The following is a 72,089-nucleotide window of genomic DNA, read 5'->3' on the forward strand; positions in this document are numbered from 1 at the left end:
CGGGGCGTCGGAGGATGGCAATTCTGCGGCCTTGGAGGACTTCATCGGCAAAGTTACGAAGAATATTCCGCCGCCTCTTGTGGACAAGCCACCTTGTCGCCATCGAGTTGACCCTGTCCTCGTCGACACGCCTCCTCAGCTGCCTTCATCTGAGGCATATGGCCTCATGCAAAGCCATCGCCAAGCCTTGGACCCTCTCTTAGCCGTGAAGCTAGCAAAGCGAGGCATAGTTTTCCTGATGCGCCGACTCGGTGAGCTTGGCGCGCCTCTGCCCTTGGCGGCTTCGGCAGAGCAAGCGGCAGAGAAATTCTTTCGTGAAGGACCTCCGCCACACCACATGGATGCATTGGGGGACATATTTCCGATGTTGAAGAACAAGAGCAAGATCTCTCTCTCTCTGTGTGGGATGGAGCGTTGACTGACGGCTACGCTTAGAACCAGTCGTTTAGGTTGTGCAGGATGTGAGTAGTTCATGTTGGAGTTTATCTTTCGGGTTGTGTTCAGCTGGCTTGCCGGCTTGTGTCCATCTGGAGTCCATTCCATTTGGGTTGTAACCAAACACTGTACTAATTTCTTCTTCGTCTTAATAAAATGATATGTTGCGCACGTATTCGAGAAAAAAATGCACATAAACGAGTCGCATGTTCATGTATCAAGAGTGAAGCCAGCTAGCTAGGCAGCCTTGGGCGGCAATGGGCTTCCCCATAGCCACTGGGAACATGGAACAACCTTAGGTTCCATGTTCCAGGAATGCCGTTCCAGAGACGGAATGGGCAACATTTTCCTACCATGTAAACATCAATCACAAATGTCGTTCCCAATTCCCCGTTCCTCGTTCCAACGTCCCGAGAACTTTGGTGATTATGGGCTACCCTTGCATCCGCCTTCAGTCAAATCATAGCGGCAATGCTCGTCGGTGCGGTCACCACCCCCTGCCCTCGATCAGGCCCCTACCACCAACCCCCCAGCCCCCAAATTCTAACTCGCCGGTGCAGACTGAAATAAGGATCATATCCTCTAAGGTTTCCGCTCTCACCTTGAATAGCTTACTGACGTTTTCACTTCCGACGTGTGTGAGATTGAGAGAAGAGGATGACGGTGGGTGTAAGGAACATGGTCCCATTAGGCCATTGTTTGTGATTTTGGTGATTGTATGACAACATAATCAATAGGACTAACAAGTTTGTGAGATAACATTTGTAGGATTTCTAGGTCCCATGGAAGAAATCGAATATGTCCAATGCACCGCAGAAATGTGTCCAATTCACTGTCGAGACGCCAAAATATAGTGAAAAAGAAGAGATGCACTGGTTTAACCGATGACCTTGCACCGGCCAAACCGATGGGCATCGGATAAACCGACGCATGGGCATCGGTGAAATTTTCAGTGGGGATGGAATCAAGTCAAAGAAACTTAACTGCACCGGTTAAACCGACGGTGCGTAGAAGGGCATCGGTGCTTTCACCATACTATTGTCAAGAGAGCATGTCAAGGGCGCAGTAGCATTTTCTTCAGCACCGGTTGAACCGACGGTGCACCGGAACAAGGCGTTGGTGCAATGCCACGTCAGAAGTAGAGAGCTATGATGAAAACTTGATGACCAGTTAAACCAGCACCATGGCATCGGTTTAACCGATGGCTGCTATGTCAACGGCATGCGTGTGTCAGAAGCTCAACGGCTACATGGAGGGTTAGGGTGAGCGGTTGAACCGACACCCCCTATCCTAAGGCGTCGGTTCAGTCGATGCTAGGCTGCTTTTTGCTAGCCGTTAGAGCAACGACTCTATGGACTTGGTGGCCTATATATACGCCTCACCTCTACCATTTGAAGCTTGCTGGAGTTTAGGGACCCCATGCACATTGAAGAACACCTCCAAGCCATTCAAGTGTAAAATTAATCAAATTCTTAGATTTAGCACAAGCTTTTGTGAGTGTTAGTGCTAGGATTAGCTCTTGAGAGAGTGTGAGAGCAAGGTGTTGTGCCTTGTGAGCTGGTTCTTCAGTGAACCAACATGTATCTCGGTGCGCCGGCCACCTTGGAGTCTTGGTGGCTCGCCGGCTAGTCTTCAACTCTCCGTCTTGGTGTGGAGCGGTGTCGTCGAACTTGTGTGGGGGACGTGGAGGCCCCTATCCTTCGTGGAGAAACTCCTTAGTGGAAAGCGGGTCCAAGTTGACCGGGAACTTGGGTAAGCTTTGGTGGCAAGTCAAGGTGTCCCCAGAAAAGACTTGGTGGCCGAGAGCGATACTCTTGATTGAGTGCTTCGACAACATGGACTATGGGTAGCATTTGCCTACCGATATCACGGGATACATCTTTGTGTCAAGAGTTCGCTTCCTCTCATCCCTTCTTTATGTTTTCGCATTTCTTATTGCAATTTTTGTGCTTTTACATTCTTACTATAATATCTTGTTAGAATTGGTTATAGATTGCAAAACTCTTTTAAGATGAAGATTTCACATTAGAAGAACTGTAGTTGCACATTTAGATAGTTTGTTTTAGTTAAATTTTATGTGCAAACTAGTGGTACAGCGCAGCTCGGCGTTCTCTGTTCAGCAAGCGGAGTGGCGACAGCAAGCTGCTCGATGAAATGCCGCTGCCAAGTCTTTAGTCTCTGCCCACGTTTTGTGCTTTCAGGTCAGCATCCGGAAAGAGCAGGCAGCGGCAGCAAGGTGAGAAATTTAACGTTGTTTAGTCATAAAGCTAATCATTGCACCTTAGTTAATTAAAGTTAAAATCTTTAGTTTATTTCTTGCTAGCTTTTAGTTGCTGGTTTAGCAGTAGTACTCGTGCTTGTGCCTTGCTTTAGAACTGGTGCTAGTTCATGTTAATTGCTTCATCTCAGTTAGCTTAGCTCAGTTATTTCTCTCCATAGCTATCTAAGAAAAAGAATATATTTGTGCTAAGTAACTCAATTGATTTAGCTCTTGCTTTGTTAATTGTTTACCTTTTATCACATAGATATTTAGTTTAAGTTAATTAGCTCTATATCTTGCTAGCTAATTAAAAGGAAAAGTAAAAACTTTTCTAGCAGTAACTTAACTTTTAATTTGGTTAATTAGTGCTAGCTTTTGTTAAGTCTTTTAGCAAGCTTTTATTTTCATGCACTTGTGTTTTGCCTTCGCCTAGTTTTGTGTCTTGCTCGGGTTTTGGAGTGTGTTTGCTCATTTTTCGGTCGGGGCTCGGTTCTCCTTCGGTGTGTGTGGCTACGTTGAGCTGGCATTCGCTTTCTTTCAGATGTGTTGGGTGTAATCGGGACATATGCCCATCGATTGGTTAAAATCGATTTGTGGCTCTCATTCACCTCTCTCTGGTTGCTCTTTCAGTCCTTCAATTGTAATACTCCAGATAGTTTTAACATAGGCAAGGCAGAAAATAGACATCGGGAAATTTACATATTTGCCACTCTTACCAAATGCAGTTAAACTCTTTCGATGACATGCATGTTTGGTCTTATGAGTTAATGACAGTTGCCGGCTTAGTAATTGTTATACCACTCGTCTCGTAAGAGTGGCAAATATATTATAAAATATATGTATTATATTAATGCAGACATACTGCTAATTGCTCACAGCATCGGTTTGCGAGAATAATGCAACAAAGTCCTGGCCCTATGCAATATAGTATTATTTGGTGTATCTAATCGATGCATTGCCAGATATCTATAAATATTTTAGATCAGAAGGAGGAAGAGTTGTCTCCTAAAGTGCCTTGTTTGATATTGACGCTGATGGGCTGTTGATTAATCAAACTAGTTAGGAGCAAAGTTGCAGCATTTGTTATAGTGTGGAAACTGGAATCCATGTCTTATATTTAGAACTAGGCGTACAGCCCGCACATTTGTGCGGCTAGTATTGAAAATTCAAAAATTTGTATGTCGTTGTATCTTTATTTAAATAATGTACTATTTATTACCATATATTACCTTGTTCATTATCGTAAATTATATCTTATTGTTGTTTAAAACAATTCAAATATGATCTACCTATAATAATAATTTTATTTTTTGAGCTTTAATAATATTATGCATATGATTATTATTATTTTTGTTTTATTTTGATTGATTGTTGTTAGCTTTAGTTTTTATTAATAGTATATGTTTGTAACTGATACATGGCTAAATGATATTTTATATTTAATTTTTCATAATGGCATTGGTGGGTGATTTTTAATTAGGCACATGGGTATTTTAGACTAATTTTTATTATATGACAGTGGTGGGTAATTTTTATTTTTCTGTTTTTTTCGATTAACGTGGGAATTTCTAGGCCTTGAGAGCGAACGTGGAGGCTCCGTTTGTTGGCCAAATAATAAGATAATTAGGCGTACAACCCGCACATTTGTGCGGCTAGTATTAAAAATTCAAAAATTTGCATGTTGTTGTATCTTTATTTAAATATTGTACTATTTATTACCATATATTACCCTGTTCATTATCGTAAATTATATCTTATTGTTGTTTAAAACAATTCAAATATGATCTACCTATAATAATAATTTTATTTTTTGAGCTTTAATAATATTATGCATATGATTATTCTTATTTTTGTTTTATTTTGATTGATTGTTGTTAGCTTTAGTTTTTATTAATAGTATATGTTTGTAACTGATACATGGCTAAATGATATTTTATATTTAATTTTTCATAATGGCATTGGTGGGTGATTTTTAATTAGGCACAGGGGTATTTTAGACTAATTTTTATTATAATGGCAGTGGTGGGTAATTTTTATTTTTTTGTTTTTTTCCCAATTAACGTGGGAATTTCTAGGCCTTGAGAGCGAACGTGGAGGCTCCGTTTGTTGGCCAAATAATAAGATAATAGATAGATTGGATGATATATTTGGTATGATCTAATTAACCACCACTAGCACATGATCAGGTTAGTATTGTGTCCATGCCATCGACCAGCGTCAGCGAAATTGTGATGATCTTCCAACAGAATGCATGTTAGTACGCAAGGTATAAGCAGGCTATATAGCTTGTCGGCATTAGGATAGTAATTGTGTGGGCCTGAGCCCTTGATTGAGGCTCGAGCAAAAGCAAACGAGAAGAGAAAAACTATCTGATCCTCAGCCCTGAAATAATTATTAAAGTGAAGCTCCGATCGAGAAAAAAGAGGTGTCTAACACGCGAGTAATGACAGGAATGCCATATAGTATCAACAGCCTCAGCCCTGAAGATTCACAATTCAAGGTAAAGCCACATGCTCGCACATGGCCAGCATCTCTATCTGCGGTCGGCAGATAGATACACGAGCAGCACGGTGCTTCAATATACTAGCAAACCCAAGCACTTCCATCCATACCACAGCTACCCAACGCAAACATCTAGGGAGCTCGCCATCATGGATGTGCTAGCGGGGGCGATGGGCAACTTCGGCCCCAAGCTGCTCCAGCTGCTCCAAGATGAGTACAATCTGACGAAGGAGTTGAAGGAGCAAGTGAAGTCCGTCTCCAAGGAGATGAAGTTCATCAAGGCTGCCCTCGAGAAGTTGGGAGAGGGTCGACCAGACCAGCTGGATCCACAGCTCCGGATCTGGTCCGGTGAGGTCAGAGAGTCCTTGTATGACATGGAGGACGTCGTCGACGCCTTTCTGGTCCGCGTGGAGGGTGCCGGCTACACCCAAAGCAGGCTCAAACGCTCCACAGAATGGATGGGACAGCTGTTCAGTAATGTCAAAGCTCGCCACAACATCGCTAGCATCATCCAAGACATCAAGAAGCAACTTGAGGAGGTGAAGGATATGCGTGACAAGTACGAGGTTGACGCAGTCAAGCCTGCTGCCGAAAGGATTGATCCTCGCCTTGGTGCCCTCTACCAAAATGCTTCAAAGCTTGTTGGCATCGAGGAGCCAAGGGATAAGCTCGTTGAGATGCTCCTGTCCATCAGTACGGACGGCATGTCCAGCAAGGAGCTGAAAAAAGTCTGGGTTGTCGGGTCTGGAGGACTGGGCAAGACCACTCTCGCCAAGGTTGCATATGACAAGGTTAAGCTGAAATTCGATTGCTGTGCTTCTGTTCAAGTGGGCCAGACACCTGTCGCAAAGAAAATCCTGAAGGGCATTCTCGTTGGTCTCATCAACGACGAGAGAGGAAGAAACAACATCGGTCATCATGACAACGAAATGTACACCGGGGCTGATCTGATGGGATTGCAGAGGACCTCATAAGCCAGCTCCATGATTTCCTGCAGGGAAAAAGGTGCACATATCACCCACCCCAGTTCTCACATATCATTGACTAGTGTTTATAATGTTGAATCTAGTCCACCAGTATGCTCCTACTACACAGGCTAGACATTTTAGTAATTTGTAATCCTTCTCCGTTTGCAATAGATTTAGCCGCCAATTACTCTGTATGCTTTTCAATCCAGCATTCCATTTACCATTTGCATCGTACCACCATGCATATATATTTGACATTTAGTTGTGACATCAGCTTGATCTACATGTTTAACATGAAAATTGATTGGTTACCACTTTCTTGTAGATATGTTTGCATGATGACACACATCGTGCATTCACTACTGAAAAAAAAAATCATAAGTGTAAAACAAGGGTTTTTATAGTCACCCTCTATTTGACATAAGCGGCTAAGGGGCTGTTTGGTTGGAAGCCCTCACACGCCACGCCACAGGTGTTGTGGCCGCCATGCAAATTTTGGTCACTGTTTGGTTGACGAGACAAGTTAGACTGCCACAGTATTTGCAGAGCCAAAACTCGCCACGATCTGTGGTGGTCGATTTGCTGGCCACAATCTGTGGCGCCGCCGCACATATGGTGGCAAATGATAGCTGCCAACCAAACAGCCCCTAAGCCACCTGCCTATGTAAATCTTCATTTCCGCAAACTCTTTCATAGATGCAGGCAGCTGAACTACCTCTATAAACTCAATTGTACTCCATATGTAAAAATACTTTTGTACTACTCTGTGAGCTGAGCCAGAGAATTCATGAATCTCCATAGGAGGAAGAACTCCTTGTAAATTAACTGTAGTTCCCTTCATTTGGAGTAGTGTTTTTTCTTCCCAATGGTAATTCATTGGACTGTGTTGTTTTAACAAGTCAATCCCCAATATTATTGCATCATAGGCCCCCAAATCAAATACTCTCATATCAGTGTGGAAAGTAAAACCTTGACACCACAATTACAAATTTGGAATCATCCTTTCAGTGATGAGAATCTCTCCATTTGCCACCATAACTTGAGCTGGGGGTGTGGATGTGGTTGACAGCCCCAACTTGTTTACCAATCTGGAGTCAATGAAATCATGAGAGCTTCCACTGTCTACTGGAATAAGCATAGCCTGATTTTGCACTAGAGCTCTGAGTTTCACATTATCTCCTGCTTCTGTGCCGGCTATAGCATTTAATGAGAGTTGCCACAATTGCTCAACTAAAGCTTCCTCCATGTCCAATTGCTGGATAGTGTCATCAGTAATCTCCTTATCCAAGTCACTGAGAGCTAGAGCATTGACTTGAGGCTTGATTCACTTAGGACATTTCTCAATATGATTAGCATCAAACTTTTCCCCACAAGCATAGCAAAGGCCATTGGCTTTTCTGTAATCTTCAAATTAAACAGCTCTCACTGTCCAGGTTCTTGTCGAGTACCTGCAGATCTGGGACCGGTTGCAGCTCTTCCAGCTGCTCGATACCCCCTATAGGGTCTGTTGGAAGTGGACGGCTGACAAGTGCTTCTCCACGGCTTCAGCATATCAGTCCTTCTTCAGTGGCCAGCTCTCCATCAAAGGCGCAAGGCTTCTGTGCAAAACACGCGCCCCACCCAAATGTAAGTTCTTCATTTGGCTCGCTCTCCATGATTGCTGCTGGACGGCACAGCGTCGCAAAAAACGTAATTTGCAAAATGATGATCTCTGTGCCCTGTGTGATCAAGAGTCCGAATCTATCGACCACCTGCTTGTGTCCTGTGTTTTTGCAAGACAAATTTGGTCTACTCTTCTACAAAAGCTTGGCTGGGCCATTGTCGTACCCTCTACAGTGGATCTCTCTTTGGCCGATTGGTGGGTCTCAGCTCACAAGCGCTTTACCAAGGCCGCCAGGAAGTGCTTCGACTCTATGGTCGTACTAACTAGCTGGTGCTTATGGAAAGAACGCAACAGAAGGACATTTGATCATCAAGACCGCACTGTTTCTGAACTACTGGCGCTGATCTCTGACGAGGTGGCTCGTTGGTGTCTCGCCGGATACCACCACTTGTACCCGGTTGTAGATACGTTTGGTAGGATACCTGGTCGCGAATTGGTTATTTTGTAATCGCTCCAGACTTTGTTTCCTTGTGGTTGATTCCCCTTTTCTGTAATCGGCCACTGTAAATATTTTTTCTACCCTCTTAATGAAACACGTGCCCAGGCACGTTCGCGAAAAATCATAGCCTGAGTTAGGCATTCATATAGAGTACTGCAAATCTTCAAATTCAGCAGCCTAGTCCTCCATTTTCCCTTTTTGCTTCTATTCCAACAATTCACTTAATGCCTTGCGATAAATATCTCAACCAAACTTATCCTCCACTGCTTCTATGAAAATTTCCCAATTGCCAAGCCCATGCTTCAGTTTGTATACCTGCAGCCATGTTGCTGCCTTCCCTTCCATATGCAGTGAAGCTGATGTTGCCCACATGTGTTCCGCTATACTGAAAATCTGGAAATAATCCACACACTTGTCTTTCCAAATGTGGGCTCCAAACCATCAAATTTGGGAAATGACATCTTTGGTGGGACATGTTTGTTCCTTCCAAAATTATCATCTCTAGCACGTCCAGTACCACGATGAGCATGATGAGGAGGTGGATGCCGTGCCATGTAAGTACTTGTACAAGAGCGATCATGTATTCCTCACTATCGGAAACGACAGGGTTGCCGTGTGCCCAAGGCTTTGCCGTGTGCACAAACTCGGGCACACAGCAAACCTGCCCTTTGCCGTGTGCCAGTAGAACCAGCACACGGCAAACGTTTGGCACACGGCAAACGTGATGTTTGCCGTGTGTCGGGACAAAAAACTCACGGCAAAACCTCAATTCACGGCAAACGTCGAGGTTTGCCGTGTGCTGAGAAATAAAGCACACGGCAAAGAAGCACTGTTTGTCGTGTGCCTCATTTTTTACGCACGGCCAAATTTTTACACACAGCAAAATTATGAAAAAAAGAGAGTAGATTCTGCACTCCTAATTTTTTTTTCTATACATATATAGTGTATTGCACTCCTTGTTAAAATTTGGTATATTTTTCGCTATTTTTGCTATATTCAGTCATTTAATTTCATTAATCGAATTTTTGGGGTTAAACTAGAAGTGTTTTGAATAGTGGAGTATAATGGATAGAAAAATGATTTTCATGGTAAGGAGTTCAAGGTGATGACATAAGTCTGAAATAGAAGTAGATTTCGAAGATCTTGCTCGCGAACAAAGCTCAGAACTGTTTGAACGAATCGTTCTAAAATTCTATTAAAAACAAACAAATTCAGAAAATCATGAAATTTGTCATGGTATCATGATTTCATGCATGGAGATTGTGGTAAAATTTTGGGAATGTTTTGCAAAAGTTCTCGTGTACGCTTGTTAGAAATCGAAACATCTCCAAAGAAGATCCGTGTGGAATTGAGAAGGAATCATTTACATTTGGACAGAACGTTACAAACGAATTGACGTTTGACTTTGAAACTTTTTGTGTTTGCAAAAAACTACTTTTTTTCTTTAATGCCAAATTTTGGTTAATTTTCGGATCACTGCTCCTCTTTATATTTTTTTTCAATTGTTTATGAGTTAAACAATATAATGTGATACACATTTAAATTGAAGTATCAATTGATCAAATTATCTCGGATGTAAATAAGTTCTATACCAAAATTGTAGAGCTCGATGAGATTTAAAACTTTGTAGTTGTATATTTTTGTATTTGACAATGTTTTATACTTCAAAATATCATTATAAGTTCTCTGAATTCAAATTTTAAATTTTTGAAATTTCCAAATGACTTCGGATGTAAATAAGTTGTATATCAACCTTGTAGAGCTGAATGAGATCTAAAACTTTGTAGTTTACCACTTTTTGATCTGAGTTCATTTATCCATTCAAATTTTAGTTACAAGTGCATAAAGGAAACAAACTCGCCACGTCAGCGATCCGTGTGCCCAAAATACTTGATTTTGATTGGCTCAAGTGGCCTTGACCGGATCCATCTTCTTTTCTCCCTCCCCATCGGTGGATAAGGCACCTGACCTCTCTCACTCTCTCTCTCCCTCCGTGTCTCTCTCCTGACTCGCACGGGCAAGCTTGTGCTGCGGCGAGCACGTGCGGGGGCAGCGGCGGCGCGTGCGGGTTGCGGCTGCGGCGACTACGAGCGCGCGCGGGCTGCGGCGAGCGCGTGCGGGGGCAGCGGCGGCGCGTGCGGGTTGCGGCTGCGGCGACAGCGAGCGCGCGCGGGTTGCGGCGACGGTTGCGAGCGCGGGCTACGGCAACGCGGCGAGCGTGCGGGCTACAGCTGCGATGGTGAGCGCACGGGGCTGCGGCGGCGAGCGGCGGGGGGCGGCGGCTGCGAGCGGCGAGCGCGGGCTACGGCGACAATGGTGAGCGCGCGGGCTGCGGCAGCGCGGCGTACGGCTGGTGCTGCAGCGAGCCGGGCAGCGGCGGCGACGACGACGGGCGCGTGCGGGCTGCGGCGACGAGCGCGGGCTGCGGCGGCGCGGCGTACGGCTGTTGCTGCAGCGAGCCCGGGTAGCGGCGGCAGCGAGCATGGGCGGCTTCGGTGCGGCATCAGGCTGCGGCGGCGAGCCCGGCGGCAGCAGCTGCTGTTTTTTTTTTGAAAAATCTTTTTCGAGTGCCCGACAAACGACACACGGCAAAGACCAACTTTGCCGACGCCTGAATGCCATGTGCTCTTTGCCGTGTGCATATAGACGGTTTGCCGTGTGCTTTGGCACACGGCAAAGAGGCGGTTTCCGGTAGTGCCTGTGAGATATGGGCGTGGTCAGCCATCATCCCAAGGATGTATTTGAGACAAAGCCATTCGAGCCACAGCCTTTCCTGTAACATCCAACGTTTTGGCAAACAAATCTTGATCTCTTGACATTTGTTCCATGCCTCGTGAATTTGCTTCCACAGTCCTGGACATAAGCTCCATCTGTGCACTCAGTTGGGTTTGGGACTTGGTAACCTCATGAATCTACACAAACAGCAAGTCCAGACTCCAAAACTTGTGTCCATCCACCCTCATTCTCCCGGGATCCTTCCGTCATGGCTCACAGGATGAATTGATTCTGCATTGATGGGTTTGGAGGTGCCTTGGTGCCCGACGTCGAGTTGGACCAACCATTGCAGGATGGAAAATCGGGTGAGGACCGGACTGAAGAGCGAGGTGCTTCCTGGTTCGATTTCTACCACCGTGGTCGGGATGTTACAGATTCAAACCAAAGGAATCGTACAAGCACACAAAGAAGATACGACCTTTGATGGCCAGTGGCCGCTGGCAAGATGCCGCGACGTGAGTGCAGTGCTCAGAGATTGAATCGAGAGATAGGTCAGCGAGAGCAGAGAGCTCCTGTCCCTTTCGTGTTTCTGATTTCAGATTAGCAAATAACCTGCCTCAGTCTGACAGACGGCATGGCCTATATGCCAGAGGCCAGATTCCACCGGACAACCCGGGTCCACAACTCAGTCACAGAGACAATAATAGATAGTAATACGCGCACACACTAAGACACCTTCAGGTATCTGATGACGAAGTGCCTGGTGCGACACGAAATTCAATAGCAGTAATGATATTATAGGTCAGATGGTAAGGAGGATCATGGGATAGAGACCGCGGGTTTGAATCCTAAATATTTGGGTGCAAATTTTGGTCTTACTGTTGCTGCCGGCTTCTTGTAGGCGGCATCCATTCCTCTGCCATAATGTAGGTTCAAATAACCAGCACTATTAGTGGTTACAGTTAAGAACGTTTCGTATGAGGTGTTCTGCTGTATAAGTACGCGAAAAAGAATCAGAGTACTTAGGATACATTTATAATGCATGTGGTATGTAATTTAGTTGCTTGTGTAGGGGGTTGCTTTATGTTGTTTTTAATAATGTCAATGGTGGGTAATTTAGATGGAGATTATTTTTTATAAATATAAACATTGCTAATTTAAATGGACACTATTTAAAGTGCAATGTTTGATTACTTTTTATAATGACTGAGGTGAGTAATTTACAATATGGGTAGGGGGCCGGGGGTGTTTCAATTTAGACTATCATTCATAATGGGAGGCATGGCAACATTTCCAGAAAATATATACTCTATATAATAGATTTTGGTGAGAATGTCCTGCATCTGTTGTTATAATTGCTGTGAGGCTCCAAAGATGTACCGCATATTACCAAGATAGGCATGCATGCCTGGTGTGTTTAAATTGCTCGATGTATATCTGATCATTCATGGCTCTTGTGTTGTCCATGCTTACATATAGGTACCTCATTGTTGTTGATGATATCTGGCAAACAAGTACATGGAAGGATATTGGGCTTGCTTTTGTGGACAGTAATCTCGGAAGCAGAATAGTAATGACTAGCCGTAATTCTCAAGTTTCAGCAAAAATTGGTGGAGAAGTTTACGTAATAAACAAACTTTCTGATGACAACTCTAGAAATCTGTTCTATGCAAGAATATCTGACAAGGAAGGTGACGACAAGAGTCCTGACATGGATAAGATCTCTGATGCAATCTTACAAAAATGTGCTGGTGTGCCATTGGCTATCATTGCAGTAGCTAGTTTGTTAGCTACTAAACCAAGGAGGGAGTGGCCTATAGTATGCAAGTCAATTGGTTTCGGGCCTGAGGGAAACTCAGAATTTGACGACATGATGAAGATATTATCTTTCAGCTACTATGACCTACCTAGTCATCTAAAGACTTGCATGCTGTATCTAAGTGTATTTCCAGAGGATTATTTTGTGGATAAAAATGGCTTAATATGGAGGTGGATAGCTGAAGGTCTTGTTGTTCCCCTGGAAATAGGGAATAAGGAGCTTTTCCACGTGGGAGAGTGCTACTTCCATGAGCTCATAAATAGGGGCCTGATCCTGCCAGTAGAGAACAGAGGCAAGTTAGATGGCTGTCGTGTTCATGATTTTGTACTCGGTTTAATTCGTAAACTGTCGAGTGAAGAAAACTTTGTTGCTGCACCTGATAGTGAGCAACGATCAGTTTCGCTTCCTGAAGACCCCAAGGTTCGTCGACTATCCTTGAAAAATTTACTGGATACGAAGAACAGCTGGTCCGTTAAAGATGGTGACATCCGCCGCCGCATGGCAGCAGCAAGGTCGCTTCACTATGGGACGCAGGTCATTTGCCGTGTGCCAAAGGCACACGGCAAAAGCCGGTTTACACACGGCAACGCACGGCAAACCGTGCACGGCATACAACGGCCGGCAAAGAGCAACTTTACCGTGAGCTAAATCTCGGGCACACGACAATTATTTTGCCGTGTGCAATACTCCACACACGGCAAAATAAAGTTGGTAAACGGAGAGCGACGTGGAAGACCTCTTTGCCGTGTGCCCTAGCCCAGGCACACGGCAAAGAATGGATGTTTGCCGAGTGCCTTTGCAATGACACTCGGCAAAGGGCTAAAAGAGCTAAAAAAATATATTTACAAATACAGATCTACATCCATGATTACAATTTTTCAAAGCAGCCAAAAGAGATAAGAAAGTAATATACAGACTGGTATGTTTCTTTTACCACCTTTTAGCTATTGCAATAAAATGAACAAATGAGTACTTTGCATTGTCAACGATTCAATCAAGTAAACTACTGTCAGCAAGCAAATGAGAATAAAGGTTTGCAGGCTTACCACCTTTCTCAGCTAAACAAATGGCTCAACTGCCACACACACAAATCTTAGTGGTATAAGATCGAATCGCCGGTGAGGAAAGAACCCTAATAAGAATGATCATCTCACTATAGTACTTAAATCATATACCCTAACTATACTATTCAAAATATTATTTTTAATATTATGAATTTACCCTTGATTAAAAAAATATCTACCAAAAAGGAATTGCCATGAATGCTTAATCCTCTTAACTTTGGGAAAATTTACAGATTTAGCATCTTAACAGGGGTGAGTGGTATAAGATTTACCATCCTGACCCACTGTCCGTGACTCAGATGGTCCCACGTGTCAGTGACTCAGTGAAAGGGCCATCCGTTAAGATGGTAAAAAATTATATGTCCGAACTTTGGAGACGTTACAGTACATATGGGCCCGCTATTCACTTACCAATCCAAAGATTACATACATATTTGAGACCCACAATAACCATCATATCCACCCTGGCCCAACATGTAATTAATTACAGCCTCATGCAATTAAAAAGATGCTAAGATGTAGATCATTTCTAGACAAGTTTAAAAAAAACTTATACATAGATCATCATTTGTGGATAGTGGGAGTATTTTATTTCACTTGGTGAGTCCACATCACATCGATTAGTTGCTCTAAACTCCTCGAAGCCGACTGAGATTCAGTGACTTTACAAAGGCAAGTCACGGCGTGACTTAACTCACGTATCCACCACCGAATTCCAATCCAATGGCTCAACTGCCACACACACAAATCTTAGTCCCTTCTCCCTCATCCTGGACGGCATTCAAATCACTGCATGTGGCCCTTTCCATTACACAGTACAAGCTAGATAGTTTTAGGATGTTATCTAAGATCTTGTAAAATTCATACAAAATTAAATATAGCTCTAAATAAAACGATACCAGTTTTGTTAGGTCCATAATGTTCTCCACATGCTAAAAATATTTTGCTCATAAAGCATAAGTTGTAAATTGGAAACATTTTTGCATTTAACATTCAGTAAACTATGCTACTCTAGCCAATATGTGATTTCCGTGGACATCCAATATCACACGGAAGCTAGCAAAATTGATCTCACAATATTTAGAGCTATGATTAATTTGAAATGCAATTTACAAGTTAAGAGCATAGAAGGAATTTTAGAAACTATGGCACTGAAAATTTTTAGCAATTCATACTTTTAACATGTAGAGAACAACATTATGGACCTAACAAAACAGGTCTCATATCATTTAGAGCTATATTTATTTTTATATAGATTTTGGAAGATCTAGATACATAAGTTCTAACATCGTAAAATTATCTAGCTTTTATTGTGCATAGGAAAGGGCCCACATGCAGTGACTTGAATGCAGTACAGGATGATGGAGGGGGACTCAGATTCTCTGTGTGTGGTAGTTGAGTTGGATTGGAATTCGGTGGTGGATATTAGAAGTATGAGGCCGCGCTGTTTCGGCGACCTCCGAGCGTGTCCACATTAGCCTCGTGAAGCTGATCCATTCGATGTAATTTGTGCGACTCAGATAAACTCATTCTCCTTTCTCTAAGGTTGGGAGTGCTCATCCAGTGCAAGTTGATGTACTGCGTCAGGCTGGTCTGCAAGTTGATGTCGTCCTTCCTCCAAACTTTGAAAGCGATGCGAGCTTGTGCATTGATGGTACTGCCACCTTCCTCCAAACTTTGAAAGCGACGTGAGCTTGTGCATTGATGGTGCTGCCACCAAGCCAGTGAAATTTGTGTCCTTGGTAGAACCGTTCTCAAGGGAGGACACAACATTTAATGAATGTGCACTATTGCATATAGGTATCCATTTTCTCACCCGTCTGTTCATCTCTGTAACTTTCCTTGACGTCTAGTGCGTCGCCTGGCTATAAAAGCATGGGGCTGCCTTCTTTTCATCGCACCCCTCCCTTCAGTGCACCCTCTCCCGCAGTCTTGATATAGTGCACGTTTGAGCCACTAGAATTCTTGGCAGCTGCAAAGATCTTTTGGTCTAGCTAAATGGTGCGTTTCTTAACATAGCATGCTATACAGCCATGTATAGTTCGAACCGGCAATATCCTAGATAAGTGACATATTCTAGAGAAGTGATTTGTGTAGACAACTGATGAGATATAATAAAGGTCCTACTATAGTTTTGGAGAAATAAAATTTGTATAATTACCGTGCTAATAGGGGTTATGAATAATTATGAGACGGAGTAAGAACGTGCGTTTTGGAGGCCTCTATAGAGAGCTCACGTGTTTTTTTGTAACTATGTACTATTTACCGTTTTTAATACATTCCGTTGCTAATTATGTATTTTATTTGACTTGCCTTGCTCTACGATTTGCTTTGGTTACCTTTTATTTGTGTCCTTCTTCTTCTTGACGTCCTTTTTAGCAGGTAGGTCTTGCAGCCTTCTGACACAGGTATAGAAAGGCCATAAGGATGCTGCTTCTTCGTCTAAACAGACAAGGAAAAAACGGCGCTGTAAAGAAGCAGCTACCTGCACATCTGGTGTGCTGGTACCATCATGTTGTTTCATCTTTTCCCTTGTTATACGTAGGTGTTCGTGCAGTACACATGCACCGAACAAAATATTATGCGTTGAGATCACAGGAAATTAATAATGGGCACCCCAAAATAGGAATAATAAATTAAAGAGCAACGTTTACCACCTTTTCGAATAGAATTTTTTGAGGGTAGAATTTTGGGGAAAAAGTTTAGCAGATAAATTGTATACGGGTGCTCCTGGAAGGTGATAGGGCAGTGGCGGGCCCCATTAAATACAAGGGTACTCAACTGGATGCCATGATTTTTTACCAACAAATTTATGTATACAGTATATCCTATGTATTTGATTGGAGAAAACAAAAATTATACAACAATACAGGCTTCTGGTGTTCCAGTCTGTACTTTGGCCCAAAAAATCTAGCAGCCCATCTCCCCCCGCCGGCCCACACAGGCTCAAGTAGCCCAAAAAAACGTGCTCCTGGCCAGCCTCCAGCCCAACCGATCCCCACCAGCGCCGCCTTGCCGCAACTAGTGCCCGGCCGGCCCGGTCGTCTTGTCCCTGGCGCAGCAGCGCTGCCTGCACAGCGGGCAGCGCCCGGCCGTTCGGCTCGACGAGGGTGTCCGGCGGAGGCCGAGCGAACGCTAGGCCTACAGGAGCCCCGTCTACGCGGCGGCTGACGGCAGCTGAGCGGCAAGCTTCAAGCGTCCCAGCGCATACGCGCTAGGCCTGCATGCTGCAGGGGCTCTGCGTCTTCGTCTTCGTAGGGCCGGTGGCAGCCGAGCGGCGAGCGGCCACCGTGCGCTAGCCGCTAAGGCCGCACCGCCGCTGGGGTTCCGCACCTCCGCGGTAGCCAGCGGTAGCCAGCGGTAGCCAGCGGTAGCCAAGCTGTGAACCGCGAGCGAGGAATTGCGTCTCGGTGGAGGTACTAATTTGTTGGTTCCGATTTGACTCCTGGTGGCCTGTTCGTCATGTATTATGGAGCACTAGCGATAAGAGGTACCTAATAGGTACTAAAAGTATACAGCTGCCTACTTCGATTGGAATATTAGTGACGAGATTGCAAAGCCTCCTATTTTAATTACTTTAGTTTGATCGTTGCGTTTGATCCAACTTAGATAACTCATTCTGTTCCTCTTATATTATTAGCCCATTTGCACTAATTGATGTTATACTCACTTATAGATGCCAGGTACCAGGATTTAAGCCATGAATTTTTTTTACCCTTGTGAGAATTTGAATACCATGTTCGAAATCCTGAGGCTGGCCCTGTAATAGGGAAGATTGGGGATAATGATGTCCGCCAGATAATGGAAATGGACTTAGCGATCCCGCACAGAGAACCTGTTTGGCCTCCTAGCAAGGAGTTTTTTTCCCCTGCAAGGAACGAATTATGCAAGGAATAATTTTACAAACACAAATACCAGTATGAGTGGGATCCATGCAGGTTTCCTGCACTTGTTTGGTGATTATGGAAACAAGAAAAAGCTGCCCATGGACTTTTGCTCTTTCCATTCTCATGCCCCAATAGTATAGTTTTGATTTTATTGACCTGATAGTTATGCTAGATTTTTTCTTCCCTTCTCCATCAGTGGCAACTGCTGAGGGTACAGTTCGTGGGAGGCAGGCTCGCCGAAGATCCACAAGACAGGGAAAGAAAGAAGGTGAACTGAATGATTCTTTGTGTCCACTTTATAGGTTCCCCTATTTATTAGTGAACGCTGGTTTTGATTCGTGGTGCAGGAAAGTGTCTGGCCCAGGCGGAAAATCAAGGTGCGAATATTTAGCCTAGATTATTTTATTAGAGGCACTCATAAAAGAACCATTTGAGTGATCGTTTGTGTGGCTTACCTATTCTCCTGATGGCTGTATAGTGTACCTTACACCTGGGATTTCATACTACGGCCCTCCTGCGCATGCGTGCCAGTACTGCGGCGCGCAGTTCTGGCACCAAGAGCGCGTGAAAAGGTCCTACTCAGGTGAAGGAGGCTGTATTCGTTTCCATCTTTGTTGTCGTGGAGGTAAAGTTGTCTTGCCGTTTCAAAGGGATCCTCCTCAGTTCCTAGCTGGGTTGCTGGATGCCTGGATCCACATGGTGATGTTTTGTCTAAATACTTCATTAAGTCCATACGATCATATAATTCAATGTTCGCTTTCACATCACTTGGTGCCAAAATTGATATGGTATAAATAAGGAACCTGGGCCATATGTGTTCAAAATTAATGGTCAGGTCCATCATCGGATTGGTTCTTTGCTACCGGATGAGGGTAAACCCCCAGTGTATGCACAACTCTATATTTTTGACACTGAAAATGAGATTCAGAATCGAATGTCAATTTTTGATAGGGACAGGGAGTGCGATAAAGATAATGGAGTTGATAAAAAAATTGTTGAAGGCTTGGTACGGATGTTCGACGAGTCGAATGAGCTGGTAAAATCATTTAGGGCAGCTAGGGACCTTTTGGGAGGAAGCCAAGTCCAGCCTTTATGCCTTAGGCTCCTGCACGATAGGTCAAAAGAAGCACCTCAGTATAGTGCACCAGCAGGATCTGAGATAGCTGGTTTAATAGTAGGGGATTTCTCCGAAGATAAGAAGAGTTCTGACGTAATCATTCAGGATAGAGGTGGTGGGCTTAGAAGAATCAGCAGTCTTCATGCAAACTATGTGGCCTTACAGTACCCAATCCTGTTCCCTTATGGGGAGCAAGGGTTCAAGTTAGGAATTAAATATAACTGTTCAGGAACTTTGTGTGTTGGAGTTAGGGGTGAGGTTACCATGCTTGAATATTATGCTTTCCGATTACAGCAACGTAGATGCGAGGCAACAACGCTGATACGCAGTGACCGGCTATTTCAGCAGTACATTGTTGATGCTTATGCATCTGTAGAGGAGAACAGGCTTAGATACATTGTAAAAAATAACAAAAATCTAAGGTCTGAGGTGTACAAGGGTATTGAGGATGCTCTGCTTAAGGGTGATGTGGATGGAAACAATGTTGGGAAAAAGGTTATTTTGCCTGCTAGCTTCACTGGGAGTAAAAGATACATGATACAGAACTATCAGGATGCAATGGCAATCTGTCGATTTTTATGGGCCCCCAGACCTATTTATTACTTTTACCTGCAATCCAAAGTGGCAGGAAATAGCTGACGCTCTTGCATTTATTCCAGGGCAGAGGCCTGACGCTAGACCTGACATAGTTAGCCGAGTCTTCAAATTAAAGGTCGACGAGCTTGTTTCTGAGTTGAAGAAAGGCACTTACTTTGTGAAGGTGCAAGCAGGTATGAGTATCAGTTTTTTGGCACATATATTTTGTTGTGCTTTGCAATTAAATACTCCATTATCTGTTGTACGCCAATGCGGTATTTTCCGCCTCTGGTAAGGAACCGCCCAATATGGATTACTCGGATGAAGACCCTAGAAGGTTGTGAATTAAGAGAAGATAACCCAACTGTAGTGTTCATGGCAAGGTACTTGCTCATCTTAGATGAGGAATATGATAAACAAGCAACCAAGCTCAAGGAGTGCAACCACAGGGCAGAAGAAGCTGAGAAGCAGATCAGGAAACTTCATGTGCAGCTTGCTGAGTCTAAGGCCCAAGTGACCATATCTGAAAGTCGTGAGATCACTACAATTGAAGCCTTAAAGCAAGCCGATGACCGCCATGCACAAGAATTAAAAGATGCCTACCTAGTCACTCAGGTGAAAAGAAGGGCTCTCATATTGGATGGCAAAGAGTGTGATGTGCTAGATGGAATCCCAATTGTAGCCATGGATAACGCCAAAAAGAAGTTTGGTGAGACCCCGCCAGCACCTCCGCCTACAGAGGTCTCTGAGGAGGCTTCAGACCTGGAGCCTACCAAGGAAGAAGTCCTCCAGCAAAATCAGCCACCGGCAGAGAGCAAAGTTGGTCCTCCTCTCATCCCATTAGAAGGCCCTTCATCCTTAGATGAATGATCTAGCTAGGCACTCGAAGATCCAAGGGAATGAAGCTACTGTCCGAATTTAGAATTCTAGATTTAGTTTTAGCTAGCTCCTTTACACTAAGGGAAGTGAAAATTACTTCACTTTGTGTAAACCCTCGTGTAAGGGTTATGTGCCCCCATGTAGTACAAGATCTTTCTGCCTATAATGTAATAGCCTCACACCTACTTCATGCTTAATGGATAACCGTTATGACAGTTGATGCTTTCGTGTATTATACGGGTTAGCCAAACCTACCGCATTCCAACATAGCTTCATATATATATATATATATATATATATATATATATATATATATATATATATATATATATGTATATATATATGACCTTTAGGGTTTTGTGGTATACCAATTGGTCACCCGCAGCGAAGCGCGGGCATCAGTGGCTAGTGTGAGTTAAGTCACGCCGTGCCTTGCCTTGGTAAAGTCACTTAATCTCAGTCCCTATTTCAAAGCTTGTCTCTGTCAACTCACCCTCTATTTCAACGCTTGTCTCTGTCAACTCACCCTCAAGAAGCATGTAACCTATTACCTGTCCAGTTGTATGCATTGGACCATATGTCTGTTTAGTCTGCGTTTACTGTGATTGTGACACAACCTAAAAAAAATACTCCCCTCGTATTTACTTGATTTTTTACGGCGTTTAACTTTTATCTAATTAAAAAATTAATTTAACTATGCAAAAGTATAAGGTATACTTTAAATATATTTAGTGGTAAAACAAGCCACCTCGATGATGATAAGTACGTAAATATTTTGAATAAGACACAAACGTTGAGTAAAAAGGGAACGGTTTCATACATTTAAATATGGAGATAGTATCACACTTTATGGTCTGGACTAGCACGTATTTCAACAGTACTGAAGCTTAGGACACGGCATGAAGGGGACTCGTTGAGTCGTTGGTCAAGTAGCGTGCCTTGTCTTCCACGTCGCGAAGAATAAATTATCTTCTCAATAACTTGATGACTACTACTATGAGGTATTGAGGTCAATACAGCAAGAACAAGAGACTCGAAAAATGAGAATTGTCATTCTAATATATGGTGGCACATCAATCGCGTACGTTTTCGATAATCATCTACTTGGTCTGTTCCAAAATATAAATTATTTTGACTTTTCTAGATACATTGTATTTGTTATGTGTCTAGACATGACGTATATCGAGATGCATAGCAAAATAAATATATCTAGAAAAGTTAAAATGACCTACATTTTAGAACGGAGGGAGTACCTATGAAACAAGTGCAGGGAAGAAAAATAAAAAAAATATTTGTTTTGACCTGTGTACTGCCTTAGCCGTATTGCTACATGCGGGTTATCAGTGTTCGCTCCATTCACGGAGTAGGCTGCTGACTGGGAAGAAAAGCAAAAAGACTCAATGAAACACCAACTAACATAGGTGTGATGATGGAATTTTTTTATTTTTTTCTCCCCTTTTCTTTCATATTTTCTCATTTGTTTGGAATTTTTATTATTTCCTGCTATTTTTTACTGTACTGTTTTAAAAATAATTTTTGCGCAATTATTTTGAAAACGTGAACTCTGTGCACCCATACCATTCATCTGTATCAAACCATACCCAGACAACCCATGCTGATCCAAGCAATTCCAAATAAAGCCTAAAAAAACAAGGGATTGAACTGCCATGTTAGAGTGGATTGGGTGGTGGGATCTAGGGTGGTTCAACCCAATCCACGTGTGGAATTATTGTTGCCAAACAAGCCCTAATGGAAAAAATGACCAGGTGAAGCACGAGAGGGATAGAGATGAAGAAATGGATAAGGATATATGTGGAGCTGTGAATGTGTATGCTGGAGAGAGAGAGAGAGAGAGAGAGAGAGAGAGAGTGGTAATGATGGAACATGTCACTTGTCTTAGACTCCTTTCATTTGAAACCGTGATGAGCCTAAAAATTTGAAGTCGAGGAGTCTATTTATTACAGGGCCGGTTCCCTTAGGTGGATTGGTCCTATAGTTCAATGTATTTTCAGGACCGTCCCTAGATAGGAAAAAATTTTCACCACCAGACTAGGGTTTTGTTTTATTACTCGGAGGGCACCCATAGTCATGATCCTCAATTAAAAATGAGAATTTTTACAATGTTTGGGGAGGCATTAGGAAGTATTTCATGTGTCTATGATTTGTGGGCCCAATATGAGAGAAGGCGTTGGGAGGCGTCAATGCGTCAGGAGCCGTTAGATGTGTCTATGGTCGGTGGGCCCATATGTGTCGTAATGCCTCCCAATACCTCCAAAGTTAAGATAATTAGAAATTCATAGTAATTCCTTTTCTGTAGTTTTTTTTTCAATCAAGGATATCATGGTAAATTAACAATTATAGAAATAATATTTTGAATAGTATAGTTAGGGTGTATGATTTATATACCGCGAGTGCCAGCAGGCAGTCCCCATGCCGGGGCTCCTCGCCGACCTCATGCACACGCACGGCAGCATCGCCCTGTTCATCCCCACGTGCATGCGGCGGTTTTGGCCGGCCTGAGACGCCGGCGCCAGCCACAGCCGCGTCGTGCTCAGCCGGGTTCCAGCGAGCGACGTGCCCCTAAGCCAGGACTCTACCTCGGCACTCTGGCCCTAGAACATCATGCAGACACTCATAGCCATTCCGCGGTGACTGCGAGCAGGTGCCAAGGCGGCGGCACCAGAAGGAGGCAGTCGGGGATGGTGGGGATTTGGGTATCCGATGACTATTCTACCCTTCAATAGTTAAAATTAATTAAAAATAATATTATCGATAGACATTGGGAGGTATTGGAAAGCGTTAGAAAGTATTTCCAAGCATTGTAAAAGGTCTCATTAAAAATATAATATGACTTGTGTTCCGCATGGCATGACCTGTCGAAAGGTTCACACTATGCTAGGTATCTCTGCAAAGGTTCACACTGATGGATATATTTAGCTGAAGCATCTGTATATTAGTGAAGAATAATTATTTACATGTTCATGCATACCTCAGCAAGACAAATATATAGGATTACGAAAGCACATAATATATAACTACAGACATCAAAAGTACAAGTTAGGCCAGAAGTTCCTTTATCTAAAAAAATGTGGAGGTCGAAATGAGTGAGCTCAACACAATCCTAACAAAAAAAAAGGAGTGAACACAATACAGTTTGTATACATAATTATTCAAATAATGGACCGACGCTTTCTTGGAGAAACTAAACAATCATGCTTCTCTTCAACACATGAAACTTCAGCGACAAGTTTTGTATACGGTGGCAGCCGTGCCTCCCATGCAACTAAAATAAATTGATCGTTGGGTACAGAAATAGATCCAGTTATCAGGTCTCCAAAAGCAACATAATTTAACTTCTGTTTTGGGTAATGATCCTTTTCAACGCGAGGTGGCATCAGACGACGATGCGAGAGGGTGGTGTTGAACGTGCTGATGTCTATTGGACGCTCATTCTCAAGCATTTCTTTTGGATGTTCACCATACATCGATAAGTTGTCATCCACCATCCGCTTGAACCGATTTAGTATGCGAAGCCAGAACTTAAAATCATGGTTCCCACGGAGCAAATCAGCAATGACATTCGCAGTGATGAGAGACCCTCCCAGTACTGTTGATAGCTCACTTGCTACTGCTGCTAAGTTTGGATAATCCTTTTCATCCATGCTTCCAAATGCTAACATTCACTACTACAAAAACGTTGATTTGTCCCGGTTGGGAAACCGCTGTTGTCCCGGTTTCCCAACCGGGAACGCCTGTCCGGGACAAAAGGGGGTGCCCTTTTGTCTCGGTTGTGGCAACCGGGACAAAAGAGGACCTTTTGTCCCGGTTGGTAACACCAACCGGGACAAAAGGTGCAGCCAGCGCCCACGTGGCTGGCGCACCCTTTTGTCCCGGTTGGTGTTACCAACCGGGACAAAAGGTCTCTTTTTTTTTCATGTTTTTCTTTTCTCAATTCTTTTTCTATTTCAATTATACTTTTGCATTTCAATTAAACTTATGTATTGGAATTCAGTGTGTATGATCTCCACTAATATATACATATATATATAGTTACTTATATAATATTTGTCCTAGATAGTTTTCATATATAAATTAATTCACTTATATATATATGTATACACATATCTATACATGTGAATTCCTTTACATATGAAAATGTCTAGGACCAATATTATATAAATATATATATATACACATATATATTATTGGAGTGCTTATATATATAATACATACATACTCCATCATATTTGCATAGGTATATTCGTTCTTAATTACATAGTAGAATTTGCCTTTTGGAAATTTAATACATACATACATACTCATAAATAGAAATTTAATACATAGACACACATATATATTTACATAGTTATATTCGTTCTTAATTACATATATACGCGTATATTGTCATATTTACTGTGATTGTCAATATTAGATATTCCATCATAGTAGAATTCGCCTTTTGGATCGAGGACTTGCTCAACAATAAATCCGGAGAATTGTTCTTGAATCGCCATAACCTTTTCCTCCGGTATGAGTTTATCGCGCATCTCCCCGACCTATGGAAAAAGGGGATAATTAATTTCGACTAATTAAAATACGAGTTCAAATATTAACAAGTTTTTTTACTTACTTCCTCCTCCCAATCTGTCCAGCCCTTTGGAGGACCTACCAGACCATGGATGTTCTCGCATACATAGTATGCGCACAATACAGTGCCTGGTTTCTGCCTCATACACTTTAAGAGAGAAGAAATTATCAGGTATTTACATGAATATATAATAAAACTAATGAATCGTGCAACGAATCATCCAAGCGCGTACCGGAAAATCTGTCTTGATCTTCAATTCCTTGTCAAATTTGCCTGGATGATTTTTAGCGAATTCTTTCCAAACCCTGTGCATGATTAGAACAATTATAGTCAAGTAACAAAGTGATTCAAATTATCGGTCATGGACGGAGTAGTGGTAGAATTACTTTTTCATCATGTTAAGAAGATTTTCGTATTGTTCTGGAGGTCTCCTCAATGAGTCCATAACCACGAGTAGGCTATTCTCGGGAATTATGACAATTAGGACAAAGTGTTCACTGCAAGATTATACGGAGGCAGTTCTTGGTAGTTAAGGTTTAAACAATTCGATTATAGAATAGAAAGAGTTAGACGGAAGGAATCACTCACGCAAAGTTGTAAGGAAACAATATCATTTGCTTGTTGTGATGAACGCTTATGTACTTGAACAAGTTTTGGAATATGTCATCGGGATTGTCCCGTAGAAGCCTCCAATTACAAGTAATTGGGTCGATGAAGCCGAGGTGAGAGTATCCCTTTCTTCTGCAAGTATGTATCTCCATTCTACATGATACCGAATAAATCAAGAGATCAGTATGTTGAGATCATGCAAAACAATACGTAAGGACAGTAAAATACTTACAGAACCCACAAGCCGACCATAGAGATGTCGAGGGCCTCCTGATGGAATAGTTGGTAAATTTCTTCCCAGTTTATCCATATAATGGCCTCCCCCCGTAAGAAATCGTCATCTTTAATCTTTGCGCCCTGCATGAAGATGCAATCGGCCATCGCACGCATGTAGTGCTGGTGCAGCTTATACATTTGCGTTGGAAGCACAGACACTACTTCGGGGGATACAAGAGTTTTGCCGATCTCAAACGTCCATTTGACGACCACATCGGCCTTTGGAATATCTTCTCCCCCTGCAATCTGAGCGGCCGTCAGGTTTGATTCTTTCAGAAATGTAACAAAGTCTTGTTCTTGCGTCGTCTGTCCCACTACGAGAGGCTCTATTGATTGTTTCTTTTGGGCTCCGAGCTGTGGAACGTCGGACGACGACGACTTTGATTGTCTCTTCTTTTTCTCAGTAGTTTTGATAATTGTGCGTTCGTAGTCTGAAGGGGGGTCTCTCGGAATGAATTTTCTCTTATTTGCTTCGCACATTCCCTTAAAAAATTTCAAATCTATCGGATTTATCACTTTCTCGGGCTCCGGCTTCGGCTTCGGCTTGAAGTGCTCTTTAACTCTTTCTTGAGTTATCCGATCGCATTCTTCAAGGCTCATGTCCCAGGGTTTAATAGGAGCCTCCTTGGTTTTCTTCTTCTTTTCCTTCTTCTTTGGAGGCTCCCTAGCCGGTGCAGCTACCTTCTTTGCCGGCGGCCGTTTCTGCTTCTTTGCCGGCGGCGGAGGGGGTGACCATGGAGGCGACGGTGACGCTTGAGTGTTCATCGGCGCATGAGATGATGGTGATGGAGAATGTGCCGGTGAACCTTGCCGAGACAGTGCTGCCCTTGGGGAGTTTTGCGGAGATGCCGGTCTTGGAGAGGCATGCTGAGATGCCGGTCTTGGTGTTTGATCATCCGACTTTAGGACAATGTAGCGCTTATCCCATAGGATGTAGCCATGAATGGCTTCTGCTAGTGTCCTCTCCCCATCGCCTCCAGGAATATCAAGCTCGAGCGTCTCCCAACCCTGGCACACCTGCTCCACGCCAACTCTTGTGTATCTAGGCGGAATTTGCTGCCCGTGGTACACGTCGCCTGGTTCGGTTGGCATGGCGGTACCGTACGCAACAGTGAACATTAAGTTCTTAACGGCAGTCTGCAGGTCACAAGGTGTCCGGTGGGTGATCTCATCCACTGGAAATCGCTGCGGGGCCGACGCTTCAACTGCGGCCTGGATCCCCGTGGGCTCGGCAGCGGCGACGTCTGTGGAAGCGCAGCTGCTTTTCCGCTGAGACAGGTGATCGGCTGCGACACTAGGCTCTGGAGGCAACGTTTGCGCTTGCTGTTGCTGGCTCATTGCTACGGCCACTTGGCGTTGAACCTCTTCCTCCAGTCTTTGATCGTGTGACATGAGCCGTTCCTCTAGCCTTCGCAGGTGCTCCCGCTCATCATTCTTTCTTCTTTGCCGGCTTCTATATGAATCAATGTATTCCCTGAACCCATACTTCCACGGAACCACGCCTTTGCCTCTTGTGCGGCCCGGATGCTCTGGATTCCCAAGGGCGTAAGTCAGCTCGTCCCTCTCTCTATCCGGCTGGAATGTTCCCTCGGCCGCTGCTTGTATGGCCTCCTGTAGTCTCTGGGCTGCTCGCTGGATGTTTGGCCCATAGATGCAGTCACCAGTCAATGGGTCCAAGCTTCCCCCGTGACCATAAAACCAGGTCCTTGACCTTTCAGGCCAGTTCATGGTCGCAGGTCGGATGCCTCTGTCAAGCAGATCCTGCTCCATCTTCTCCCATTTGGGTACTGCAAGCTTGTAGCCTCCTTGGCCTAGAGTGTGATGGTACACTTTCTTCGAGGCGTTGTCTTTGGCCTTCTGCACCTTCTGAAGCCCAAGCTCTGAAGACTTGTATTCCACAAATGCATCCCAGTGACCCCTGAGCTTTTCGAGCTCGCCGGTAAATACGGGTGTGGTCCCGGTCTTGATATATTTCTTCGTCAAAATTTTCTTGAATGATCGCAGTTGTTCGGCCATCTTACTCAGGGTCCAGCGCTTGCATATCTCTTCGGATTCAGCTGGAACCGTGAAGTTTTTCTTAAGCTCCCGCCAGCACCATTCTTTTTCTCTTTCGGGTACCGCATCCCGTTCCTCGCTTGGATTGGACGCTTTCCAGAGCCTAAAGCTGATCGGGATGTGGTCCCTGACAATACATCCGGATTGTCTTATGAATTTTTTGGCGGCAGCTTCTGGAGCGATCGGTTCGCCATCTGGACCAACTTCCGTTATAATGAACCGCCCTTCCAGTTTTTTTGTTGGGCCTCGCTTCGTCTTTTTCTGCTGCGACGATGATCCAGACGGCTATAAAAAAAACATTCATAGTATTCATATAGATTCAGATGAAAATATGATTGTCACTACAAATAAGTATAGTTTTGATATGTACATTAGCACTTTGTTCAGCAGCAGCGTCATCCTGAATAGATGGTGCCTCAATTCCATCACCGGACATATTCAAATATATGTCGGTATTGCTGCCATCATCAGCTTGTTCAGCGACATCTCCTTGACCTTCGCCAATCATATTCAACAGGAACTGTTCGTCTTCCGCGTCTGTGTGTCGCGGGTCCATCGTAACTAAAATATGAATACAAATAAAACCCTTAAAAATTATCTAAATAATCCACTCCAGAAATTTGCGGCTAGGGATAGGCGGAGGGCCGAGGGCCGAAGGCGAAGGGCTCAAAGCCGAGGGCCGGAGGCGCACTGGGGCGAACGCGGAGCCGGGGGGGACGTGGGCTCAGGGCGAGCTATGAGCAGAGACGGAGAGAATGATTCTTTTGCATTGGGGGCTTCCTTGCTAGGCTTTATTGAATTGGGTCCATATATGATACTCTCTCCATGTCAAAATAAGTATAGTTTTTTGCATCCAAATTTTGTCCCACAAAGAATGTAGTTTTAGCTTGTAATGAGATTCATCTAATTAAAGCAATACTAATTATACTCTCTCCATGTCAAAATAAGTATAGTTTTTTTCCTATATGATTTTTTTGTTTGATTTTCTTTCTGGAAGATCACATCTAGATATAAGTGTCACTATCTAATGACTACTTGGCTGCAGGTAATTGTGATGGATGGGGTGCTTCCATCAAGTTTGGCCCTGTCCACATGATATTTTAGGTGGTCCATTTAGTTTGCCACAAAATTCTAAGATCTTTCAATCTACGTGCAGCGCAAGAGAGTCATCGGGGTCTTATGTTCTTATTGACATGTGGTTTTTTATCACTTTTTTGTTAAGTCCAAGCCAAAAGATTCTCAATTTTAATTTGAATCATTTGTTGAGTAGAAATTATAATATCTGTTGTCAAAAAGGAAATTATCATCAATTAAAGGTTAGGGCTCGGTTGTAAGACGTATTTCGATTACCAAACTTTACCAATTTTTTGACCAATAATTAGTCAAATTATATACATATATATTTAGTGCACAAAAGTTACATCACTATATTCATACTCAAATCAAAGGAATTTAATGATGAAGATTCTGTAACTAGCAACTAAGAATATATAATGATGAATTAAGGGTCAAAATCTACCGAGACTTTCTCCTATAACAAAATACAGCCGACATTGATAGAGCAGGCGAAGTGCTAGAGTAGGTAACACTGTCAAGTGACACCATAAGAGTATGAGACAAATTCTAGATGAGGACATCACAGATCGGCATGTGTAGTAAGACAGAAGTATCCACTAGATGAGGACATCACGAACTCCCGATCTGTAAAAGAACAGATCGAAGAATACCCACACAACAGGGCGGCGGCGCGGCGGCGTGCAGTGGAGGCCGCCGACGAGGGCGTGCGCGTGGAGTGGAGGCCGGGGGCGGCGCTCGCAGGGACGACGGCGCTCGGTGACGTGGGCTCGCGCGGCGGGGCTCTGGGCGGCAACGTCGACGGCGGCGGTGCTCGGGGAGCTCGAGCGGTGGGGGGAGCAGGGGAACGGACGGCGCGGGAGGGAGGAAGGGCGAAGGAGGGAGGAAGCTAGGAAATATATGGGGGGGCCTTTTGTCCCGGGTGAAGCCACCACCCGGGACAAAATGACCTTTTGTCCCGGGTGGTGGCTTCACCCGGGACAAAAGGCCCCCCCTTTTGTCCCGGGTGAAACCACCACCCGGGACAAAAGGACCTTTTGTCCCGGGTGGTGGCTTCACCCGGGACAAAAGGGGTTTTTGGGCGGGCCGGGAAAATTCCCAGCCCGCGGCCCACCTTTAGTCCCGGGTGGATCTACCACCCGGGACAAAAGGGGCCCGTTTTCCCTCGTTCCCGCCTAATGTTATGTTTGTTTTTGTTTCTTTTAACTTCTCTTTTAAAATTGGCTTTCATTTGTTATTTCAGTTAATAAAATTATGATTCCAAAAATTATGGAACAAAATTTCTTATCTCTATATAAACTTGATACACGCAACAAAAATAATTAATTTTCATTCAAGTGATTGGGTCAATGAAATATCTAACTTTTTTGAAATCATATTTGTTATTTTGACCATGCAAAAATATATTAGGTGAAATTTTTTTTCAAACTGTTGCTTTTCGATAGAAAGTGGATTCTATCACGATATTAACGTTTAAAAAGTGAATTTTAGATAAAATTAAGCAATTTCATGATATTAATGAGTAGTGTGTGAGTTTGAGAGATAGTGTGTGTTAGTGAGATTGTGTGTGTTAGTGAAAGAGTATAGTGTGTTAATGTGAATGTAATTTCATGAAATAAATAAAATTAGTTGAGTAATCCATTATTGAATGAAAATTATAATTGAGTCTAGTAATTAAGTGAAAAATATATAAAATAATATAAATAACACATAAAATATAATTGTACAGTACATATATAATAAAAGTATTCGAATTGCGATTATGTTTTTATACAATAATATAAAATGATTCAAGTACATGAAGGATTAGCGGTAACAGACTTTCTCTTCACAAATGTCCCTTGATTATGATCACGGCGCAAGTATGGAGCATCATCATTGGCTAGCAGGATGCATGGATCAGCATTTACTTCGAAAGGTGGAATGGCAACAAAATTATTATATTCTTCTGAAAAGTCTGTCTTTTACCATGTTGAAGACGTCTTTACCACTACGGTGCATCGGTTTTGTTCGGTGGTCCGCTTGGCCTTTGAAATGCTTGCCCTTCTTTCGTACCGCATGCCTGATGGGAAGAAACCGACGATGACCCATGTATACAATCTTCTTACAGTGAGTCAACCATATATTATCGGTATCATCTAAACAGTGTGTGCATGCTTTGTATCCCTTGTTCGAATGTCCTGACAAGTTACTAAGAGCAGGCCAGTCATTGATCGTTACGAACAGCAATGCTCGTAGGTTGAAGTTTTCCTGTTTGTATTCATCCCACATCCGTACACCTTCATCGCCCCAGAGCAATAAGAGTTCTTTGACCAATGGTCTTAGGTACACATCAATGTCATTTCCGGGCTGCTTTGGACCCGGGATAAGCACTGGCATCATGATGAACTTTCGTTTCATGCAGAGCCATGGTGGAAGATTGTACAGACAAAGAGTCACAGACCAAGTGCTATGACCACTGCTCATCTCACCAAAAGGATTCATGCCATCCGTACTCAAACCGAACCTTATGTTTCTCGCATCCAAATCAAATTTAGGGTACGTTCTATCTATTTTTCTCCACTGCGACCCATCAGCGGGGTGTCTCAACATCGAGTCTTTCTTGCGTTCCTCTTTGTGCCATCGCATCAACTTAGCATTATCTTTATTTCTAAACAGACGCTTCAAACGTGGTATTATAGGCAAATACCACATGACCTTCGCAGGAACTCTCTTCCGGGGAGGCTCTCCCTCGACATCTCCAGGATCATCTTTTCTAATCTTGTAACGCAATGCACTGCATACGGGACATGCATCCAAATTCTCGTACTCGCCTCGGTAGAGGATGCAGTCGTTGGGGCATGCATGTATCTTTTGCACTTCCAGTCCCAAAGGGCAAACAAGTTGTTTGGCTTCATACGTTGTGGCAGGCAATTCATTGTCCTTAGGAAGCATTTTTTAACAAGTTTGAGTAATTCACCAAATCCCTTGTCGGATACACCATTTGTCGCCTTCCATTGCAGCAACTCCAAGGTGGTGCCAAGTTTCTTAAATCCATTTTGACAATCTGGGTACAACAACTTATGGTGGTCCTCTAACAACTTCTGGAACTTCAACCTCTCCGTTTCACTCTCACAGTCTGCCTGCACATTGTGCAATGCTTGCCCCAGATCGTCGCTGGGATCATTTTCTGCTACATCTACTTCGGGCTCTTCCATGGGAATATCGTCATCGAATGCACCGATTCCAGCATTCCCGGGAAAGTGGTCGTCAAAATCTTCTTCTTCATTGTCTTCCATGGTAACCCCCTGTTCTCCGTGCTTCGTCCAACAAACATACTTTTTCATGAAACCATTTGCGAAAATGTGGCTGTGTAGGATTCTTGAAGATGAGTAATCCTTGTTATTGTTGCAATGAACACACGGGCAGCACATAAAACCATTCTGCTTGTTTGCCTCAGCCACAGACAAAAAATAATGCAGGCCATCAATGAATTCTTTCGAACGTCGGTCAGCATTGTACATCCATTGCCGGTCCATCTGCATTTTAAATAAATCGATTTGAATTCTTTACACGTATCGAATAAATAAAATATATCAAACCTAAATTAAACTAAATGTAACATAACATGAATAATTAAAAGATATGCAATATCTATCATACATCTTGATTAATTAAAAGGGGTACTTAATCCATTACAGAACTTAACAAAGGAGTACTATACATGAAATTTAAAAATTCGGTCAACAACACATAGGTTTTCAACCGTCCTTGCGTTGGAATGCAGAATGTTCTAACGGATTTCTTGCTGGCGCAGAATAAGATGGCGGAGCTGAAACCTCCGAGTTTGGTGGTGACGAACCGTAACGCCGCAATAAATCCTCAAGATCAAACGGAGGTTCCTCGCCCCTTGCCATGCATTCTCTATATTCTTTTTCCAAATAACGGAGCGCTGCCCTATGAAAAGCACTAGGTTTTTTGGACCGACGACCTACTCGAGTTGTGCCCTTCTCTCCAGAAGGACAACGATCACCCCCACCGGCGCCACTCCCTCCAGCTGTTGAAGCCATATTTTACTGAAAAATACCTTTATTTTCCACAAAATTATAAATTCTTACCATTACAAAGCAAAAATTATTTACTATTACAATTACAATGATCAGATTAATAACTCTTGCAAATAACAATGAAATTATATAAAAAAAGACGAAATGTATCATTAATCCTCAAGAAATCTCTAATTAATTGAAAGAAATCTCTATAACTTCTAATTACTTTGACACCCTTCAGTTCCAGGAGTACACTCTTTTCAATATCCAGAAACCCTCTAGAAGAAAAATAAACCTTTATTTCTGAAAATGTATATGTCAGTAACCTCAACCCTGCGGTGATGACACTGCCTTTCGGGGGGACACGGTGCGGTACAAGGATGTCACCAATCGGCTAGTCGCAGCACCAACATTTACGATTAATAGGCACATCACTTGGCATAGGCAGCATGCTCGTTGATATGCTCTCAGTACAACAACGGGCATGCTGACTGCGTCAAATGCTGTCTTCTTATCAATCGGAAGTGCTGGTGATGCGACCAACCGATTTGCGACGTCCTTATAGCGCATCGTGTATCCCTGAAAGGTAGTGCCATCACCGTTGGATGGAGATTAACGACGTATACTTGTTTCGAAAAAAAGATTTTTTTAGCTTCTAGATGGTTTCAATGTGAGCCTGATTAAATACATCACTAGAGTGTCAAAATAATCCATTCATAATACAAAAAATTCTATAATATACTCATTTCATTAATTCATTCATGAATAAAAAAATCAACTATCCACAATATGGTCATATATACAAGTACATCACATGAAGTATCTACACTCATTCTAAAAATTTCTACTATCCATATACTCATCTAAATCTAAAAGAAAATTACACCTACATATACAATCTAGCTAGCTAAATGTCCAAGAAATGAGCTAGCTACACATTTTCTCTATTTCTAAAGTATGAAATGAGCTATACAAGCCAAGGAAGAAGAGAAAAACAAACCCCAAACCTTTAGAACAGATGGATGGACGGGGAATCAAAGATCCTCACAAATGTGGTGAAGAAATGAGCAAGAACTCCTCTATCCCGAGCCAAGAACAGCAAGAAAACAAGTGAGCTGAATGGCTCGGGCGGGGGGAGAGGGAAGGGGATAAGGGGCGCAAGTCCTTTTGTCCCGGTTGGAGGCACCAACCGGGACAAAAGGGGGGACTTTTGTCCCGGTTGGTGGTTCCAACCGGGACAAAAGGCTATGCGGGCCTTTTGTCCCGGTTGGAACCACCAACCGGGACAAAAGGCTCCCATTTTGTCCCGGTTGGTGTCTCCAACCGGGACAAAAGGCCCCCGTCCCCCCCGCTGGCCCGGCTAGCCGTTGGACCCGGGACAAAAGCCACCTATTGTCCCGGGCCCAAAGGCTGCCGGGACAAATGGCCAGGAACAAAGGCCTGTTTTGTAGTAGTGATTTTAAAGAGGTACTTGTACTCCTCATGAGGCAAACTTTTCAAATATACTGCCTCAACAGTTCCAAACCTTGCGAGATTTGGAATTCTACTTATGATTATCACTTTGCTACCAACAGCAGCTGTGCATTTCAAAGATGAGTAGAACTTCACCCAATCATCATCATCCAAATCTGTATGAAATTCAACAACAGCTAATGTTCTCCTACTATGAAACTTGACCTGATCCATGCTCCATATGCTATCTCCATCAATGAACATAATGGAAGAGAAGTGTGATTTGATACGATCATTCTTGCACACATGAAAAACCAAAGTTTTCTTACCGACCCTGAAGCCACCAATGACTGGAAGCACCATGGGGGCATCACGTTGTCCAGGGTCTTGAAGTAAGATGTTGATGATATGCTGCTTCTCAACATGGCGCCCAAACATAAAATTGTCAGTGTAGAGGTATGTGTCATAGGGCCTTCGGTAGCGATCACACCCTCCCAGGAGCACAACAAACTCATTCATGTTAGTTATAACAGCTTCTAGATTTTCCAGTAGATTCTGCAGATCATTACTTTGAGGAAAACTTCGTGTAGCACCAGAAACTGTACGTGAACGCTTAAAAGGAATAATTGAAGAAGAAAAGGAAGAGGAGGAAGAAGATGTCAACTGGGCATCTGAGCTTCTCACCACCTCTTGTGAGATTCTCTCCAAAACAGATTTATGCCTGAAGATATCCAGGATGTGGTACCCATGGTACATACTCTTCACGAGCACCTTCAGCTGCATTAGCATACTACGATTGGTGATGTACCGGATGTCTGCCTCTTCGATTACTGCATGGATCCTTAATAAGAGTTGCTGCAACCTTTCCAGCTTCTCTTCTATGGTAGTCTTGTCCCTGTACTTCATCATGAGAAAGGAGACCATTCGGTTAAATATTTCTGTTGCAATAGCTGATATGGCTGCCTCCATCTTGATCTATGTCCGCTATATGTGGATATGTGTTTTTCATGGAAGTTTGGTTGTGGCTTGGAGTGGTAGTGGGGACAACACATGTATAAATATATGCAGTGGCTATATGTTTAGTAGGCTGGCAGTAAGAGTTAGGTAACACTTTAACATCACTGTAGTTGAATGAGTAACTAGAAAGACTCCGTGTGCATACAAGTCAATGGTCAAGTCTAATTCATGTCAGTATTGGTGAGGCTAGTTTCTTTCCCCAGATCTTGACGATGATAGCTTCTATTAGGTGGGGCTTTAATGTCGCTGGTTGAAAGAGTCCATGGATGTCTCTTTCTCCAAGTCTTATAGCACTAAAGCATATCTGACTCATTCACTATGGTACAAGACTAATTCAACTAAGGGATATTGTAGCAAAAATGTGAAAATGGTTTACGTTAAATCATGTTGGCTTTTCTTTTCTTTATAATTGTTTTACAAAATCGTAATGAAATTCGGGGGATGCCCCATGTTGGAAAATGTTGGCTTTTCGTTCAGTTTGAGATCAAGCTAATAACTTGAAATTAGAGTGCATTTGAGTATAATAGCATAATAGGATTAGAACAAAATTATTTGGATTATGAGAATGTAATATACAACTTAAATACTCACATTGGATGTTTTTTTTCTCACGCGCATCATGTGGAATCCTTTGAGCCTAGTGTTTACAAGATTGATGACACAAAGATGTGAGACAAATTATCTGCCAAAAAACATGTAAAAGAGACATGAATCACAGATGTCCAGAGAAAATCTTTAATCATAATCACCAGATCAGGATGGACCAATTAGGGCATTTCGAATACAAGGTCGTGTGGTCATGCCATTTGGTCTGACCAACGCACTGGCCACTTCAACAATTTGATGAATACGGTATTCAAACCACTGCTTAGAAGGGTTGTACTCATATTCTTCGACTATATATATCCTGGTGTACGGTGAAGGGTTAGAATCACATGGTGACCACCTCAGGCTAATGCTCCCCCTTCTACTTTATTTGAGTTAGGCAGAGATTGACATCTGTGGTTTTCCATTTCAACCAGAGATCCCAACAATGAGACCTTTTTCATGGCATCTGTCCTCTGGAATTAGAAGAAGCTATTCTAGCTCTTCTTCCCCCAAAAAATGCCTTCTACCCTTTTTTGGGTAGCCCGCCCCGGCTATGTTAATAGCAACCATTGCAATTATAGCAATTTTGGACTATGTTCCCGGCGCAAGGCAGCCCACAGTGATATAATATCTTTTCAAGAAAATGACACGAGAATCCACGGTGAAAAAATAAGGATATCTTTCTATATCGACATATCAGTTGGAAAAATGATAGGCAAATTCCTACCCATCAAAATCTGTCTCCAGGCCCTATTGTTAAGAAAAGTGAATTACTCTTCACATTAACAGCATTCAACCATCCGTGCAACCATATGCTTCGACCTGCATTGAAAGCGGATCCATTGGTTGAAATATGTGTTTTCTATACTGGTAAAAATCTGTCACTAGCATCAGTTACATATCACAAATGGATCCTAACAAAAACACAGCTGTAAAGCATAGTTGTCACCTATCTCAGAGAAAAGACTAAGGTGTACTGGAGGTCCTCAAACTTCTCCCACAATATCATCTAGGTCCCTAAACAATTAACCTGCATATCTAGGTCTCTAAACTAACTAATTGGTTCATTCGAAGTCCAAACTTTTATTAGTATCAATTCGCCTACTTGGCATTCACAAGGCATCCAGTTTTCAACACATCATTACTGTTAGACCTCATATAGCATCAGCGAAAAAAATAGAAATTCCAGTAAGACCATATGTGTCATCCTCTTGCATCATCTCTTTCACCCTCTCTCTAGGTAATTAGGGACAAAAGCATGACTGGGATTAAATTAGAGAGAAATACATGACCAGCCATGATCACCATATAATAAGTGAGCATACCCTAATTACTGATATTTGGACCACAAGCGGCACAATTAGAAAGTTGGGATTTAGATTTGCAAATCAATAGTTTAGGGAACCTAGATGACACCTTAACACAAGTTTAGAGGCCATTGGTACATTGTACTCAAAAGAGCAAATCGCATACTAGGTCATGAGTATACTAAGTGTGATTGATCAGGATTGAATGGATCCATGAATTATCAAATTCAGTTCACTAATGACATAGGTCCACCCTCCAAAGTTTTCATTCAGTAGTGCCACTACCTGCATGCTTCAGCCACTACCATCCTCTTTCTCCGGTGGTGGCCGGTAGGACTCCACCACAGCACTACCTCTCAAAAGAGAATGCTGAACCCACCTCCTACTCATCCCTAGTGCACAAGCACCACTCCACTCCCAACCACCAGCACCCATTCTGCCTCTCTCATCCAATACCAAGATGCTTTGCTCCTGTACGTACCTCCCACCATGCCATCCGTCCTCAAATTGACTCAAGTAGAAGCCCGACATCTCCGTGTGGAGACTGCACCTAGCCTTTTGCACGATGATGCATCAATGAAAGTCTTGGGCATCAAGGTAGAGCTAGGTTTTGGCATAGTATGGCCCTCCTCGGCGCAACGTATGAGGGTAAATAATCTCTATTTTGAGAAAAGCTGGTGAAAACTTGACTATACTTAAGTTTATTGTTTGCTTCTGCATATTTTGATTGGGGTTAGTTTTCACAATGTGGAACTATTGGAAATAATGTAATTTCATTTATCCAAAATCCCCATATTATAGTGTTTTTTATGATATCTATAGCCCCATACCTCTTTTGTCCTTTGTACCTACCAAGATTCCTGCCTAATTGAGGGCAGCAAGGTCATTACACTATTGCAGCTTGACGTTTTGTCTTTGCTAAGCACCCAATACCTTTCCCAGGCTTCATGCATGTCCTTCCTTCGGTGAACCTCATGTTAGGACTGAGATGCGCCTAAGTGGGACCTGAATTATGGATTTTAAAAACTAAAAGTAGAAGCACATATAAAACCTACACAACTTATATCTATTTGTGCATTAGGTCTATTTGTGTATGAAAGGAATCGGGTGCTCATAGCCTAAGAGGGGGAGGGGGTGAATTAGGCAAACTAAAAATCTTAACCTCAAGCTCCAACTATTTGCACATAAAATAAACTAAGTCATACTATCTAGATGTGCAACTAGTGTTCTTCTAGTGTGAAAACCCTCATCCCAAAAGAGTTATGCAACCTATGGCCAATCCTATCAAGATTCTACTCTATGAAAGTAAAGGCACACGAGATTGCAGTAAGTAAATGCGGAAGCTTAAAGGAGGGATGAGAGAAAGCAAACTCTTTGACACGGGGATTTATCCCGTGGTTCGGTTAGCCACAAAGGCACACCTACATCTATGTTGTTGAAGCACTCACAAAGAGTATTGCTTTTCGGCCACCAAGTCTATTCCGTGAACACAATCACGGTCACCTTGGCCCCGGGTTCCACTAAGGAGCATCACCAAGAAAGGTGGGGTCTCCACGTCCCCCGCACAAAGATGTCGTCGCCGCTCCACACCAAGCCGGAGGGTCGATGACGTTGCCGGCGAGCCACCAAGACTCCAAGGGGGCGGCACACCGAGTACAAGCTGTGGTTCTCTCCTAGAACCAAGGCACAAGGCACACAACCTTGCTTACTCACTCACTCAAGAGCTAACCTAGCACTAACACTTCACAAAGCATGTAATAAACCTAAAGATGTGATCAATAAGCACTTTGGTTGGCTTGGAGGTGTTGAGGATGTGTGTGGGACTTCTCTGATCTCCAGCAACTCCAAAATGGCCGGGAAGAGCCGCTTATATAGGCCACCAACTTAGATTAGCCATTGGATAGCCGTTAGCCTTTTTCTGCGTAGGCGTCGGATAATCCGACGGTGCCTGACCAAGGGCGTCGGATCATCCAACCCCACTGCGTTCTCCACCGTAGCCGTTGAGATTTAAACGTTCTGCTGATGTCATTTGTCCGACCACTTAGACCGACGCTTTCTGAAGGGTACGTCGAATCATCCGGTGCAATGGTCACATTTGAATTCCAACCAACGGCACTTGATCATTGCTACTGCCCAATTGTCCGACGCTCTGAATCCACCATGTCGGATCATCCGACCCTGAAGGCAATTTTCCAACCTTGAAAACAGGCTCTCTGAAGAATGATCCGAGCCTTTATCCGACGCAATATTTATACCGTCGGATCATCCGGCTGCTTTGCTCGGATATTCCGACCCTAGGATCGTCGGTTTATCCGAGCCCACTATGTTTTATCCGAACCCTAGGGTCAGCGTTTCTTTGAGTTCTTTCTTCGTGTTTTGTTTTGCTAGGGCTTTTTACTTCATTCTTGGGACCTGATGAGATACACTTGACAAACACATTAGTCCCATTTATTGCATTGTCACTCGATCACCAAAATCACTCGAAATGGCCTAATTGGGGCCATGTTCGTTACAGTGTATTTCTATTTCTACCGAGCAATGTTTTGCACATTCTAACCCTATTAACTACAGATTGCAGTTCTAGAAAAGATAAATATGAAAGAAACATGCAACAAGTAAATGTGGAATGCAAAGGGTAGAGAATGCAAACTCTCATAACAAGTGACATATTACCGAGGTATTGAAAAGCTCAAGCTTTCCATTGTTTCTCGTTGAAGCTCCTCACAAGGATCAAGTCGCTGGTAGAGTAACTCTATTCTAGCACTAATCTTGAATATGCTCTCTTTGGCGTGGTTGAAGCACTGAGATATCTGTCTGGTCACACCCTCTAGATCCAAAATATTATCATGCCCGGGTGAGGGGGAGTATTTCCAATACACCACCAAAAACTAGTCGTTAGAGCCTGCGAGCCCAAAAAACGTGAACACATGAGCTCTTGTCAGGCCTTGACTTTTAGGTCCACTGAGCTTTTCATATCAGTCCTGGATCAGTGGCTGACACGCATACTGTGACATCCCAAAAAATTTACCAAAGTAAATCACGCGCTAAAACTATTTGTCAAAACTTTTTCATCGTTGAGCTTATTTAACCCTAAACCCTATTTCCTTCCCAGAAATTTTTCGCCGTACCGACACCCGATTTCAAGAGTCGCTCCATCTTTTCTTCTCCTTTTTCCGCCGACCGTACCCCTCCCTCTTTTTCCTCGCCGCCATCCCATCCCGCGCCACTCGACTGCCTATCGCCCACGCGCGACCGCCGACCGCGAATATCGCCGGCGCGCGCTCGCTTTCCCTCCCTCTCTCTCCCTTTTTCTCTCTCTCTTTCCTTTTCTTTTTCTTTTTCTTTTTCTTTTTCTTTCCTCCCTCCCTCTCTCTCCTTCCTCCCTCTCCTCTGCTGCGCGCCCCCAAGCGCCGCTCAGCTCGCCGCCGCCCTTGCCCCACGCGCTGCCGCGCGCACCCCCGCTCCCGTCCACGCGCGCGTGTGCGCGCCCCTGCACGCCGAGCCCCTCGCCGCCTCGACACGCGCCTGCCCACGTGTGCGCACGCGCACCGCGTGGCCGCACCGCTCGCCGCGCCGCCCACCGCTGATGGCCCGTCCTGCCCGCCTGCCCACACGCCGCGCGCGCAGCACTCATTCCACGCGCCCCCGAGACTCGCCGTGCTGCCCGTCGTCTAGTGCCGCCACCGCCTTCCTGTGCTTCGCTTGGCCGCACAGCGCCGCCGCCTCGCCGCCCGAGCCGCACAGGATGCGCGCAGCGATGCCACAGGCCGCACAGCGCCCCGCCTCGCCGCCGAGCCACACTGCTCGCGCACAGCGGCCTGCCCTCCCCCATGTGTGCCTGTCCAAGCCGAGCCACACTCCGCGACACTCACAAGAGTCCGAACGCCATTAAAGGCGCTCCGCCGAGCTCGCCGGGCCGCCACCAACGCGACCACCGCCCCACCGCCTTCCCAAGCCTATAAGTAGGCCCCTACGCTGCTTCCCCACCACCACAGCCACCCCAGCCGCCGCTCGCCTCCTCCCTAGCTCCGCAGCTCTGCCGCCACGAGCTCCTCTGCTAGCCACCTCCGGCCCCCGTGGACAGCCCACCTCGCTACGTCCTAGCCCGAGCCAAGGTAGGGGACAGGGTCCTAGTGGCTTCCTCTCACTCTCCCTCATCTCATTGGCCGCCGTCGAGCCCCGCAGCGGCGCCACCACGGCCGCCGCCGCCTGCTGCCGCCCGCCGCCATGGTTCCCTTCCCTGCGGGCCTTCTTCCCTGAAATCGTGGGGGGGAGTCGACCCCACGAGCCTCCCTCTCTCTTTCCCCCATGGCCCCGGCCGCCGCCATGCCCTGGGCCGCCGGCGAGGACCGCCGCTAGCGCCCAGGCGCGCCTCCCCTATTCCGAGGGAAGGGCGAAGGGAGAAGAAAGGGCTTTTTGCCCAAAAGCCCCTCCCTTTCTCATTATTTCTTAAAGAGCCCTCCCACTCTTTAACCTTTTTGCAAATTAAACCCTCTCTTTTATCATATTCCAAATTAAACCCTCTCTTTTATCATATTCTAAATAAACCCTGACCTTTTTTAGAATAGCCCAGTTATTTTATAAAATTACAACCAAGCCCTTGCCCCTCAAAAATATTTACAGAAAGGCCCTTGAACCCCCGTTCAACCCCTAAACCTCTCTGTAACTTATCATTTCATGCGCCAAACAATCTCCGATCGACCTGAAACTTTACCACACCATTCCTATTATACTTTTGGCCATGCCAATAGAAAACCGCCCAAAAATATTACTCCTATCCTCATATCTTAATTGTTTCCGAATCGAGCTCAATGATAAAACTTTTATTTTTTTTCTTAATTGTGTGTTTGTCTGTATGCGTCATAGATCACGATGTGAAAGAGGGAGAACCCGTCGACGAGCAGTACTGCGAGCAAGCGAACGAGGATCAGTTCTGCGACCCCGAACCCGAAGGACAGTACCTCGAGCAGGACTTCTCGGAAGGCTTCGAAGACTTCAAGTTCAATTCCACCCTTTGATGCATGTTTTGTTCTAGTTTTTCTAAAGATAACCTATTGGTCTGATTTATAAAATTGTATATGTTTTGCCTGCTGAAAATATGGTTGGATAGCCACCCCTTGATTTGTTATAACCATTCCTTGACCACCTAGATTAATGTTTGAATGTGTTTGGATGTTAATCGCTGCTAGAACGCTTAGGACATTAAACTCGGTACAACTTGTTTTATAAAAAGAAAATGTGTGAGTGTGTGTGGGAAGGGTAAATGTGGAATTTTCAAAGGATGAGTTTAGACAGGATGGATGGCACTTCTGTGTGAATTGCCGAATGGTGTGCTCGTGCCTGTGTGGTAGAGCAAGGAAGGGAGATATCCATCTTGTCACAACTAAGGACCGAGTTGGTGTGTCATCTCACCTAACTCCACTATCGTGCAAACCACTCGACCGTTGTATGGGCAACGGCTTAGCATAAACCCCACTAGTTAGTCTGATAGCCATCAGGAGAGCTGAGGGCAACAAGTGATCAAGGAGAAGGGATTAACTCTGTGTGACTTATGCCCCGGTTAAAACCTCTGTGATAGGTCAATGACCCCTTGGTGGATCCCATGATGGCTAGTCAGGTCTAGCTAAGGTGGGTAATGGCTTTGTTGGGATCTGCACCGACACTAAGGTGATCGTGCTGTGGTACCCCGCTTGTGGGTAAAGTTGCACACCTCTGTAGCCGTGCCCACGGTACTGGGCGAGTTACGGTGTGGTCACATAACTAGTGTTTCTTCTGGGAATGGACGGGTTGCGTGAGTGGTTTTGGTAAAGTGTCCGGCAGTTGTGCCGTGTGCTACGACGGATGGGGAGTCCGGTAGCAGCTTAAAACTTGGATCTTGTGTGGGTCAACACTACGTGTTACCCGGTACAAGAAAAACTTGCTTTGAAAATTCTTTCTTTCAAATGAACCCCTGCATAAAAATTATCTTTCCGCAAATTAAACCCTAGCCTTATCCTTGGTTTATCCTGTGCATTATATTCTGTTTATACCCCCTCCGTGGGTGTGGTTGGACTTGCTGAGTACATTTGTACTCACCCCATTCTTAATTCTTATAGAGAAAGATCCAGACTTCATTCCCGAAGACGTTGAGTAGAGGTCCCGTCCTGCACCCAACCTTGCCTGTGGATAGGGTCACCCGCAGGAAGTTCCGTATGGCGCAAGACTCTGATGACCCCCTCTTCGTAGTTAATATCGTTGTGTGGGTGTTAGTTGTTATCCTCGCGATAGTGGCGCTTCACTGACCACTTCCGCGTAGATTTGTACGGTGATGTACCATCTGATGTAATAAAAGTGTTATCAGCCTCCTAGGACTAATATTGTATCACTTTTAAGTCTTCTCTTATGAGGGGACACTTCAGGTGGTATCAGAGCCATAGATTGGCCGTAGGACGTGACCTTAGGATCGAGACCCTTTTTCAGGCCTTTCCACATTAGGACTTTTTTTGCTTAATCCTTTTTCCACTCATGCACTCACCACTGATTCTTGCCCTATTCCAGATGGCTGACAATGGATGGAGTGGCGGAATCTGCCACGCAGAGCCCGGCCTTCCTAAGTTATTGATACTCAGCATGGAACGCATCGGAGTTGTGGACCCACCAGAGTATGTCTACCAGGAGTACGACTCTAGGGGCACTCTTCGATGCGACATGATGATCTTCGTGGGAAAAAGCACCCGCTACCCTGACAGGGACCCCTGGTTCATCTCCACCACCGGCTTTCGCTTCCCAGACACCTACCGAAAAGCCGCCCGTAAAGCCCTGCGACGTTTGCGTGTGGTTTACAAGCATCATCTTCAGCGGACTCCTATGAGATTTTTCCCGCCTACTGAAGGAAGAGGATGCTCATGAATTGCCCAGATGAGAGGACTTGGGAGAGAAGAAGAAGACCTAGAAGATACGGTCTCCCACCTATCCATCTACCTCACCGGCCTGGATGAACTTTATTGTGAACAGGCGGCACAACTGAAGCACCAAATCCATAGGGCAGAAAAGGCAACCAAAGAACTAGAAGAACAACGGACAAGAGCCGCACGCGCCGAGTATTCCCTAGCCACTCTCCAAGCCCAATGGCAAGAATACGAGGCTCGCAGAGGAATAGGTGGGTGGATAGAGGAAGAACCCGAAGAAACCCATTGGGATAGGGGTACTCAGACTGAAGATGATGTGATGGAACAGTGTCTTCCACCAAAGAAGCGTCCTATCCAGACCGAGGAAGAGTCCCCATGATAGGAGTAGCACTCCAAGCTAGAACTCCTATCCTAATAATCGTGTATCCATGAAATCTGTATCCCACCATGTTGTAATAATAAATACCATCTACCCCCTTTTGTACCCAAATATTTGTGCAAAACGTGTTCACCCTATCTTTGTTTTCAGATGGCTAAGGAAGGATGGACCCAGGGCAATTGCCAAGCTACACCTGGCTTCCCCAGCCTCTTGATCAATGCCCTGGAAAGCCTTGGCGTTACGGAACGCCCAAGGTACTACAGCAGAGAGTACGAGTATCATGGTACCCTCCGCTGCAGGGTGATCCTGGTCATCGTCAGAAGTGACCGCTACCCCGACATTCAGCCATGGCGAGTGACCGCTACAGGGTTTAGGCACCAAGACACCTATCCCTTGGCCGTCAGGAAGGCGCTCCGTTATCTATGCCGGATTTTTGAAAGACACATCGCCCCCACATCAATGAGGTTCTTCCCTCCGGCCATCAGAACCCTAGTTTGGGAAGCTCGTATGAGAAGCCTAGAACGGCGCCGCCATGAAGAAGCCCCCCTGTACCAAGTGGCTACCTACCTAGCCTTTTTGGATCAGCTCTTTGATGAGGAAGCCAGCATCTTGAGGGAGCAGACCCATCGAGCCGAGCAAGCAGAGCTCGCGGTAAGACTGCAACAGATCCGGGCAGCCCAAGCCGAGGCAAGAGCCGCAGCCGCGGTCAGTAGTGAAGCGGTTGCCCAGGAGAGCCTCAGGCAGGCTCCGGACCGGCGTATGCAAGAATGGACCGGAAGTGGAACGCCAGTCCCGGCAATTGGGGAAGACCATGTTCTACTCGGGATGCCCGTCATAGGATGGGGACCACTCTTGAGAACCCCACAAGCCCCACCCGAGAACCCTGAAGGGTCTACTACCGCCGTTGAAAGAGAGGCTGCTGCGCAATCCCGGGAAGACAGAAACCTAGAGAAGCACACTCCGAAGAAGGCTCGCCCCGCGAGTAGCATGCCCCGAAGCCACCCCAGCCCTTCGGCTTAAGTTGTACCCTTAAGTGTGATCCTGTACCCAGACGTGTAGTACGCATTTTAGTCTTGTCCCCGTGTTGTACCCTCCCTTGCAGTAATAAAGTTGTTTGTGCTTGTTGTTTGCTATGTTTGTGTGCTTGTTGCTAGTTTGCGTGCTTTTCGGCGGAAGGTAGATTCTACCTTTTCAAAAATACGAATTAAACAACTTAAATATCACTTAATCCTAATCCCAATCTCACAAAGACTCTACCAAATCTACAGATGGCTTCCTGAAGCGGTACGAGGGCCTCCCGCAACCGGACCCCTGCAGCCGCTGATGCAGGAGTACAGCCTAATGGGCAGAACCCTCCTCTGGAAGAACAGAAAGTGAGCCAGAACAGAGGAAAAAATCAAGGAGAAGTGTCACTGCCATCACCACCACCCCTCGGGGACCTGGCACAGATAATACACAACCAGACCCTCATACTGGAAACACTGGCCAATGCCCTCATTAACAAGCGGCCACGAGAGCATACCATGAATGACAAGCTAACAGCTTTTCTGAGGACCAAGCCACCCACCTTTGCCGGATCCAGCAACCCCTTGGATGCAGACGACTGGCTGCGTGTGATCCAGAGGAAACTCGAGCCGTTCGAATGCCAAGATCGAGACAAGGTTCTTCTGGCAGCCCACCAACTCACCGGGACTGCCTTAGCTTGGTGGGAGAATTACTGTGCCACTGCCGAAGATGCCTCCACCATCACCTGGAAGGAATTTGTGAAGGAATTCCGCCGCTACCATATCTCCTCAGCCACAATGAAGCGCAAGGCGGATGAGTTCCGAGCACTGCAGCAAGGAAGCATGTCAGTAGAAGAGTACACTCACCCATTCATGGAGCTGGCCCGGTATTCACCAGAGGAAGTGGACGATGATGAAAAGAAACAGGACATGTTCAAGAAGGGATTGAACCCAGAACTCCAGACCTTGCTTACCCCTCAGATCTACCCAGACTTCAACACTCTGATGAACAAGGCCATTCTCACAGAAAGGGCCAAAGCTGAAGAGAGAAAGGATAACAAGCGCAAGTTTATGGAAAGCAAGGCCCGCCAGCAGGACCGCTTTCAAAAACCAAGAAGCTTTAGCTATCCTACACCAAGATCTCAGGTCCCAATGCAGTATAGGACCCAGTCTCAGGTGACAGGCTCCCAAGTTCCTAACACACAGTTCAGAAGCCAGAACACCCTAAAGGCCCCGCAGAGCAATGCCAGCCAAGTCACCACCAACAACAGCAATTCTAGGGCCTGTTTCAACTGCCGAGAGACAAGGCATTTCATTGCTAACTGCCCATATGCCAAGAACAAGCCTGCTACATCAGCCTTCTCCAACTCTGTGAATGGACCAAGGCTAGTTCTGTCAGGTGCCAACCGAGTGCCCATCCGCAACAACAACAATATCAACAACAATAGTCAGCAGATTAGGCAGCCCCAGCAGTCATTTGGACGAGCCCGTGTCAACCACATCAACGCGCAGGAGGCTCAAGGAGCTCACGGCGTAGTGCTCGGTGAGTACCTAGTCAGCTCAGCTCTTGCAACGGTATTATGTAATTCTGGAGCATCACACTCGTTCATATCCTCGAGTTTTGCGGGAAAACACAATATACCTAAAGTACTACTAAAAACACCCCTATTAACCCGGACGCCTGGAGGTGACATCAAGTGCCAACTAGGTTGTCTACGGGTAAGGATCAATTTAAGTGGGGTAGAATTTCTAGCATACCTAGTAGTACTTAAATCTAAGGGAATAGACGTGATCCTTGGAATGGACTGGTTAAGCATGCACAATGGTCTCATAGGTTGTGCCGACAAAGTGGTACACCTAACGAACCCAGAAGGAGTACGAGTGACCTGTCATACCCGGGGAATTGGATCAGACCCGATGGTTTTTAGCATGGAAGCCAAGTCCTTGGAAGGAGTTCCAGTTGTAAATGAGTACCCAGATGTTTTCCCTGATGAACTTCCCGGAATGCCACCAGATAGGGATATAGAGTTTGTCATCGACCTAGTCCCTGGAACCTCTCCTATAGCCAAGAGACCCTATAGGATGGCAGCCTCTGAATTGACAGAACTAAAGAAGCAACTGGAAGAACTACAACAAATTGGCTTCATCAGGGCAAGCTCGTCGCCTTGGGGAGCCCCAGTCCTATTTGTCAAGAAGAAGGATGGGAGTATGAGGTTGTGTGTAGATTGCCGGGCGCTGAACGAAGTTACCATCAAGAATAAGTACCCCCTCCCCAGGATTGATGACCTTTTCGATCAACTAAAATGGGCCAAGTACTTCTCCAAGATCAATCTGAGGTCAGGATATTTTCAGCTCAAGATTAGAGAAAGCGACATCCCAAAGACAGCTTTTGTCACCCGTTATGGGCAGTTTGAGTTTACGGTGATGTCTTTTGGACTCACCAATGCACCTGCTTATTTCATGAACCTCATGAACAAGGTGTTTATGGATGAATTAGATAAGTTTGTCGTAGTCTTCATCGACGACATACTTATTTACTCGAAGAGTGTCCAGGAGCACGAGCAACATCTGAGTATAGTTTTGGAAAAGTTGAGAGCAAACAAACTCTATGCAAAATTCAGCAAGTGTGAATTTTGGCTAGAGAAAATGGCTTTTCTTGGACATATTATGACCACAGAAGGAGTAGCAGTCGACCCTGAGAAAGTCGAAGCGGTTTCCAATTGGCAGCAACCAACTAATATTAGTGAAATTAGAAGCTTTCTTGGATTAGCTGGGTATTATCGAAGATTTATTGAGGGATTCTCCAGGATAGCCCGGCCCATGACGGAACTACTTAAGAAGGAAAAGAAGTTCGTCTGGACAGAATCCTGCGAAAGGAGTTTTCAGGAATTGAAGCGAAGGTTGACAACCACTCCAGTACTAACCCTACCGGACATTCATCGGGATTTTATCATTTATTGTGATGCATCCCGACAAAGATTAGGGTGTGTACTGATGCAAGACAGGAAAGTTGTTGCATACGCTTCCCGCCAACTCAGGCCTCATGAGCAGAATTACCCAACACATGGTCTGGAGTTTGCAGCCGTAGTGCATGCCCTCAAGATTTGGAGACATTATCTAATTGGAAATAAGTGCGAGATCTACACCGACCATAAGAGTTTGAAGTATATTTTCACCCAGCCAGACTTGAACTTAAGGCAACGAAGGTGGTTAGAACTGGTTAAGGATTATAATGTGGAAATTCATTACCACCCTGGCAAAGCTAATGTGGTAGCCGATGCCTTAAGCCGGAAATCTTATGGACCCAAGGATGCCCATCTGCAGGAAGAAATGGCACGATTGAATGTGCACATTGTCCCTCGAGGTTCCATTCGTAAGATGAGCATTCAATCTACTCTGAAGGATAAAATCAGAAAGGCCCAAAGTTCGGACAAGGACTTGATGGAAATCCGAATGCAGACTGGAGAAAATAAGGCACCGGATTTTAGAGTGGATAATAAGGGAACTCTATGGTATAAAAATAGGATTTGTGTGCCCCAGAAAGGAGATTTCCGGCAAATAATCATGGATGAAGCCCATAACTCGGCCTACTCCATCCACCCAGGATCCACCAAGATGTATATGGACTTAAAACAAAAATTTTGGTGGAAGGAAATGAAGGCGGATATTGCATGTTTTGTCACCAATTGTGATACTTGTCAAAGGATCAAGGCCGAACATCAGAAGCCAGCAGGATTGTTGCAACCCCTACCCATCCCGGTTTGGAAATGGGATGAGATAGGAATGGACTTTGTAGTGGGTTTGCCCAGAATACAGAAAGGACATGACTCCATATGGGTAATAGTGGACCGACTCACTAAAGCGGCTCATTTCATACCCGTACGGACCAATTACGGTGGAGAAAAGCTAGCTAAGCTTTATGTGGAAAATATAGAAAAGTTGCATGGTGTGCCTAGCAGAATCATTTCAGATAGAGGGACCCAATTCACCTCTAGGTTTTGGAAAAGCTTGCATAAAGCCATGGGCACCAAATTGGATTTCAGCTCCGCTTATCACCCAAAAATGGATGGCCAGACAGAAAGGGTGAATCAGATTATGGAGGATATGTTGAGAGCATGTGTCCTTACCTATGGCAAGGATTGGGAGCAGAGTTTACCCTATGCGGAATTTTCATACAACAACGGTTATCAAGCGAGTTTAGGCATGTCACCATTTGAAGCACTTTATGGAAGAAAATGCAGAACTCCTCTGATGTGGTCAGAAGTTAGAGAACGTGCCCTAGTCGGACCCGCACTCATAAAGGAAGCAGAATAAAGAGTGGCTGAGATTAGAGAAAAACTGAAGGCCGCCCAGTCTCGACAGAAGAGCTACGCAGACAAGAAGAGGCGAGAAATAAGCTTCAACCCGGGAGAGTTCGTCTACCTTAAGGTTTCACCTATCCGGGGAACTCGAAGATTTCAGGTACAATGAAAACTGGCCCCTCGGTACATTAGACCGTACCAAGTTCTGAAGAAAGTCTGAGCCGTAGCATACCGACTGGAGCTACCAGAAGGAATGTCGGATATACACCCGATGTTCCATGTGTCCCAGCTAAGGAGATGTTTGAGAGTACCTGAGAAGGAGCATGTGCTAGACGAAGAGATAGATCTACAAACAGACCTTTGGTACCAGGAAATAACTATCAAGATTTTGGACACTGTCACTAGTAGGACAAGAAACTCTGAGGTACGGATTTGCAAGGTTCAGTGGAGCAGACACGGAGTAGAAGAAGCTACATGGGAGCATGAACATACTCTGAAGAAAGAATTTCCCCATCTATTTAGGAACTAGCCGAATCTCGAGAACGAGATTCATTTTAAGTGGGGAAGGTTTGTGACATCCCGAAAAATTTACCAAAGTAAATCACGCGCTAAAAATATTTCTCAAAACTTTTCATCATTGAGCTTATTTAACCCTAAACCCTATTTCCTTCCCAGAAATTTTTCGCCGTACCGACACCCGATTTCAAGCGTCGCTCCATCTTTTCTTCTCCTTTTTCCGCCAACTTTACCCCTCCCTCTTTTTCCTCACCACCGTCCCATCCCGCGCTGTCCGGCTGCCTGTTGCCCACGCGCGACCGCCGACCGCGAATATCGCCGGCGCGGGCTCGCTTTCCCTCCATCTCTCTCCCTTTTTCTCTCTCTCTTTCCTTTTCTTTTTCTTTTTCTTTTTTCTTTTTCTTTCCTCCCTCCCTCTCTCTCCTTCCTCCCTCTCCTCTGCCGCGCACCGCCGAGCGCCACTCAGCTCACCGCCGCCCTTGCCCCACGCGCTGCCGCGCGCACCCCCGCTCCCGTCCACACGCGCGTGTGCGCGCCCCTGCACGCCGAGCCCCTCGCCGTCTCGACGCGTGCCCTGCCCACGCGTGCGCACGCGCACCGCGTGGCCGCGCCGCTCACCGCGCTGCCCAACGCTGACGACCCGTCTTGCCCGCCTGCCCACACGCCGCGCGCGCGCACTCGCACCGCGTGGCCGCACCGCCCGCCGTTGACGGCCCGCCCTGCGCGTCTGCCCATGCACCGCGCGCGCGCAGCACGCGTTCCACGTGCCCCCGAGACTCGCCGCGCCGCCCGTCGTCTAGTACCGCCACCGCCTTCTTGTGCTTTGCCTGGCCGCACAGCGCCGCCATCTCGCCGCCCGAGCCGCATAGGCCGTGCACAGCGACACCACCGGCTGCACAGCGCCCCCCCTCGCCGCCGTGCCACACTGCTCACGCACAGCGGCCGGCCCTCCCCCACGTGCGCCTGCCCGAGCCGTCTTGCCATCCTCGCCACCCGCGCGCCGCTCCGCGACACTCACAAGAGGCCGAACGCCATTAAAGGCGCTCCGCCGAGCTCGCCGGGCCGCCACCAACACGCCACCGCCCCACCGCCTTCCCACACCTATAAGTAGGCCCCTACACCGCTTCCCCACCACCACTGCCACCCCAGCCGCAACTCGTCTCCTCCCTAGCTCCACAGCGCCACTGCCACGAGCTCCTCTGCTCGCCGCCGCCGGCCCTCGTGGACAGCCCACCTCGCTACGTCCTAGCCCGAGCCAAGGTAGGGAACAGGGTCCTAGTGGCTTCCTCTCACTCTCCATCCTCACCTTGGCCGCCGTCGAGCCCCGCAGTGGCACCACCACGGCCGCCGCCGCCTGCTGCCACCCGCCGCCATGGCTCCCCTCCCTGCGGGCCTTCTTCCCTAAAATCGAGGGGCGAGTCGACCCCACGAGCCTCCCTCTCTCTTTCCCCCATGGCCCCGGCCGCCGCCGTGCCCTAGGCCGCCGGCGAGGACCGCCGCCGGCGCCCAGGCGCGCCTCCCCTGTTCTGCGGGATGGGAGAAGGGAGAAGAAAGGGCTTTTGCCCAAAAGCCCTTCCCTTTCTCATTATTTCTTAAAGAGCCCTCCCACTCTTTAACCTTTTTGCAAATTAAACCCTCTCTTTTATCATATTCCAAAATAAACCCTTTCACCATATAAACTTAATTCTAAATAAACCCCTGACCTTTTTCAGAATAGCCTAGTTATTTTCTAAAATTACAACCAAGCCCTTGCCCCACAAAAATATTTACAAAAACGTCTTTGAACCCCTGTTGAACCCCTAAACCTCTCTATAACCTATCATTTCATGCACCAAACAATCTCCGATTGACCTGAAACTTTACCACGCCATTTCTATTATAGTTTTGGCCATGCCAATAGAAAACCGCCAAAAAATATTACTGCTATCGTCATATCTTAATTGTTTCCGAATCGAGCTCAACGATAAAACTTTTATTTCTTTTTCTTGATTGTGTGTTTGTCTGTATGCGTCATAGGTCACGGTGTGAACGAGGGAGAACCCGTCGATGAGCAGTACTGCGAGCAAGCGAACCAGAATCAGTTCCGCGACCCCGAACCCGAATGACAGTACCTCGAGCAGGACTTCCCGGAAGGCTTCGAAGACTACAAGTTCAATTCCACCCTTTGATGCATGTTTTTGTCCTAGTTTTTATAAACACAACCTATTGGCCTGATTTATAAAATTGCATATGTTTTGCCTGCTGAAAACATGATTGGATAGCCACCCCTTGATTTGTTATAACCATTCCTTGACCACCTAGATTAATGTCTTAATGTGTTTGGACGTTAATCGCTGCTAGAATGCTTAGGACCTTAAACTTGGTACAACTTGTTTTATAAAAAGAAAATGTGTGAGTGTGTGTGGGAAGGGTAAATGTGGAATTTTCAAAGGATGAGTTTAGACAGGATGGATGGCACTTCTGTGTGAATTGCAGAATGGTGTGCTCGTGCCTGTGTGGCAGAGCAAGGAAGGGAGATATCCATCTTGTCACAACTAAGGACCGAGTTGGTGTGTCATCTCACCTAACTCCACTATCGTGCAAACCACTCGACCGTTGTATGGGCAACGGCTTAGCATAAACCCCACTAGTTAGTTTGATAGCCATCTGGAGAGCTGAGGGCAACGGGTGATCAATGAGAAGGGATTAACTCTATGTGACTTATGCCCCGATTAATACCTCTGTGATAGGTCAATGACCCTTGGTGGATCCCGTGATGGCTAGTCAGGTCTAGCTAAGGTGGGTAATGGCTTTGTTGGGATCTGCACCGACACTAAGGTGATCGTGCTGTGGTACCCCGTTTGTGGGTAAAGTTGCACACCTCTGCAGAGTTAAAATCTATTCGAATAGCCGTGCCCACGGTACTGGGCGAGTTATGGTATGGTCACATAACTAGTGTTTCTTCTGGGAATGGACGGGTCTGCGTGAGTGGTTTTGGTAAAGTGTCCGGTAGTTGTGCCGTGTGCTACGACGGATGGGGAGTCCGATAGTAGCTTAAAACTTGGATCCTGTGTGAGTCAACACTACGTGTTACCCGGTACAAGAAAAACTTGCTTTGAAAATTCTTTCTTTCAAATGAACCGCTGCATAAAAATTAGATTTCCGCAAATTAAACCCTAGCCTTATCCTTGGTTTATCCTGTGCATTATATTCTGTTTATACCCCCTCCGTGGGTGTGGTTGGACTTGCTGAGTACGTTTGTACTCACCCCATTCTTAATTCTTACAGAGGAAGATCCAGACTTCGTTCCCGAAGATGTTGAGTAGAGGTCCCGTCCTGCACCCAACCTTGCCTGTGGATAGTGTCACCCGCAGGAAGTTTCGTATGGCGCAAGACTCTGATGACCCCCTCTTCGTAATTAATATCATTGTGTGGGTGTTAGTTGTTATCCTCGCGATAGTGGCGCTTCACTGCCCACTTCCGCGTAGAGTTGTACGGTGATGTACCATCTAATGTAATAAAAGTGTTATCAGCCTCCTGGGACTGATATTGTATCACTTTTAAGTCTTCTCTTATGAGGAGACGCTTCACATACTTTTACCGGATGGCAACAGAAACCAAACCACACCACACTTCATTCACATATAGTGAGTCTTACAACAATGGTGTAATATCCCAAGTATTCAGACTTTTTTTTTGGAAGATTAGAAGTTGACCAAAAGTTGACGTTTTGAATCGCTGGTCGTATGAACGATCGGAGACCATGGTTGCGTAGAGCTCGTCGAAACGAATCCATTTTTCTACTCACATGCCAAGTTTGGATAACAAGTGAGTTGACGGCAAGCTGATCAATATGGACCGTCGGATGTGGACTAGGTTTCCTGAACCTCCAACCTGACCGCAAGGCTTTCCTCGGACTCCTATTCTAGCGCCGCCAACTGAACCTCCAACCTGACCGCAAGGCTTTCCTCGGACTCCTATTCTAGCGCCGCCAACTCAAGTTCGCAACCCCCTCTCCTCACGTGGTCGCCCTCTCCCAGTAGGTCGCCGTGGTCCTCCTCCCGGACGAAGCCTTGCCACCAATTTCTCCTGTGCCTGGTCCCTATCCCAGTAGATTAGGGTCTCAAATTTCATTGAATTTCTTTCAAATTGGGCGAGTTTTTCCTTACAGATCACCTGCAATCAGTAGATGGACGTGGGTAATTCAAGGTCTAGGCTTGATTAATTTATAACCGCACTGTAGTTATGTCATATCAATTAGATTGATTCCTTTCCTAAGTTTCTAGAATTAATTGGTGGGGAATTTGATCCTACTCCAATAACAAAAGTTGTAGGTTTTCTCACTATCTTCCCAATAGCGCTGATTTCGTTCAAATTGGAATAGTGGTTTAGGAGTTATCATCACAACAGTGTTGCTTTTCCATTCAGAAAATCTGTGCGCATAACCTGTTTATGTAATTTCGACTTTGTTAGAGGTAGATTTTGCCCAGCCCACCAAAACGGAAGTCGTAGGATATTTTCTATAGATAACCAAGATGTAGTTATTTGCTATAATTGCTTAAGCGGATCAAAAGTTATGGTCAGATCAGTGAGCCAGCCGCGTGTAGTCGAATTTCTGGATAACCCCAAATTAGACTAGGTGGGAAATTAATTTCTGGTATCGTAATAAAATTTCTAGTCGTGTATCTTGTACTAGTTACTAAACGTGGATTGCTGCACAGGGTTGCAGAGTCCCAGAGTTGAGAGCGAAACGCCTGGTTCTCGTCGAGGTTAAGGCAAGTGCATGACGAATTTGTTTGTTGGCAAGTTGCTTTGTCCGATGTTTATGATATTTAAGACCATGATTTGTTCATGTTTCATGATTCAAGTTTCGAGTTATTCCTTTAAATTCCATTCATGTTCCGGTGGATCTGGATGTGCAATTTGGTTCTTTTATTCATGTTTCTGTGAGTAAGTGATGGCCTCACTTGCTCGGCATTACCGGTAAATGCTAATGATGTTTCAAGTTGTGTCCGTTTTAGACGGAAACTACTGTTTCATGGTTATTCATTCATGGTTCATGTATATTCTTTTCGGTTCTAATTGTACTTGCTGAGTTTTGTTACTCACTCTTGTGTTTATTTGGTTTTTAGGTACCAAATGATTGCCATATGCATGGGAGTGGGGGTAGCATCTTCACGAGAGCACATACACTTTTGAATTACAAATGCCTAGTCTATTACATTTACTCCTTGAAATTGTAAACTAGTTAAATTCGGTTGCTACATGTCATGGACGGGTTGATTTTCTTCATTCGTTGGGTTGGGCTGTGATGCATATTTAATGACTTCCATGATATTTCTATTTATCTTGATATATTGCCTGTTTTGAACGTCCTATTCATTGGGGAGACTTTGCCAAAATTTTGTAAAATTCCAAACTGGTTTACTTTTGATTGCTGATTGGTAGCCTTCGGGTTTGGAATAAATCTGGGGTGTTACAAATGGACTCTTACACAGGATGGCCAAGAGGCCTACACACACATGGGAAACTTCCAAGACAACATAAGAGGAAACACAGTGTAGAGGACGTAGTTAGTCCCCATGCCATAGGCAGTTGGGGTTCGGACATTGTCGGGTACCATGATTAGGGGCACTCTAATCAGGGGACTAAAATTGCCCTAAAAACGCAAACACGTGTTTGGCAACCGGGCCCACGAAGGCCTACAGCCTCCTTCCAATCTGGAAGAAAGGAAAGGACTCAAAGAAGCCCAACACGCGCCCCACGTACGTAGTACGGCCCATCCGCACCCCCTCAGACCCGTGGGGCGATCTCCGCCTCGCTCGAGGGCTCCCCGCCGAAGCCCTCGACCGCGGCCCGCGCCTCCGCCTCACTCGAGGGTAGCGAGCCTGCCCTCGAGAAAGCAGAACGTCTCCGCCTCGCTCGAGGCCACCCCTCGACGGAAAGGACAAACGGCCCTTCCGCTCACCTGCTCGCCGTACGGAGGCATTAATGCCAACCACTCCTCCACAGTGCCCTGGGTTAGACGGCGTCAGGCCGCCATTCCCCACAGTGGCTGTGACCGGAGTCTCGTCCTCCAACTCCGGTCACTGCTCCGCCATTCCGGACGCTGTGGCGACACTGTGGGAACCTGCGACGCAGTGCAAGACGTGCTCGGCACTGCTCTAGCTACTATACTGCCAACTCTCCATACCTCCTTCATACTTTCCCTTCCGCGGAGCCCTCGAACGGCATGCACACGACCCTCGGAAGCGGCTCTGGCCTTGACCAGGACAAGACCCTGGCCTGTAGGAGCCTCAGAACGCCGCCACGCCACGCCACGCCTGGAGGACGGTACCCCCCACAGCAACGACCACGCAGCCCGCTGGAGCCGCCAGGACGCCGGCGCGATCTCCGCAAGACCAAGGACGATGCCCAGGACGACTGCCACGCCCGGCGCCATACCCCACAGTGTACTTCCCATAGTGCTCAACCACTACACCCCCGCGATTCGGGGAAAAGACGACGACTTCCACGATCCCCTGTGCATGTACACCGCACCTCCTTGTGTCTATAAAAGGAGGAGGTGGGCTTTCCCTTAAGGGGGTCGGCCCATTCGGTAGAACACAATGCTCAGCACTCACAGAGCACATACGCTCTTCTGAGCCCCGATATTGGCACTCGCCTCAATCAACTCCTCCTCTAGCAGAAGACTTGGGAGCTTCCCTCCCTCTCTTGCCTCGCTTGTACCCCCTACTACAGGCACCCCGGTGCAAGATAGTACAATGCTCTCGCACACCCCTTTGCTAGACGTACGGCCCCACGACCGGAATCAGGATAAACCCGTGCGTTACTGTGTTGCCTCTTGCATCAACATTTGGGACGAGGAACACGCAGCATCATCACTAGTTGGGTCCGGCCCACCGGGTGAGGACACCGACAGTTGGCGCGCCAGGTAGGGGGCTCTGCGTGACATTTTCTCTTTTGTTCCCATTTGATCTCCAGGGATGGCGAGCAGATCCAACCCATTCCCCATGGGCGCCTCGGATCCGCTCCCAGCTGGATATGTGATTTGGTTCGAGAGTCTTGAGTTCAGAGCAACCGGCAACGGTGACCTCATGGAGCTCCTCTCGCCCAGACGCAACCCTGACACTCCGACTTCACCAGCCCGGCGCAGCAGGCGCTCGGGCCAGCACTCGCGACAAGCGCGCATGGAGCGGCGTCGGGCGGCACACCTCAGCTCCCCCACGTGGGTTGAGGTTGCCATGTCGCAGCTCAGCGTCGCGGCCGACGGGGCTACCGCTTTGTCATCACGTGCCTCGGCGTCATCTACGCCGGCACCATCATCGACTGCAGCCCCAATGCCTCCCAGGGGGCGCGACTGTGCCGTCGCCCTTTCCCTTCGGGATGCGCAACGCTGCCACCTACGCCTCTTCGTCCAGCACCAACTTCGCCGAGTACGAGGATCTGCCGGGTCATCACCTCCTGTCGATCCGCAACCTCATTGCATCATCTCCTGACGACTCCTACCCCGAGACGGCGAGCTCGATCGCCGACGACATCAGCTTCTTCATGGACAACTTCACGGCCGAGGAGGCCGAGGACTACTCCGGGATCCGCGAACCCGACGCTTTCCACTCGTTCCAGCTCGCGGCGGCTTACTGCCTTACCTGCTCCGAGGACTCCAGCGAGGGGGATTACGATCCCACTCGGGAGTGCTTCATGGCCGAGCTTGCGGACGGGCAAAATGACAACGCTCCGGGCAATGACAGGAACGGCGGGGCAGACGCGCAGGCAAACCAACCAGTGGTGCCGGCCGCGACCCCTTCTTCTTCGTCAAGCTCGGCGGCGCGGCAGGCACAGCTGGCGCAGCTCAAGGAGCTTCAAGCCAAGCTCAACAAGCACGTAGGCAAACATAGGAGCTGCGCACTGCACTCGAGCAGCAGCGCACCGCGCATGGCGCACATGCCTAGGCGGCGGCACGCGTTGCCCGGGAGCGGATCCTAGCCGATGACAACATCGACAAACCTCCGAAACTGAAAAAGGCTGGCGAAAAACTCATCGCTGCGGCCTACCTACTCCAAGCAATGCCCGAGCCATCGACGACTTCGGGTCGCAACCTACGCCGCGAGGCACTGGTGCTCATCGAGCAAGCTGCTGTGCAGCAGGCCGAGAGCTCTGCGTCTCGCATGCGCTCGATAGTCCCGAAGCAGGCCGGTGGGACTGCACGGCAGGACCACGAGGTTTCGGTGCACACTCCACCAGGAGGGAAGGCAGCCGCAGCGCACGGTGCGAAGGCACCCTCGGTGCACGACCGCATCGGAAAGACTCCCGCAAGGGAGCGGCGCCACGACACGCGCGGACTTGCCGGCGACGGTGACACCCGCAACCTTATTAATGGCAGGAAGTACACCCCTCGGCGGGGTGGATGTTTCGACCCCGAACATGACAGGGGCGAGTCACCGGAGCCTCCGGGCACCCGTGTGTTCAGCCGGGAGATTCGTACCGCTCCTTTTCCCCACGCTTTCAACAGCCCACCACCCTCGTCAAGTACTCGGGCGAGAACGATCCCGCAGTCTGGCTCAATGACTACCGCCTAGCATGCCAGCTGGGCGGTGCGACGGACGACGCGGTCATCATCCTCAACCTTCCCCTTCACCTTGCTAACGCCACACGAACGTGGCTCGAGCACTTACCCACGGACCAGATCCACAACTGGGCCGACTTAGTCCAGATCTTCGTGGGCAACTTCCAGGGCACGTACGTGCGCCCTGGGAACTCCTGGGACCTCAAAGGGTGCCGGCAGAAGCCCAATGAATTCCTGCACGACTACGTGTGGCGCTTCTCCAAGCAATGCACCGAGCTCCCCAGCATCACCCAGGTCGAGGTCATCAACGCCTTCCTTGAGGGCACGACGTGCAGGAACCTGGTGCACGAGCTTGCGCGAAGCCATCCCGCCAACACCAACGAGTTGTTCGACGCCGCCACCAACTACGCCGCCGGCGAGGAAGCCGTTGGTGCCATTTTCGACGACAAGCCGAACAAGCGCAATGAAGATGCGCCCGCAGAGGGCAGCAACGCCAAGACCAACGCCTCCGCCAAGAAACAAAAGCGGGGGAAGAAAGGGAAGAAGCCGGCCCCACCAAACCAGCGTGGACCGGGGCAGGCGAAAGACTCCGATGAGGCCTTCGTCGCTGCCCCGGACCGCAAAGGACCTCGAGGCCCCCCTCGAGGCGGTGGCGGCCTGTTCGACGACATGCTCAAGAAACCGTGCCCTTACCACAAGGGCTCGGTCAACCACACCCTAGAGCAGTGCAAGATGCTCCGGAAATACTATAACCGTGTTGCGCATCGCGACGAGGACAAGAAGAAGGATGCTGGCGACAAAGGTGGAGACGACGAGTTCCCCCCGGTGGAGAACGCCTTCTTCATCTTTGGAGGACCGACGACAAACATGACCCCACGGCAGCGCAAGCATGAGCACCGGGAAGTCTTCTCCGTCACCAAGGCCACGCCATCCTACCTCGACTGGTCAGAGGACACTATTTCCTTCGGCCGCGGGGACCACCTCGACTACGTCCCACACCCGGGACAGTACCCGCTTGTTGTCGACCCCATCATCGGCAACACCCGCTTCTCCAAGGTGCTCATGGACGGAGGCAGCAGCCTCAACATCATGTACGCCCACACCTTGGAGCTCATGGGGATTGGATTGAACAAGCTCCGCCCCAGCAAGTCGCCATTCCATGGCATTGCGCCGGGGAAGCGAGTCCAACCCCTCGGCCAGATCGACCTACCCGTCTGTTTCGGCACGGCAACCAATTTCCGCAAGGAAGTGCTCACCTTTGAGGTGGTGGGGTTTCGGGGAGCCTACCACGCCATCCTTGGTCGTCCCTGCTACGCCAAATTCATGGCCATCCCCAACTACACCTATCTCAAGCTGAAGATGCCGGGCCCGAGGGGTGTCATCACCGTCGGCTCCTCGTTCGAGCACGCCTACGAGTGCGACGTCGAGTGTGTCGAGCATGCGGAGGTTCAAGTGGAGGACGAGGCCCTCGCAGCCACCCTCGACAAGATGGCAAGTGAGGCCTTGGACTCCACACACCGACATGCGGGCAGCTTCGAACCCGCCGAGGGTATCAAGAAGGTGCCCCTCGACCCGAATCACGCCGACGACAAGGCGTTGCAGGTCAGCGCCACCCTCGACAGCAAATAGGAAGTGGTGCTCATTGACTTTCTCTGCGCCAACATAGACATCTTTGTGTGGAGTCCCTCGAACATGCCTGGCATACCGAGGGAGATCGCCGAGCACTCCCTTGATATCCGACCCAACTCCAAGCCGGTGAAGCAGCGCCTGCGACGCTTCGACGAGCTCAAGCGCCGGGCGATCGGCGAGGAGCTGCAGAAACTTCTGGCGGCCGGATTCATCAAGGAGGTATTCCATCCCGAGTGGTTAGCTAATCCTATATTAGTGAAGAAATAGAATGGAAGTTGGCGGATGTGCGTAGACTACACTTGTTTAAATAAAGCATGTCCGAAGGTTCCCTTTCCTTTGTTGCGTGTTGATCAAATCGTAGACTCAACTGCGGGATGTAAACTTTTATCCTTTCTTGATGCTTATTCCGGTTACCACCAAATCAAGATGAAAGAGTCCGACCAGCTCGCGACCTCTTTTATCACACCTTTCGGCATGTACTGCTATGTCACGATGCCTTTTGGCCTCGGAAACGCCGGAGCTACATATCAGCGGTGTATGCTTGTAGCGAAAATGGCCTCTCATGCCATATTTCAATATAATGTTTTGGTGATTGATATAGACAACACAACACTTGGACTAATAAGATTGTTAAGATGATCATTCTCAGGCTTTTAGGTTCAAGTGATGACAAAGAGAAGATAGGTGTAGCTAGGCCCAAAGGACCAAGAATTGAAGAGACCGTGAAGAAATCCAAGTCAAAGAAATCAAGACAGAGATACTTTAGTATTACCGGTTGAACCGACGCTGAGAAAGTTACATACGTCGGTGCATTGACTTAGATCACACCAGGAATTTTAGTATCACTGATTGAACCGACGTTAGGGAAGTTGAATACGTCGGTGCAATGGACCCAGAAGCTGAGGCAAGGTTTATACACCGGATGAACCGACGATTGGGTCTTGGTGAATGTCGGTGCACATGTCCAGAGAGTTTGTTTTTCAGAGTTCAGAGGACAACTACACTCACCGGTTAAACCGACGCTACATCGGTTGATTGCCCGTACACCTAACGGCTAGTTTTTGAGGCGGGCAGTTTAGTATCACCGGTTGAACCGATGATGGCTTTTGGAGGTGTGTCGAATTAACGAGCATTAAGTGTTTTTCTGGCAGCTTTTCTCCAACGGCTATATTTGCTTGGGCTACCTATATATACTCCCAAGGCCGAGTCATTTGAGGTTGCTGGAGACTATGAAAGTATAAAAGAGTTAAGGATCATCTCCAACTACCATAGAGCATCATTGTACATCATATAGGCTTAAGCACACGTGTGAGAGTGCTTAGTGCTTGTTTAGGCTTAGTTCTTGAGAGAGCAAGCTAGAGAGAAGTCTTGCTGCGGCAAGCAATCATTGTACTCGTCGTGTGACCCTCCGACTTGGTGTGGAGAGGCAACGACACTTTGTGCGGGGAAGGAGACCCCTCTTGGTGAGAAGCTCCAATAGTGAAGACGGTGCCGTTGGTGACGCTTCGAGTGAGACGGTGGCGGTGGCCTTGTCTTGGTGACTTGGGGTCACTTAGCCTTTACTTGCCGGGAGCCTCGGTGGCGAACGCCAGACAGTGATCAAGCGAAGAGACTCGGTATCACACTTGTTCGTGTTGGACAAGTGGCCGTGGACGTAGGGAGGGACTTGGTGTCCTAACCGAACCACATTAAATCGTGTGTCTTGGTGTCTTCACGGGAGTTTGTATATTCTCTCCCTTACCTCTTTACTTACCGTATTACATTTCCACATTTACTATATCTTGCATGCCTTTACTTTCCTAGTTAGTTTGATTAGGATTGGCTATAGGTTGCAAGTCTTTTAGGGGAAAGTAGAGAGTAGCATAGATAAACCGTAGTCATAACTAGCATGTGTAGGACGTGTTAGGTTTATCTCATGCAAATAGATTGAGCCCTAGGATAGAAAGCAATTAGCGACCCTATTCACCCCCTCCCCCTCTAGGGTAGGACACCCCGGTGATCCTTACAATGCTCCATGTATTCGGGGACCATCTCGGGCGGAACGTAGAAGCATATGTCGACGACATCGTTGTAAAATCCAGGAAGGCGGATGACCTGGTAGCCGATCTTAGGATCGCATTCGATTGCCTAAGGGCCAAAGTGGTAAAACTCAACCCCGAGAAGTACGTGTTCAGAGTCCCTCGAGGCATGCTCTTGGGCTTCATTGTCTCCCAGCGGGGCATCGAACCCAACCCTGAGAAAGTCTCGGTCATCACTCGGATGGGACCGATCCGAGACCTAAAGGGGGTACAGGGGGTCATGGGATGTCTAGCGTTCCTCAGCCGATTCATCTCGCGTCTCGGCGAGAAAGGCTTGCCCCTGTATCGACTCCTGAGGAAAACTGAGCGCTTCACGTGGACCCCCGAGGCTCAAGAAGCCCTCGACAGGCTAAAGGCATCGCTCACTCACGCCCCCATTCTCACACCACCCATAGACGGCGAGCCCCTCTATCTGTACGTAGCTGCGACGACCCAAGTGGTCAGCGCGGTGATCGTTGTCGAAAGACAAGAGGAGGGCCATGCTCTGCCTGTCCAACGGCCGGTGTACTACATCAATGAAGTGTTGTCCAAAACCAAGACACACTATCCGCAGATCCAGAAGCTGCTATACGCAGTGGTTTTGGCTCGGCGCAAGCTGCGCCACTACTTCGAGGCCCATCCTGTCACCGTGGTCTCGTCTTTCCCTCTGGGAGAGATAGTCCGCACCAGGGATGCCGAGGGTAGAATTGCCAAGTGGTCCGTAGAGCTGATGGGAGAAACTCTCACCTATGCCCCTCGCAAGGCGATCAAGTCCCAAGTCTTGGCCGACTTCGTCGTTGAGTGGACGGACACTCAGCTACCCCCACCACAAATCCAAGCTGAATGCTGGACCATGTACTTCGACGGGTCGGTGATGAAAACCGGCGCTGGCGCTGGCCTCCTCTTCATCTCGCCCCTACGTAATACGGCTGCACTTCCCTGCGTCTAACAACATGGCGGAGTACGAGGCCCTCCTCAGTGGCCTCCGCATCGCCATCGAGCTTGGCGTCAAGCGCCTCGACGTACGCGGTGACTCTCAGCTCGTCATCGACCAAGTGATGAAGTAGTCTAGCTGTCACGACCTGAAGATGGAGGCATACTGCAATGCAGTACGCCGCCTCGAACACAAGTTCGATGGCGTAGAACTCAACCACGTCCCGCGCAAGTACAATAGGGATGCCGATGAACTAGCCAAGACCGCGTCAGGGCGGACCACCGTCCTCCTGAACATCTTAGCTCGTGACATCACCAAGCCCTCCGTCGACTTCAAGGATCCGGCAGAACCAGGCCCCTCGAATGCCGGGCCCCTCCGGCGGGAACCCCTCGGCGGACGAGGCCGAGCCCATGGACACTAACTTCGAGACCTCCTCCATGGACGAGGCCGAAGCAATGGAGATCGACGAGGCCCCAACTTCGCGAGACTGGCACACCCAGTACCTCGACTGGATGGTTCGAAGGATCCTACCCTCGGACCGCGCTCAGGCACGGCGCCTTGCTAGGTGGGCCAAGTCCTTTGTCCTCATCGACGACGAGCTATACAAACGCAGTCCCTCGGGCGTTTTGCAGTGATGCATCCCCATCCCCGAGGGCAAGGAGCTGATCCGTGACATTCACGCTGGCATCTGCGGTCACCACGCCGCGCCACGTACCCTCGTGGGTAACGTGTTTCGACAAGGCTTTTACTGGCCCACCGCGGTCGCCGACGCCACCGACATCATGCGGACCTGCGAGGGTTGCCAGTTCTATGCTCAAAAGGTGCACCTCCCGGTCCATGCTCTGCAGACCATCCCCATCACGTGGCTATTTGCCTTGTGGGGATTGGACCTCGTTGGCCCGCTGCAGAAGGCCCCCGGGGACTACACCCACTTGTTGGTGCCAATCGACAAATTCTCCAAGTGGATCGAGGCTCGACCCATCGGCAAGATTAGATCCGAGCAAGCTGTTCTGTTCTTTACTGACAATGTCTTTAGGTTCGGGGTCCCGAACTCGATCATCACCGACAATGGCACCCAGTTCACAGGCAAGAAATTCTTGACATTTCGCGACAGCTACCACATACGCGTGGACTGGTCGGCTGTGGCGCATCCACAAACGAATGGGCAAGTGGAGCATGCTAATGGCATGATCCTCCAAGGACTGAAGCCAAGGATCTTCAACAAGCTGAACAAGTTTGGCCGGAGGTGGCTCACAGAGCTACCCTCGGTTATTTGGAGCCTGAGGATGACCCCAAGCTGAGCCATGGGCTTTACCCCATTCTTCCTCGTATATGGCGCCGAGGCCATGCTCCCCACGGACCTGGAGTACGGGTCACCGAGGCTCAAGCCCTATCAAGAGCAGCAGAACTAGCAAGCCCGCGAGGACTCGCTGGATCAAGTGGACAAGGCTCGAGACGTGGCGCTCCTACACTCTGCGCGTTATCAGCAGTCCCTGTGAAGATATCAAGCATAGAGAGTTCGGCGACGAGACCTCAACAAATGGGACTTGGTGCTGAGGCTTCGACAGGACAACAGAGGCCGCCACAATCTCTCACCACCGTGGGAAGGCCCATACATCATCGCCTAGGTGCTCAAGCCCGGCACATACAAGCTGGCGAACGAAAACGGCAAAGTCCTCACCAATGCTTGGATCATACAGCAGCTACGTCGCTTCTATCCTTAGAGGTCCAAGCTATTTGTACATCGTTTGTACTCGCATTTATGATTTTCCGAAACAATAAAGGAGTATGCTTTACTTGTTTATTTTTTGGGAACTTTCCGGACCCTTGGGGGCTCGGAGGTGCACGAACACTGAGGTATGCCTCGCTTTACCCTCGGCAAAGCCAAGCCTCCCTCGGGGGCTACTACGGGGGGAACCCCCGAACATCCCCAAAAAATCGCAGAGTGTAGGGGCCGGCATAAGCAACTACAGTATGGGGCCGGCCGAGCCGTGGGGCCGCCTACGCCTCCGGGATACGGCACCCCCCTCACCACCTCACGCCTAAGTCGCTTATGAACGCGAAATTCCTCGCAAAAGTTTACCAAAGTCACATACGAGAACATGGAAATAGAGTAAAGAAAACGAGGGCTCGAATGCACAAGGCCACGATGGGCCACACTGTCAATTTATAATTACCAATTTCTTACATCCACAAGTACTATTATGATAAAGTACTAACTTATTACATGGGCTCCGAAGCCCAGACTACCTACAGGTTATCATCCTCCCCTTGCGGGTCTTCTACAGCATCGAATTCGGCTATGGGGGGATGTTGGCTTCCAGCTTCGCGGCCAGGATGGTGGCGAACTCCTCGACGGTGGCATCGGCATCGTCCATGATGGCGACGCAGTGTCTGGGCTGGCGTCATTGGGGACCACGTACCTCGACGACACTCTCTGGAGGTCCATGATGTAGTGCGTCGAGGCCACGGCGAGGGCTCGCAGGACACCAAGGCAGAAGGTGCTTTTGGCGTGCTCGGCGATCCGGCCACCTAGCGCTTGCAGGCGGCTGATCACCGAGCTACCAGACACGGCGCCCTCCCCCTCGAGCTCCTGGCACAGGCTCACAGTGGTCCGCTCCAGGTCAGTGTATTCAGCCTGCGCCGCCATGAGCGCGGTGTTGACCGCCTCCTGCGCCGCAGTCTCGTCCGCCACTCTCTACCTCAGCTCTGATCAAAGGAACCAAGATAAGCTGCTATAAATTAGAATCCAACAACAGCGAAATCTCGAGCACTCACCCGCGATATTCTTCTGCGCTTCCTCCTACTGGACTTGGGCGGCCTCCTCGAGCGAGGACAAGGAGTCCTCCTTCTCCTTGAGGGCGGCCTCCGCGTTCCGGATGGTCACCTCCTTTTCCTCGAGGGCTTTGCCCTTTTCCTCGAGGGAGAGCATGGAGACAGTTGCCTTCTCGTGCTGGAGCTCAGCCTCCTTGCCTTGGAGCTTGGTCTCCTTGTGTTGGAGCTCGGCCTCCTTCTGCTCGAGCACCGTCCAAACATGTTGCATCTCGGCAGTCTGCGCCTCGGCCTCCTGAGTCTTCTGCTCTGCTGCGGCCCTCTGGACGTTGCGCTCGCCGGCGGTCTGCGCTAGCTCTTCCTCTAGCGCCCGCAGACGCACCCCCAGATCTGTCATCTCTGTGTTGGCGTCGATGTTCTGGAGCACCAAGTCGGCATTGTGCTGCCCAAGCCAGCGCATTTGGGAGTACAGCCAGGTCAGCTCGTCGCTCTTTTTGCACGAAATGTCCCTCAGCTGCTGCAAGTGGAAGAGCGTGAATGAAACACACAAAATTAAGGCCAAATACAAATGATTCCCGGAGGGAGCCACCTACCTGGCCGATCTGGAAATCCGTCGTAAGTTGGAGCTCCAAGGCGCGGTCGAGGTGGCCCAGAATCTGAGAGCCGGCCTCGAACTGCGCCTTCCAGACGGCTTCCTCCTCCTGCTCATTGCGGAGAAACTCCAAGGGGACCCCGGACTGGATGATCGCCCCGTGACGGGGCCCCTCGGACGTCCCCGCGTTGAGTACCTCCTCGGAGGCCGATGTGAACTAGGCAATCCGGTCGGCGGCGCTAGCCGCAGCAGCAGGGTCGATGTCCCTCGAGTCCCTCAACTCCTCGCTGCTCTTCGGCAGCTACACCACCGGCACCACATTCTCCGACGCCATTTGCGCCGTCACCGCTATAACAACACCGTCGTCCCAAGCCCCCGCAGGCTCCGGGACGCAGGTTTCCTCCACTGCCGGTGCCCTTGGTGCCGACTCCTCCTCCGTGACGCCCTCGACCCCAGCCCTCGGGGGCTCGAGGACGAGGGTCTCTACCTCTATTTGGCTGGCGGGGCACTCCGGGCGTCCCCACCAGCTCCTTCACCTGCGACCGGCCGGGCGGCTCTATCTGCGTCGCCCCAACCGGCCTCGACTTCGACGTCCGGCCGGGTGGCGTCATTTGTGCCACCCCGGTCGACCTCCCCCTCAGCGTCAGCCTGAGCGGCCATTACCGCGCCGCCCTGGCCGGCGTCGCCCCTGCTCTCCGGCGCTCGAGCCTGTTGGGCCTTCTGGGCTCCTCAAGCCATCACCTCTTGGAGCTTCGCGGCCTCCGCCACAATGTCCATGATGGGCAGGGGCTGCGGTGCCGTGTGTGGTGTGGCGCGCGCCCTGGTCTTGAGGGCCTTGGTCGGCGCAAGCTGGGCTGCATCCCTAGCGATGGCCCTAGAGCTGGTAATCGGGAAAGAAGCACTGAAGTCAGCAGGATTGGGGGGTCGATTAAACGAACGCGTAGAATAAAATCAAAATCACTTACCCTGACCGGGCGCTCATGCTGCGCTTGCCCGAGCCGCTCCTTCGGGCCCGCGGCACACTGGCACCTCTCGACGACTGACCAGAGGGCGTCGTCCTCGGATCGGCCTAGAGCCTCGAGGCCATCTGCGCGGACGTCCCCATGCCCGCCGCGGACCCGCCGCCACCCGTCGACACCGCGGGCGCTGGTGTCCTCCTACCCGTCGCCAGTGGAGACGACATCTGTCCTATCACGGGCGTAGATGATCTCCCTCCTGCTGCCGGCATGGGCGACTTTCATCCCGCCGCTGGCGTGGGCGACCTCCGCCCCGCCCTACGAGGGGAGGATCCACCAACGACCCTGATGTGAGTCTCGCCTCACCCAGCGTCACTGGCACATCCTCATCGCCAGCCCCCTGATAGACCGGCGGGGAACCCGTGCCTGTCGCCGCCTCATCGTCGTCCGAGAAGTTGAGCTCAGCGTCCGAGGAGTCCTCCCCCTCCTCCTCGGTGGACTCAGGCGTGGCGGGCCGGGGCTTTCCCTCCACATGTGCAATCTTGCACGCCTTCTCGTACTTTTCGTTCCTCTTCCTCTTCCTAGTGGCGGCCGCCTCTACCGCATCCTTTTGCTTCTTCACTGCCTCTGCGTGCAGGCGGTTGACTTCGCATTCCTCCGGGACCGGAGGCCTCGAGGTGTAACCCCTGCGGCTCACCCCCTGCGAAACGCACCCAAGTCAGAATCAGGGAGTAGGGAGAGGAGTAGCACAAATCGGCAATGAATTGAAACTACAACTTACCACAGAAAGGTACCCCGTCTCGGGGCGCATCTTGATCTCCCAGAGATCGTTCGGGTTGTTGGGGAACTCCGCCACCGCGTTCTTCGCCCTCCAGGCAGTGACGTCACAGGGGAGTAGCACGAGCGACGTCCTCGAGCCCAAGCTCGGGGCCTCGGGGGTGAGGTTGAAAATTGGCAGGCTCCTCTCTGTGAGAGGAATCACCCTCTGCCAGTGAAAGTTTGCGATGACGGCTGCCGCCGTCAACCCCCCTCCTCGCCAGATACCGCAACGCGTTGGTGAGCACCTCGAGCCTGGCCTGATGCGGTGGGGGCGATACGCCCCAGTCCCATTTCTCCGGCCTCTCCCGGAGCACCTTGTTGGTGAACGCCGAGAGCCGGTTGCTGAAGTTGCGCAGGTAAAACCACCCTCGGGTCCACTCGGCGTTGTTTGTCGTCATCCTGTTGGGGATGTACAAATTCGTCCGGGTTGAGCGCAAGTGAAGCATCAGGCCGCCGGCGCGGGCGAACCTCTTCGGCTGGCCCCGCACGTTCTCGTTGAAGAGCTCACCGTGGAACAAATGGATCCATAGATCCCAGTGCGCCTCGATCCTCATATACCCCTCGCAGACAGCGACGAAGACCGCCGCCTGCGAGATGGAATTGGGGCCGAAGTTGTGCAGCTCCACCCCGTAGTACTCGCACAGCGCCCGCATGAATCTACCGACGGGGACGCCGAATCCCCGCTCGTGGAGTCGCACGAGGCTCACGATGTAGCCCTCGGGGGGATTCGGTTTGGTCTCCTCCGGCCGCGGGGGAATCCACGCCGGCCGCTCCGAGTTGATGTTCACCGGCAGCAGCCTGTAGGCAACAAGCTGCTCCAAAACCGCCGCGGTGGCTGTGGACTTCCCCCATGACAATGGCTCCTGGACATCCGACATCGCTTCGAACCACTGGGGGATGCGGGAAGGCAAGCTCTACGGTGGCTAAGGTGCGCTCTCGCTCTCTCCTTCTTCCTCCTCTCGCTCTCGGATATGGGCTCAGGATGCAGGGGAGGCGGAGAAGGCAGGGGAGACGAAGGCAAAGTGGCCAGGTGAGCCCAAACAATCCCCCTCCCCTGCTTTTATCCATCAAGATGGGCGGATTTGCCGCCACAGCCCGAATCCACCGCATTGGATGCGGTAGATTTTGCTGTCGCTGACGGCTGGGCCACATGACCGTGGAGTCCCCCACGCGCGCACTTGGCAATAATTACGGCGCGGCGCAACTGTAGCACTGTTCCATCTGTCAGCTGCCGCCCACGCCGCTTTGTCTACCCGAGGCAGCCGCCTGAAAGGTACGCCCGCACTACACCACACGTACCGGGCCACGTCGCCCACGACCAGTGAAAGACCCGCGCGCACGACCTGCGACTCCGCACTGTTTGTGAACCATGACGGAATATTCCTTTCGGAGACTCTTCACCCTCGAAGGAACCTTATTCCGAGGCCATACTGATCAGGGGTTCGAAGCCTGGCCCGTCGAGGGTTCGACAGGCACCCCAGATCGCTAGAGTTAGGGACTGCATGGATGTGCCATACAAGCTACCCTCGAACGCGGAGTTCGAGACATCCTACACAGTGTTCAAGGCCAGTCGAGGGTACCTAGCAGTGGGATACCATCGAGGGAGAGCATCGATCCCTCGTACCCTATCGAACGGGTTTGAGCCCTGCCTAGCGAATCTTTGCGAGCGCTTTATGTGATGTGTCCACGGACCACGAGCCGACCCTTATCGAATGGGGCACGGACATCAACTTGAACCACCCACTAGCAGCTCACTGAAGTAGCCATAGCTCGTGGCCCGGGCATGGGTAGTATGGTGCGCTTCACCCCTCCCCCCTGTGGAAGGGCGACGAGGGTCGTAATAAAAGTCGAGGGTCCCCTGAACGCCTTCACGCAGGCCGGGGCTCGGGGGCTCCTCGCACACCGCGGCTCAGGCCGCACCCTCGAATGGATCGACAACCGTCGATTATGAAGTTCCACGTGTTTAACCAAAACCCCCACTCTTAACGCGCGCCTGCCAGATGGTTCAGCAAGACTATGAGTCGCTGCGCCAGTACGAAAAACGCCGAGGCTGGCTGAAAGGAATGCCGATGCCGGCTGAAAAAGACCCTGGACGGCCACCCCAGCAAAGCAACCAAGCAGGACGACGTATATAGCCCTAGGACGAGTGCAAACACTCCTCCAAGGCCTCGGGGGCTACACCCGCGGGTGCGCTGGCGCGCCCCCACGGAGGAAACTTCACACATTCAAGGACCAAAATCCTCTGCAGGCTTGCTAGAACGCCCTCAGTAGCACGACGTCGACATGCCCAGCGGCGGCACCATGGTACTCGAGGCGACTATGATCTGCATAGGCAACTCGGAGTGGCCACCTCACTGCTTCTCCAGCGACAAACCCCGACTCTGGATCAAACTCCTCCAACAATGCTCCTCGGAGCACCGTTGTGCTCTCGCCAGGCAAACTAAGGCCACCGCGGTCAGTACTCGAGCCACACCCTCGAAGGGTTAAGCCTCTGCGGGGCTGATGCACACCTTTACACCCTCGGTCATCCTCTCCGCGAAGGAGATGGAGACTTCATTGCTCTTTACAAACAAAGATTACAAAGGGTTACCGGCTCGAAGCCGTCGAAAAGTACAAACGCATTGCCACCTGCGTGGCAATTTTCCCTATCTTGGGGAGGAGCGAGCGCCGATGAAGAGCACCGAGTCCTTGGCCGACATGACGACCAGGCTGCTCGGGATTGCGAGGAGCAGCCCCCAGACTGCACGGGTCCGGCTGGATGCCCTCCTCGCAAGCTTTCTTCTAGCGTCTCCTCCACCGAAGACCTTGCGGGGGGTCAAGCTGGTGGGCAGCACTCTCTGCACCATCTCCCCGAGAGCGACGTTGTCGCCAAGGGGGACGGTGCGAAGAACGGCCTCCAAACCTGGCGTCGACGCCATGGTCAGGCGTCTCAACACCTCTTCAGGCTGAGGGACATCGTAGAAGCATGACCCCACAGGCCCAATGTTCTTCTGCTAATCCCACTGAAGCTCAGGGACGGTGAGCACGCCCTCTCCAGCTCTCTCCCGCCGCTCGCAAGCATTCTTCTAGCATCAGAGCCTAAAGAACTAGGCCACCTCATCCGGGGGATGGCCGAGAAAGGCAAAAGGACACATTATGAGACTTAGGCGAAGTTAGAAGTAAGAGCGGGAAAGTTGGAGAGGAAAGGAAGTCCCACGACCCCTATTTTATAGCTGCGTCGGGTGCCAAGCCTTAAGCCTGTCGCAGGGGGAAGGCTTGGACCGCCCGTGATGGTGTGGCACCCCACGAGTGAAAGATGCCCTCGGTTACCATGCCGAGACGTGACCAAACAACGCAAAGCCGAACCCTTGGACGCTGAGCAGCGCAACATTGGCGCTGGC

General features: G+C 48.1%; 2 protein-coding genes and 1 long non-coding RNA gene across 4 annotated transcripts; 2 read left to right on the plus strand and 1 right to left on the minus strand.

The window, feature by feature from the left end:
• Nucleotides 1-5,182: 5,182 nt before the first annotated feature.
• On the plus strand, nt 5,183-8,386 carry LOC120666422 (disease resistance protein PIK6-NP-like). Of its 2 annotated transcripts, XR_005671709.1 has the most exons (3): nt 5,183-6,202; nt 7,599-7,791; nt 7,943-8,386. XR_005671709.1 is itself a non-coding variant. In XM_039946269.1 (2 exons), the coding sequence occupies exon 1, from the start codon at nt 5,206-5,208 to the stop codon at nt 6,169-6,171; it is 966 nt and encodes a 321-aa protein (XP_039802203.1). In that variant the 5' UTR covers nt 5,183-5,205; the 3' UTR covers nt 6,172-6,202; nt 7,599-8,386. The 2 variants fall into 2 exon arrangements, 1 of the variants encoding a protein (XP_039802203.1); XM_039946269.1 differs by having other exon boundaries at nt 7,599-8,386.
• Nucleotides 8,387-17,924: 9,538 nt separating this feature from the next.
• On the plus strand, nt 17,925-18,319 carry LOC120667322. The gene is made up of 3 exons (XR_005672150.1): nt 17,925-18,020; nt 18,100-18,129; nt 18,231-18,319. It is a non-coding gene; the product is annotated as an uncharacterized LOC120667322 (long non-coding RNA).
• A 4,981-nt stretch (nt 18,320-23,300) lies between these two features.
• Nucleotides 23,301-35,468, minus strand: LOC120666423 (disease resistance protein RGA2-like). Its single transcript, XM_039946270.1, has 2 exons — nt 34,414-35,468; nt 23,301-24,005 (listed from the first exon to the last, which is right to left on the minus strand). Exons 1-2 carry the CDS (start codon nt 35,373-35,375, stop codon nt 23,495-23,497), a joined length of 1,473 nt encoding a protein of 490 aa, XP_039802204.1. The 5' UTR covers nt 35,376-35,468; the 3' UTR covers nt 23,301-23,494.
• Nucleotides 35,469-72,089: the final 36,621 nt, after the last annotated feature.

Source organism: Panicum virgatum, chromosome 3N (genome assembly GCF_016808335.1).
Source record: "Panicum virgatum strain AP13 chromosome 3N, P.virgatum_v5, whole genome shotgun sequence".
NCBI lineage: Eukaryota > Viridiplantae > Streptophyta > Magnoliopsida > Poales > Poaceae > Panicum > Panicum virgatum.

What these genes read in the sequence shown, in the direction of transcription:
- LOC120666422 (XM_039946269.1), top strand. Translation starts at nt 5,206, where the DNA reads ATGCTCGCACATGGCCAGCATCTCTATCTGCGGTCGGCAGATAGATAC.
- LOC120666423 (XM_039946270.1), bottom strand. Translation starts at nt 35,375, where the DNA reads ATGGAGGCAGCCATATCAGCTATTGCAACAGAAATATTTAACCGAATG. An exon ending in GAGTACAAGTACCTCTTTAA is followed by an intron (nt 24,006 to 34,413) that starts AATCACTACTAC and finishes TTTGTAGTAGTG; the next exon opens with AATGTTAGCATTTGGAAGCA.